At 37.7% G+C, this 72,089-nt stretch overlaps 2 protein-coding genes across 2 annotated transcripts; one reads left to right on the top strand and one right to left on the bottom strand.

The window, feature by feature from the left end:
- Positions 1 to 22,289: 22,289 nt before the first annotated feature.
- LOC149224646 (protein neprosin-like) lies at positions 22,290 to 56,402 on the bottom strand. The gene is made up of 3 exons (XM_089388238.1): positions 56,343 to 56,402; positions 22,817 to 22,969; positions 22,290 to 22,706 (listed from the first exon to the last, which is right to left on the bottom strand). The coding sequence occupies exons 1-3, from the start codon at positions 56,400 to 56,402 to the stop codon at positions 22,290 to 22,292; spliced, it is 630 nt and encodes a 209-aa protein (XP_089244364.1).
- Positions 56,403 to 57,532: 1,130 nt separating this feature from the next.
- On the top strand, positions 57,533 to 63,499 carry LOC149224645 (uncharacterized). The gene is made up of 4 exons (XM_089388237.1): positions 57,533 to 59,047; positions 59,216 to 60,122; positions 60,282 to 62,260; positions 62,645 to 63,499. Exons 1-4 carry the CDS (start codon positions 57,533 to 57,535, stop codon positions 63,497 to 63,499), a joined length of 5,256 nt encoding a protein of 1,751 aa, XP_089244363.1.
- The last annotated feature ends 8,590 nt before the right edge of the window (positions 63,500 to 72,089 follow it).

Below are 72,089 nucleotides of genomic sequence, written 5' to 3'. Positions count from 1 at the left end.
AACAACATGCTTAGGGACTTTGGATCCCTGAGATTATGGACATTTCATGCTCAATGCTGTAAGGCACAAAAATGTCTATAACACTACATTCTAAATTGTTGATAAAATGGTGTGCATAAGTTATTCTTCACATTTTATGCCCACTTCAACAAAGAAAATGCAAATCTAGGTTTTCATAGCAATATTTGACACACTATTTATTTTTCTCATTCAGAACCAATAGTGGCAATTCCATAGTATGTTTGGAAATACTTGAAAGACCTTCAATACGTTTCATTTAATTCATATGAAGTGTTACTGTTATCATTAATGGTCTTCGTCAACCTTTAGTCATTCACTGATTGTAAAATATTTAAAGAATAGTCACTTAGAATTAATTCTTTGTTTCATGCTTCAACCCACTAGGATCATGGTCTTTTCATAACAGTTGCGATCTGTGGATAGTTTCAATGATTACTCTTTTAGATTCAAGAAAATAAATCCATGAATGCATTTAAGTGTTGGTTCTGAAATTTTGTTATTTCAAGCTGAAACTTAGATTGGTTATTTTTAAATTTATTACATTCATTTCACATCTGAATAGATTGTACCTTATCACTTGGATTTACAACATAAGAAAGTCTTGGTTTTGTCATTTAGGTTTCCAAGTAGTTTTCCTATGAGATATATTTTTGAATGTATGAAGAGAAGATGTAAGAAAAGAACCTGGTAGATGTCTTGTTGAGCAATTTGCAGCAATTGACAGAGCCAAGTGTTTCCTTTATAGGTAGTATAAGATACACATAGAAACTTTACTTCCTTTTATGGTTATCATCGTCAAGATATATAGCAAGAGTCTTGTTCAGGGAAGCCTCCCTTGTGGTGATAACATAAACCTTGAAGACTGTTATATGCTAGGTTGCACTAGGCAGAACTTGAAGACCCCATGGCACAATGTATAGGGCACTCATATTTTTTTTTCAGAAAACTACGAGTCAACAGGTACCTATTGACCATTTCTTTCTCCTCTCTATTCTTCTCCCTCAAATTTTGCAACCCTGTGGGGAATTGTATTAAATTTCAGTAGTATGATGACCTTTTATAAAATGCCTAGAGAACTTGGGACTTGATCATCAAGTGAGTACACTCTAGAATGTTTTTTCACCTAGCTAATTATTCTTGCTTTTCAGCAATGAATAATTAACTGAGTGTTTTCAATCACCTACCTCCAAAGCTGGAGTGACGGCTTCGATGATTGAGCCTTGGGTCCGTCCTAATGCCTAGAGTCAATGTATATTACCATACTAGGACACATCTAAAGTGTCATGAAATTTTATTGGGTTTTGATGGGATTTTTTAATTTATTAGAAATTCCCGCAGAATGGTATTGTTAATTAAATTGTTCAATTTTTTTAAATAAATGAGCCTAATAGATGTTGGGGCCCAGGGGCTTACAAGTACTTAAAAAATATGCTCTCCACCCCAACATTCTTCTAGAGTCCACTTTGAGGGTCAAAAGATGACTTCTAGCCCGTCAAAATCCATTTTTCCTATTTTAGTGATATAAAGTAGTAACAAAAACTGAAACAATTAATAAATGGTGGACAAAATAAATATGTCACCACGTGGAAATGATGTGCGAAAACAAAGTGAATTCAAATACTAAGTTAATGATGAATTGGACAACCACATAAGAGAGCCAAATCTTAGTGCCAAGTGGAGGGGTGAATTTGTGCTTGCTACAACAGTTTGAGGTGACCAAATCCCACCAAATGTGGTCCATCTTTAATTAGAAAGAGGGTCGAGTCCATCAAGTTAAATGATGGTAGTAAAATGGCAGTAAAAATGGGAGTTAACCCCCCCCACCCATCCATGTGTTCACACATAGTTAGCGGCCATATATTATAGACCACGCAGGCCAGCCAAGATGCTCCACGTACAGGCCTATACATATGTCATTTATTAGAGGATTATTCACAACAGTTAAGCACTGGTTTTGAGGGAGTTTGTCTCCCATTCTCTACTCTCATCTCATATGTGGCTAGCATCTACACCAATGTACATATCTAATGAAGAATGTGCTGCCAGCAGAGGAGATGCTACAACAGTTTGACTTCACACTTGGGAAACCCTTGTGCCACATGGAGAATTCAACCCTCATTAGGATTTCCATCGCTATGCCACTTGTTGGATCACTTCTTCGTTGATATTTTCTCCCAAATATGCATAAATAAACCCATAGAGGTCTCATTCTCTTACAGTTGGGAAGCTAATACTCGGGTATATGCTATGATTTTATTATTTCACACGATTATAAAGAAAAGTATTTGAAGGTTTTATCTTGGCACGATGTTGGTGATATTTTCATGATGCAAGGTATATTTGTGTTTTTTTGAATTGGTTTTGTTGTATTTCTTTTGGTCGAGCAAGGTCCAAAGAGGGGTAGTATTGCCTAGGAAGAGGTAGACAAGTATTTGACTATCCTGTAATAGTTGTGCAAAATTGAATAGATTTCATTGTGTGTTTGTGAATAACACAAGTTATTTTTTTCTCTTTTGCAAATCTATTACTTGAGTTTATTAATTGTTGGATGCAAGTATCTTAAGTGAAGCACAAATTACTTTTGAAAGATTGAAGGTTTTGGGAAATTTTTGATCATATCAGTGAACCTTCAAGAGCTAATGAATTCATGATCTTTCCATCATTATGGGTACCAAAGACATCGAAAAGGAGGGCATTGAATCTAAAAAATATTCCCTAAAAATTCTAATTTTTTTCTCTTGGTTACCTTGTTTAGGAATTCATTAAAAATTTAAGCTATTTGAATGCTATGTAGTGGCTGACCTAAAGGCCACAAATTACCCAAGAAGATTTGGTTTAACCCAGCATTTCTTGGCTACCATAGGGTAGAGTTTTATTCAAGTTTTACTATAGTTAATTTGTTAATTTTTTCTAATTGCGTTTGATCACTAATCTACTAGATGCCCAAGTTAGCTTGGCCTTTTTCACATTGGCTTTTGCTAACCCTTTTTGAAGGTATCAAGTGTCTCCTATTGCTGATTTGTCTCTCCTATTTTCAACTGATATTGGGTAGCAACGAACTTGCTTCTTGGAAGATTTCCTCTACCTAAGAAAGTTGATTCCGTTGCATTTGAGTGGCCAGATTTTCCTTTTTTTGGATTGATATCTAGTAGTTGTACTATAATACCTAAAACTTCATTTTGAGATGATTTTGGGCAAATTTTGAAAGTGAAATAACATTTGTGGATTTGGACAACAAGGACAAGAAAACTCTTTAACTATTAGACCCTTTCATTGTACCTTATGTTATCACCAAAATAAGATCCTGATAGGTTACTCATCAAGTCAATCTCAGTGTAACTATTTCGAACCAATCTTTTGGGTGAGGCTTAGCCTCCTCAGCTTGAGAGGGCTCTCTCAAGGGTTAATGATATGGATTATAGATATAGATAGATGGCTAACTCTATGGTTTGTAATTTTATACGTTTATAGGTTGAAAGATGGGGACCTGCTACCATTGGGCTATGGAGTCATTCGTAGAGATAAAGATAACAAATAGACCTTCTTATAAAATTGAGGCTTGTGTATACTTCAACGAAAGAGTAACACATTCAGCAAAGTCTCAGTAACTTGAATTTCATGGAAGTCAGAGCATGTGGGCATGAATTCTGAGTAATGATACATCAAGGTATTCAAAAGGAAGGTATTAAAAGTGATTCATCAAAGTTTAATAGTTAAAGGAAGTTAGAGCATGAATAACCATGAATTCTGAGTAATAAGTATTAGAACATTTAAGTAAAACATATCAATTCACCATAGTTTAACACTTAAAGGAATTCAAAGCATGTTCCTCCATGAATTCTGAGTAATAAGAATTAAGACTATCGAAGTAAAACATATCAAAGATCAAAGATAAAGCTCACTAAAGTACACTAAGAATCTCAGATTCAGAAAAGTTAAATTGCCTCTATATATATCAGTCCCTTCACAACATTTACAAAATTAGTCCTTTTCTATAACCTTTTCCAACCCTGTGTACATTGAAGTTTACATTATTTATATGCATCTAGCCTTTACAACAAGTCTGCCAAGTGGATAGACCATTAGAATTTACAACTGACACCAAATCTAACTAATAACTAGATTCGTAAAACTAGGACTCACACCTTTTCAAGTTAAGAGTTAGATTCCTACTATCACTCAAACACCTAATTATTACATCTAAACCAAACTGATCCAAATCTTCCTCGAAAGGAATCCTATCTTTAACCTTGATGACCATCAACCAAACATTGATATTCTGAATGTCTTTGTGAAGTTACTCTACCTATCATTTAAGGAGATATCAGTTTGATGACCTGGCACATGTAGACTAGTGTCTTCAAACTCTTCCTTTAACCAAATATCTCCAGTTGTCAAATGAATGACCTAATACTCTTTGTCATGCTATGATAATCTTTTTCATGCTGATGTGGAACTTCTTTAAGTATGTTTTACCTTTCTTCCTCCTTAAGAAACAACCTTTTCACCTTCAACCACTTCATTAACCAATAAAAATAACTCTATTTTTCCTGAAAAAGAAGGTTGTACTCCTGAGTTCCTATATCTTGATCCTTGATAGTTGTTACAAAATTGGAGGAGTTTTTTGAAGACAATAACATTTATAAGAAAAACCTCTCCCAATTTTTTGAAAACCACCTCTGTTGTCTGAAATTTGCATTATAAAGTAATGTATAAAACAAGAAAAATTTAGAATTCTGAAAATAGGTCTCAAAGGAAACTTCGAATCTCCGAATTGGTAGCACCTGGGAGAAATTTGAAAGAGATTTTTGTTCCATGTTATGTTATTAGGAAAAACCTCCATATTTTTGAAACTCATCTTCATTTGCCTGAAAATTCCTTTTGAAACCAGTAGCTCAAAACAGTCCAAGAAACACACAAATTTCCTTACAACTCCTAGTAGAAATATGTGTAACCTATCTAGATGAAATATTGTGTGAAGTTGAGATCGTGCATGATTAGTTAAAGCTCTATGGGGTCCTATCGAAACACAGCCTTCTTTTTATGCTTTCATCTTCATGGAAATTTCCCTTTATAACCCAAACTACCCTCTTAAAAATATAACAGCTGTAAAAAAACTATTTGGACAGCAAGCTATTTGTGACAAAGTTAACTTTTCAAAGGTTTCCGCTGACTGATACATGCAAAGTTTGAAAAGTAAATGATGGAGAAGATCTTGGGTGAATTGTTTAAGGAATGATATTCGAATGTGGAGAGAAAGGTGACAAAATGAGGGAGTGGAAAGCAAAAAATGAGATGGGATTTATTTAGAAGCATGACCTTGAAACTCTAAAATATCATCCATTCATCATTATGTTGAAAAACATTATAGACTGACACAACTTTCGTAACAAATTTAGTTTGAGTCTTAAATTTCTCCCATGTCATAATGAATTTAAAGAAACTAAGAAACCTCTTTTAGTTTTCAAAAATGAGATTAATGAAGCTAATCTTCTCCATGTTGGATCTCCTTGCAACCATCCTTATCTTTTCTTGGATAATGTTTTGTATCCTCCACCCTTAGTTAAGTGAAGAACACTAAAGAGCCAACCGACAACTATGTCTAATACGAGGCAAAAGGTTCCAAGGTATTTCCCAATGTTAAAGGATACAATAATTGTCTCAAATAATAAAAAAATCCTTTTGCTAGAAGTGGCTAGCTAACAGAATGTCTACAATTCCTTTGCCCTCAGATAAAATAATGCTAACCTAACAATAGAAAGTTAGGGCTTATAATAATCCATTCATTAACAATACTGAAAAATATCTCTACGCATAGAAAGTTTAAGTGATTCCATCAGTTGTTCACATAATGTGTATAAAGATCACGGACAATGTCAAAGCTGGTGAGGGTAAGTTCAGATGGATCAACTAACCTCTGTGCTACATATTTCTAAGCCACGCAAACTTGTCCCACTGCCTCTCCAATCCGTCCACCTTCCTTCTCTCCTACCATTGATAGATTTAATCTAGGGATGATCTCGTATTGTTGGCCCTTTTTCTTTCCCACTGCATATTTTTCTATTTCTCGTTCTCCTCCCAAGTGCCCTCCTTCCACTTTTTTTCTTATTCCAAATGAAGGCTTTCCTAGAGTGAATGGTCCATGGTTAGCATATTGAAGATGGTATTGACATCCATAGGTTCCAGCTTTGGCCCTTTTTCATTCCCACCGTGTCTTTTTCTCGTTATCCTCCCAATTCTCCTCCTTCTGCCTTTTTTCCTATTCGAAATTGGGGTTTTCTGGCGCGAATGATCTATGATAAGATCATTGAACGTGGGAGTGAGATCCATAGGTTTCAACGCTGGCCGTTTTTCATTGCCACCATGTATTTTTCAGGTTATCCTCCCAAATCCCCTCCTTTTGCCTTTTTTCCTATTAAAAATTGGGGGTTTCTAGAGAGAATCAGGGTTTTCTGGAGTGAATGATGTATGGTCAGCGCATTAAACATGGGAATGAGGACCATAGGTTCCATCATAGTTAGGGCAAGCCAAAAAAAAAATAACCTACTTATTGGCCATGCATATTTATTTCTTGAAATTACAAGAATTTCTAGTAAATACATAAATAAATAGATATACATATTCATAATCTCCAATTAACAACTACACATTAAGAAAGTTCATGCACTCCAATATGGATAAACATGTTTATTATCTTTCATGAGTTTCATCAAATATTTAACATATGATTCATCAACTTTAGATATTCATCATCCCTAATTAACAAATATACATTAAGCAAGTTCATGCACTCTTATATCTATAACATGCTTACTATTTTTCATGAGTTTCATTAAATATTTAACATATTGTTCATCATCTTTGGATTGGGTGAGGATGAATTCTAGTATACTACTAAGTGTATGTTTTTTTTTCAATTGTAGTCTTTACTTTCATGATTAATTTTGTTGTAGTTTTTACTTCCACAATTAATTTAGTCTAAGTTCTCTAGGTTGTCATTAATGATCTATTCAACGCTATGTGGGGGTTTTACTTTTCAACAAATTTTAAGTATCTATGTTGCATTGGGATCTAGTGACCTTGTTGAAAAAGCCAAAAAAACATCTTTGAAACCATCTACTACCACTGGTTGAACTTGGTATTTCCCAAAAACTGAAAGGAACAAATAAGGGTTGCTTTTCCAATCCACTCAGAACCTAATCCACTTTGGTGATGAAGGGAAACCAACTATAAGATATCAAATACCTTCCCTCATGCACAGTGTGCATAGAGGCTCTACCCCTGTAAAGGTTTGAACATGCATTGTTTACATTGTAATGCCCATAGTTGTACCATTTATACTTTACTCATGTCTCTTTGGGAGGAACAGATCACTTACACATCATTTCAGGATTTATTGATTTATGCAATAATTATTTTAGTCATTATTGACTTAGGTTGGAAATGCCATATTGCTTTTTTCCAATAAGAAAAAAAATATCATTTGTGTATTAATATTAATGCAAAGGTGTAATTTAGATCATCTAACATATATTAAATATGCTTCACATATATGACATGGTAGTATAATATTTTCAACATATAATGTTCAGTAAATATTAAAATCTCCATAACATTCAAACAATTTCATGAGAATCTAGTACCGTTATGTTCCTAATGTACAGTCAAACTAGATAAGGAACTTGATATCGACGTTAAAATCTAGTACCCAAAATTAAATAGATATGACCCTAATAATCAAAAGTGTAGATGTGCTTGAAAAGTTATGACTTCTACTATGGTTCAATCATTATGATAAGAGTGTCACAAAAATGGTGGGGAATTTCATAACTAAAAGTGCAAATAGCTAACATGAAAATTAGAATGATTAAAATAATGGAATAATAGATAAGGCTATAACAATTCCATAGATGACTTTAATAAAAATTGTTACCATTGTTGTGTATTGTAGGTGCTAGGAGAGGCCATGGAAACAAATGAATTTATTTCCAATGAAGACACACAACATGATTTAGGGCATCAGGTACTTAAATATTACATTAATTTATGAAATATAATAAAATGAAATTTAGTTTTCGATCTTTGTTTTCCTAAACCTAGTAATTTATATAGTTTATTTTTCAAACTTGATAAAAAATAATGCATGTCGTTGAATATTTTGGGTGGAAAACATGTTTGCAACAAATACAAAGTTGAACCCTTTTATACAGAACAACCAAAATATGTACACAATGGTGGACCACATGCTGTTAAAGCACATCGCATGAGAAGGTGGGTGGAGGAAGATATGACAATTGAGTCTACAAATACAATAGAAATTGGTGGCAATGAACAAGAGGTTAGTCATGATGATAATACATGGAATGAATACTTTGATACAATTTTTATACTTTGTGGGTGTTATAAATAAGTTCAGCTATAAATTAATGGAAAATATAAGTACATTATATAGTCTAATCTCTAACCTTGGAAAAATTAATCCATGCATCAATTATTTTAGGTTGGCAATGGAATCAGAACAAATGAGGAGTTTAATCATTTTGATAGACCAATACAAATACCTGCATATGGACGTGGCCTATGCCATACAATTAAATCATCGAAAAAGAAATGGGTGGAAGAGCATATGACAATGGAGTTTGTAAATGCAATAGAAAATCAACACAATGAACAAGAGGTTGGTCATGATGATACTACATGCATGGATGATTACTTTGTGACAATTGTTGTTTTTTGGATGTTCCTAAGGTAGAAAATCTAAGAATATGAAATTCATGTGGCTTCTTTTTAAAATAATGTGTTCAAAAATAATATTTTAAATTTATTGTATATATGTATAATATTATTTTGTTGAGTAATTTATTGCATATATCTTTGAAATGGATCCACGTTTTATATAGTAATTGCTATCTTACATTAATAATGGTTGCATTTAATTATATGTAAATGATGATGATGATACACCTACTAATGGTAAAGATCTAACTATATCATTAAGAATTCAATGACATGATCTAGATCATCCTTTAAACAATACTAGGAGAAGAAGAGAAGCATTGAAGAGAGCACTACAATGTGAAAATTTTGAGGAATTGATGAAATTAACGTACATTGATGACATGCCATCCATTGCTCAGTGTAGAGATGTTGATGAAAATGTAATTCATGAAGAAGGATTGAACGAAATGATCAAAAGTTTCATTGGGGATGGAAACAATGATGAGGGTGATGATCCTATGCATAATAATGATGATGTTGATATAGAAGGAAATTACCCCTAACATAATTATGATGATATCAACATTAATGAATCAATTAAGCAAGCAGCAAAGACAGTGGTGTTCAAATCGGTTGCAAGTAGAACATCCAATCTTTCATGCACATTAATATTATTGGAAATCAAGTCATTATTTGGTTAGTTAGACAAGATCTTCACTACCTCACTGAAGTAATTTCAATTATTTTTCTAGATTTGCACTGTCAATTTGTGTCCTCAATTAGAATATATGTACTAACTTCATTTAATTTAATTTGAGGTGGATTTTACATTATGGTATATAAACAACATTATAAATAGCATTTCTAACATGTGGGTTTGAAAAAAAAAAAATTACAGGGCTCTAAAGGATAAAATATTCCCTAAAGATAATGCGTTGCCATCAACTTGTAGAGAAGAACATCAATTGTTAGTCAAGTTGGGGATTGAATATAAGAAAATTCATGCATGTAAAAATGATTGCATCTTATATAGAGATGAATATAAAGACAATGAAGAATACCCTGTTTGCAAAGAGACAAGATATCATATGGATGTACAAGGTTCTACAGTTCCAAATAAGGTTTTACTACACATACCAATTATTCCTAGACTACAACGGATTTTTCGTTGTAAATCTCTTGCACAATTGATGGATTGGCATGCAAATAATAGTTGTAAAGATGGATTTATGTGAATTCTTGTGGAATCCAAAGCAATGAAACATATAGAGGAAAAATGGCGAAGAAAATTCAAAGATGAACCTCGCAGTATTAGGTTAGGACTTGCAATGGATGGAGTGCACCCTTTCTCTTTCCTAAGCTCAAATTATGGTGTTTTTCCAGTTGGACTGATAGTATACGATATTCATCCATGGATGAGTGTTAGAAAGGAAAACCTTATGCTAACTCTCATCATTCTAGGAAAACATCAAGTTAAAAAAATGGATGCTTACATTGAACCTTTTATTGATGAGATGCAATTGTTATGGAAAGGCATAGGAATGTATGACATATCATGTCCTGCATCAAATAGGTCCTTCATGTTTTATGGCATACTATGTTGGACAATTCATGATTTCCCAGGACTTGGTGTTTTTTCTAGTAAGAGATCAAATAATTTGCATATTTGCAGTACATCATAATTTATTTTCAATTCAAGTTGTATATAAGTATTACATTATTATTGTTTTATTATGTAAGCTAGTTATTGATTATAGGGCTATAAACAAAAGGGACTTTTGCATGTCCAAGATGTGCAGAACAATTTTTAGGGGTGATATTATAAAGATCTACACAAATTTATTTTTGCAAACAATATGGTTTTTCTACCATGTGACCATAAGTTTAGAAACTGCCTAAAGAATCAATTTCATGGAAAAATTGAAAATAAATCTCCTCCCAAGGTTATGGGTCGAACTGATTGGCTTAAAATGTATGGAGTTGCTGAATCAAAAGCTTGCAACCATTTTTTTCATCATGATCATTCAATTGAGGAACCAAAACAAGTTATGGTTTGAAATGCCAAAAGGAATGAAAAGGGAATCCATATTTAATGATCGCCCTTACTTGAAGGATCTATTAATATCTCATTTATTAGATCCTATGCATGTTTTCAAAAATGTCCCCGATTCTATTTTTCAACATATATCTAGCAAAGATAAAGACACTTTATCATCAAGGAGGGATATTGCTCTTTCACGTACCAAATTTGATAGAAGACATTTGTGGCCAAGTAAGGAAAATGAATCATATGCAGAAGCTCCATGGATACTAAAAAGGAAAGAGTTAGATCAACTAAAAAATGTGATTCGTTCAAGAAGAACACCCACTGGATCTGGATCATCATTGAATAAAGCTTTTACAGTAGAGGTACATATTCCAAGATTCAAAACACATGATTATCACAATTTTATGAAGGTATTAACATCAATTAATTATTATTCTTATCATTTACTTGCTAAAAATTATTTTGATATATTATGATATATTAATACTAATGAACTATAATAATTTTGTTTGATAGCATATCATGCCACTAGCAATAAGCGGGGATTCATGCCTTACGACTGACATGAGGAATGCCATATGTCAATTGTCATCCTTTACGAGGTATGTGGTTGCTTGATATTTACAAGGTTTTACATGGTATGAAATGTTCCTCCATATGATACAATGATATATTATCTCTCATTCTAAAGGTCACTAAAAATTCATACTAACTTAATGACAATATCTAATTAGGTGGGTGACATCTAAAGAGATCCATGATTCTAAAGTGCCAAGATGGAAGAAAGAAATCATAGAAATTGTATGTGTATTTGAAAAGGATCTGCCTACAAGTTTCATGGACCTACAGGTCAATTTACTTATACATCTAGTTAATGAGATTGAAATGGCAGGTATCGTTTCAATGAGATGGATGCTTTTCTTTGAGAGATACACGAAAACCCTAAAAGGATATGTCTGATAGAAGGCACATCCAGAGGATTGCATGGCTGAAGGGTATGTACTAAATGAAGCATTTTTCTTCCTATGTGAATTCCTTGGTAAAGATTTTGAAGATGGTGCACAATCTTGGGATCAAGAACGTGCATATGATATTATAGATGGAGAAAAACCTCAAACTAATGGTGTTCAAGAAGTAATTGGTATGTAAAATATTCATTATTTTAGCTATTTTAGAATCATTTACTAAAGCATTTTGGGCTTCCCAAATTGAAAGAATAATATTTTAAGTTTGAATTATACATGTTCATTTTTAATAGGTGTTAATGAAAGTGTTGTGCTCAACAAGTTTGTCCTCTACCAAATGGAATTCTTAAATAAATGGATTGATATTTATGGTATAAAAATGAAACAAGTATTAGAAGCAAGGAAACAGTTTAAGATATCAAACCCAAGGAATACCCCACTTCCCACTGATATTTCTGGTCAATGGGGAAAAAAGTGCACAATAAAATGGGTTTCTAAACAAATTCAAAACCAAATAGATGAGGAAGGAATAGATGCAAACATAATAGAATATGAGATCAACATGTGCAGAGGATGTGAAAAAAAGGTAAATTTTGAATTATTACAAAATGTTGCTTGAATACATTAGTCACACTGTTAACTATTTAACTATGCACAATCATATTTATTTTCACTCAAGTAAATGGCTTGTCACAGGTGAGGAAGTATCATGCAATGTTGGCATATGGTCATCATTATCGTGTAGAAAGAGTAGATGCAAAAAGATGATCCTTCGATTGTGGGGTCATGGTTGATTTCAAGCAATCAAGTCGAGCAAGTTCAAAAGATAAAAATGTTATTGAAGGGAATCTTCAATACGTTGGAAAAATACAAGAAATTATTGACTTAGATTAGTGCTCTTTCGAACGTAGTATTTTTAAATGTAAATAGTATGAAGCATTTAGTATGACGCGGAGACATGATATCCATAGTGGATTCTTTTCTATAGATTCATCAAAATACCTACCACAGGATAAGGAGCCTTATGTTCTACCAATTCACTATGAGCAGGTATTTTTTCACAAAAACAATATAAGAAATATATGAAATAATGGTCTTATGTAATTTTTTAATTCATTTTTTATTGTGGATATATACATTCTCATTGATAATAGAATTTGATACCACTCAAGATCTAATATATTTATCTTCTTTCACATTTATGATTTTTTCTATGAAGATATTTTGGATCCAAAATGGATATTTGTCATTTATTATGATCAAAAATTAAGGCATATATTTGAAGATGCCTCAATCAATACAAAGAAATGTAATGATGACCAACAAAATATTGTTCAAGAATGAAGGAACATAGAACAAATTGGCATCAATGATGATGTTCAGCCAGAAGACTGTGAACTAGATGATGGTGACAACATTTCTTTAGCAGTATGGAGAAGTGGGGGGCTAGAGGTGTATTTTCACAAAATGATAAATTAGATGAGGAAATTCACCATGAAAACCAACAATTTCCAAAGGCAAATGATCTTATAGAATAATGAAATATTGATGATATACAAAATGAAGATCAAATTAATAGATCTGGTAACATTGATATTTTTTTATCTAGAAACAACTTTTATTCATACAAAATATGACGAAGGTGAAGATGAGGATGATCACAATATGAATTTAGCAGAACGGTTTAGGAAGAGTAATATTAATTGCTTGCAAGAACATATGAACATTGACAAGGAAGCATTGGAAGACATAGATGCAGATGATAACATAAATCAAGGCTTCTAGATAATTTACAAGGTATGTAATTCATATTTAAATAAGGACAATTATTATGTCCGATTTTGAAATGATTCTTGTTATTTGGTTGTAATAGTCATTTAATTACCATGGTTAGAACTCATAATCTAAATTGGTGTTTTGAATATTATTATAGGTATACTCATTACTTGATGCAATTAATGTCATTAAAATATATGTTAGTTAATATGGATTGTTGGTTGGAAATAATCATCTATTAGTTGAAAATTGTTAGAAATAATATGAAGTTATGACTGAGACAAAATGAAAATAATTTTTGTGTCTAAATTGTAACATATTGTGCATATAGATAAATATAACTTAACACACAAATATAACTTGTTAAGTTGAATTTATGGAATTAATTGACAGAAATATATAAACTACACTACAATAAAAATTTGAATTATTAAGGATATTTGGATGGGTAATGAAGGTGAATTCAAATTGTCTAATGAGTTTATTCACTTTTGTGATCAATAATAACTTTCCCACATGTAGGTAATATTTTCCCCATATGGGGAATCCCTAACGGCATAGGGTCCCTATCATTGTATTGTCGTTGTTGTTATCATCATTTAATCATCATCCTCATTTCCATCGTCATCGTCATCATATTCACCATTGCCACCACTATCATAGGTCATTTTTTGATGAGTATTATCATCATATATTCCTTGGTTTCTAATATATATATATATATATATATATATATATATATATGTATGTATGTATGTATGTATGTATATGTATATGATGATGATGATGATGAGAAAAAAAAATAGCTGGTCATAAAAGGTTACCATACATAGACTATCTTTAAAGGTAGATCAAATTTTTTTTTGCACGCTTCCAAAACATGTGGTTTCTATTCCAAGGTAGATCATGAACACATTGATGAAGCCAACTTTGTCTTAGATGTATCATCCAAGAATTTTGTATATTTACAAGTTCACCTCTCATTTTCATTATTTTTTAAAATGTTAAAGATTCTCACATATGATATACTCAATAGTTAATGGACAATACAAATAGCTACCATGGTCCATATTTTTCTACTTATGTGCTCTTTGTAACTGAACAAAGTTATTAATTTTGTCTTGAGAATTAGACTCGAAGAATAAAGAACATGGTTGGAGATCATTTAACTTCTATATCAATTCTCAACTACTAACAATTGTTTTTGCTTTCTCCTTATGTTTTGCAACCCAGTTTGACTTAAACATGCTTAACATTGAAAAACACATTTGTCAATACTTTAGGTTTTACAAAATACCTATAAACAACTATCTCTACTTGGTAATCTAAAAAATATCAACAAATTCAAAATCTCATATATTGGTCAGAAGAGGCCAGCGTCAAAGTGAATCAAATAACAAGAATGATCTATGTCTACTAAAACGTATAGTCACATTGTTTCCCTAATAGAAACTAAAAAATTCTATACCCAGTTGTTGAACTTTTGCAACCAATTATAAAACTTCAACAAGAAGTTGTTTTCTAATGCGGATTATTTCCATATCTTCCTTGGTTTTATGAGGAAAAAGAAATAAAATCTCATTGGTTATCAAAGGTAAACCAAATTAATTATTTGCATACTTCCAAAACCTAGGGTTTCGTATCCAAAGTAGATCGTAAGCACATCAATAAAACCAACTTTGTTTTTATGTATCACCGAAACATTATGTACAATTACAGACTCATCTCTAATCCATTGTTTCTAAAAATGTTGAATATTTTTATACATGATATCCCGAACAGTTGGACAATACAAATAGTTGTCATCGATATTCTTCCATTTATATGCTTTTTGCAACTTATTTGAGAGATCAATTTTTTCCCAACAATTAGACTTGTAGTACAAAGAACATGGTTAATACATATGATTCGACCAAAAAATAGTTACTACAAGAATTCAACCAAAAAGATATTACTGCATAAAAATAGAATTAAAAACGAAAAAAAACAAAAACAAAAATTTCCCGAATTAAAAATAAATAAATAAATAAATTATCAACTTTTTTTTACCAAAATTTAATGATTATTTAGTGCTAATCCTAACATCACCATTACAACAAGATATTTTTCTAGTGCCAATACTACCATTACAACAAGATATAAGAGGGATATAATGCAAAAAGTTTAATAATAATATGTATGTAGAAGATGGTCCTCAAACTGGTGAATTCATGAAAATCAATGGGACTACAGTCAAAATAATTGTATGTTATTTACTTTTTTACATAGATTGTCAAAATAATTGCATAAATCAATTTTTTAAAACCAAAATTTAAGAAAAACATTGCTGGTGCTAAAATTAGAACCACCACTACAACAATATATCTTTCTAGTGTTGACGACACCATTATAGTACGTGAGATACCTCAAGAGAGATAGAAAATGTAAAAAGTATGATAGTAATATGTATCGAGAAGAGCCCCAAGAGTTAGCTCAATCGGTCAAATCAAGTGCCTCGCCAATTGGAGGTCACAGGGTTGAATCTCGAAATCTCTTGGGGTTAGGTCAGTAAATAGGTCGAGGAGTGTTGATGCCCTTCGGATGGCATCCACTCAGTGTTTAAAACCCTGGACGTAGCAGCTACCCACTGACCCAGGTATCCGTGAACCAGTAAGTGAAAAAAAAAATATGTATCGAGAAGATGGTATTGAAACTAGTAATTATTCATGCATCCATAATATTGTAAGGTCATTCTCATGATCATAATCCTTGTCATCATCTTCATTGTCATCATCATCACCATCATCCTTGTCATCGTTATTTCCATCATTACATTAGCTCCATTATCATCATCGTCATCATCATCATTATGGACATTGTTTGCAATTGTTCATAATTATAGATGTTGTAAGAAATGTTATGAACCAAAAAAATGTGATCAGTGCTAGAAAAGGGTTGTTTAGGACACATTGATATACATAAGAGAAATAACAACTCTATTTTTGAGAGATGATCAATGATCATCATCATCACCACCGTTATCATCGTCATTGACATTTTTATCATCCCCATCATCATCATTAATGTAATTTCTATCATCATTGTTTTCATCGTCATCATGGACATCATCATCATTCATGCCATTACTGTTTTTGATGGTGACCTGGATGAAAATGATGAAAATGATGATGATGATGATGACAAGGATGATGACACCAAAGATAATGCTTATGATTATGAAAATGACAACATATAAAAATTGTGAATATTTTCCAAGGTCATTAGCATCGTCATCATCATAATCATTTCCATCATCATCATTGTCATTATAACCACTATCATCTTTATCATCATAATCACAATTCATGTCATCGCCATCCTCTTCATTTTCATCATTGTCAAGATTATTGACATTGTCATCAATTGTTCATTATTTTCAATTCCATAAGGAATATCATCAATGCATAAAATATGATGAGTGTTGGAAAAGGGATGCAAAAGAAAACACAGAAATGGGGGCAACAATAGAAGTAAAATTGGATGAAAAGTGAATGAAACATAAGTAGATGCACAACAACATGAAAAACCTAACACAAAAGTGGATGCAAAAGTAGATGCAGTTGTCAATGCAAACTTGGATGCAAACATGAACGTAAAAGTCGAAGCAAACATGGTTCCAATGGTAGGCGTAAAACTTGGTACAAATTGTGTGGAAACAGATGTGTATGCAACAAAAAACGTAGAAAAGGACACAAAATTAGATGCAAAAAAGAGACAAACATGGATACAAAATAAGATAAAAAAAGGGATGTAAACATGGACACAAACATGGGTGCAACAGTGCACACAAAATTAGATGCAAAAATGGATGCAACAAAAGTGGTTGCAAGAGGGGATGCAAAAACATACCCAATATTCGACACAAACTTGAACACAAAAGAGGGTGCAAATGTGGATGCAAAAGTGGAAGAAAATGTGGTTGCAATGGTATGTGCAAGATATGGCACAGCAAAAGTCAATGTAACAATAGACAAAAAAAAAAGATGAAAAATAAGATGCAAAAAGGGATGTAAAAGTGGAAGAAAACATTGATGCTATAGGTGAAACAAAATTAGATGCAAAAAAAGGATACAATGGAAGTAGATGCAAAAGTAGATACAAAACGAGATGCAAAACCCAATGCATAAACCTGACACAAAAGTGGATGCAAAAAGAGATGCAATATTTGATGCCAAAGAAGATTTGAACATGGATGCAAACTTCGAAGCAAATGTGGGTACAACAGTAAGTGCAAAACATGGTGCAAATTGTGGCACAACAAAAGTGGATGTAAAAGTGGATGTAATGATAGATGCAAAAAAAGAATCAAACTATGATGCAAACAAAGATGTAAAAAGGGATGCAAAAAGTAGAATTTAAAATGGGTGCAACAGTGGATGCAAAATTGTATGCAAAAGTGGATGCAATAGAAGTCGATGCAAAAGTAGATGCAAAACGAAACACAAAACCTAATGAAAATTTTGATCCAAAAGTGGATACAAAAAGGGATGCAAAAATAGATGTAAAATTTGATGAAAACCTAGATGCAAATGAAGATGCAAACATGGATGCAAAATTATAATCAAAGTGGATGCAAAAGGAGGTGCCAAACTAGGCGCTAATTGTGGCACAAAAATATTAGATGCAATAGTGGGCACAATAATAGATGCAAAAAAAGATGGAAATGTGGATGCAATAAAAGTAGATGCAAAATTATAATCAAAACTAGACACAAAGCTCGATGAAAAACTTAGCACAAAAGGGATGCAAAAATGGATGCAAAAAATGATTTAAAAAAGGATGCAAAAAAGGATGCAACAGTCATTGCAAAAGTTGATGAAAGTGTAGGTGCAAAAATTGGATGCAAATGAGGATGAAAAAGTATGTAAAAAAAATTAGGTGCCAAACATGATGCAAAACTTGGCGCAAAGGATGACATAGAAATTGGCATAAAATTTGTGCAAAACCCGGTGCAAAACCTATTGCAATACGTCGTGCTAAACTTGGTGTAAGATTTGGTGCAAAACTCGATGCAAATTTTGTGTCAAGTTTTGCACCATATTTGATAAATGGATGAAAATAGCACCACAAATGGGCTCTAGATGCAAAAAAAGAATTAAGAAGGGATGCTAATCACAGGCATTTGTTGTAGTGTTACAAGCTAGAATCTAGCCCTTCTATCTATAGCGACGGCTCTCTCAATATAAATTTTCAGTCAATTAATGGCCTTAGTATTTCGGATATTAGGCTAGTTCTTAAGAGAAGAAAGAATAGGATTTGTATAATATTTTGATGGAAGGTGTGAGGAAATTCAATTGTAAATGGAGTCTATCTTAGTAAATGTTTTTAGTGAATTGGTAAAATAATGAAAGATTATTATAACAGGAGCAAGATAGGTAGTCCTTCTGATTTTTTTTTATCAGGTCCGTTTGTAGGAGGGTTTGTAGCAGAATAGTGGACAAATGATAGATACGAATTTGACTAAAATGATTAATTTTTCATGTCATTTAACAGGGAAAACATTTATTATTTAGGAAACTAAAATAGAGGGTTGTAATAGTGAATTATGAGAAAATGCTTTGCTTATCTAAAGGAGAGGATATATAATCAGGGCATAATAATTTTAGCAAGAAACCTTACATCATGTAGAAATGCATCATCATATTGAATAACATAAGAATTCTTGCAACAAGTCACTTTGACCTTCTTCTATTCCCTAAAAATTCATAAAAAGTAGAGAATATAAGTTTTCAAGCTTCATAAAGAGATGAACCCCTTCTACATTGTCTTTCATGATCTTAAATGGCATACATTGTAAAATATTCCATGAACAAATTGAATGCCTAAGCTATCACTTTAGAATAGATTGAAACCCACAAAAACAAAAACCCATTATTTTTCATCAAAAATTATACACAACAATTCTAAATAGTGCCTCTGGAGAATCAAAAACTACCTTCCATCATGCAAAAATTCTTGTGAAAATCTTCCATATGCCTTGGCACATTCCATTTCTACCTTTTCGACCTCTTCCAATCTTATCAAGTTCCTTCTCGGGCTTATCAGGTTCCTCTTCTTTAGGAATTAAAAAGGAAGAAACATCAACCCTTCTATGTTGCACTACAACAGTGTAACAATTTTTCTTAGCATACCTTCCTAGATTTCTGAGTTATATGATGAGGGGTGAGGCCAAGGGATTATTATATCAAAAATTTTCTTTTGTATTCCATTTTGTACCACACGAGGTGTAAACTTTATGATATGCCTAGACTCGGGGGCTTTGGTAGAATCGCATGACCAAGGCTTGGGACGTAAGGCCAAAGATTTTAGGCGCTAAAATGTTTAGCTATGGACGAGGTTGATTATTTGAAATATCACTATATTACAAACAACCCTAATGTGTAACACATGGGACCACAACATATGTGCGTGGGCCCTTTAAAATATCAAGAATTTCAAATCGGAAGATTTACTTTAGAGCTGCAAAAATGTTAATTCTCTAATGGGCGATGTGTGACGTGATTTGATCCACGTGGAGAGGGGATAATGGGGGAACCTTGTCAAGGTTTTAACATGTATAATTACTTTGTTAAACGTTCTCCCCTAGTATTTGATTGAAATACATACAACATATATTCATCATACCATCACCCGTTTTGTTTCACCTTACTACACTGCTTTGAGGTCCTGATATCGAGTGTTTCCCTGACATGTATATTAGGAGAAACCCTTATATGCAACTCTTAAAAATCACTGATATCATATGTCTACTCTGATGTGCCAATAACCGTTAGTTTCAACCCCTCACCTTCAGTTCTTTGAGCTCTTTCTGACCACGGTGCTAGCCTAATATTGGATGATTTCAATCAAAGGATTTACTTTGGAGTTTTGATATGCCTCAAACTCCAATTTCTAATATGATATCATTATTTTCTACATCACACCTCAGGAGTGGTGACACGTGTCACCTTCATTTCCCCCCTTAGGACCTATCAAAACGCCAAATTTTCCTCCGACATATTTGTCATCCTCCTGTGTCATGCCGATGTGAGATGCCACGTGGCTTATCAGAACTCATCACTGCCCACTACATTTCCCTCATGGGAACCAATATTATGCTACCAGACATATTCTAAAGGAGAGAGAAAAGGCGCGTCCATCTCTGATTTTTTTGAGAGATCCTTTGTTAACCTGTATTCAACCCTCCCTCACACTTTAGCACTATTACTACATTCTCGATGGTTTAAAACTATCAACATTCACATATCACAATATTCTTAAGGATTTCACTTTCAAAACGCCAACATGTGATCTCTAATTTACGATCTCCTTGGACCTCTGACATGCGATCTGCAATTGTTGATTTTTGAGGACCATGCCAATACACCATTATATAGAATTGTCGATATGTCCATATACTTTATCATTGATCATAGATCACTAATATGTCTTTGTTGTTGCAATGTGCGTTGGACCTTAGATTGTCGATCGACAATCACTCCAAAGCTCTGATCACCGATCGCTGATGTGTCCCGAACCTTCACTACTCCTCTCTTTAAATCTCCAAGATTAGGGATTTGAGATTCACAGTTAGTCATTTTCCTTTTCCCAAGATTTTGAAGGGGGACTTTCACTTAGCCAGAACATTTTGACGCTTGAATTCATTTGCAGAGATATATAGCTCATTGGAAAGCTAATTTAGAGGTCTTCTTTTTTATTTCACTTCCAAGGTTATTTTACAAAGAACTAGACAAGAAAAAAGCCTTCCCAACCTTACACTAGTTTGATTAACAACTCTTTTAACATGAAAACCTTTTAGACTATGACACCCAGTGATTCATGGGCTAAACTAACCAAGATGAATAGTAAGAGGCCAACACCACTGATTCCTATTACAAGACCCTAAAACATTCTATGCTTCAAGTTTTCTTTTAATTAAATTATTGTTTTAATTAACGTTTGGCTCAAACCTACAGAAACAAAGTTTATCATCAATGTTCTTATTTTTAAATTAAATTTCATTTGAAATCATTCTAATGACCGTATCTTTTTATGAAGAATAACATGCATAATCTTGAATATATTTGTCATTCTACCAAAATTTTATTTCAGGTCCTACAAAACGCATGACATATGTTCTATTCTATATTATTACCTTTAAACTTAATTTGTTACATAAATTGTGACCCACTTGTAGTAGACCACGTGTTTTTTTTTTTTTTGTATTTTTGTAATAAAGACATTTATTTATTTAGATTACTTTTCACATCTAACCACAAGTAATTAGTCCTTTCCATTGATCCAATTATTTTATTTACAATATTTTGATAAATATTACCTTTAGCATAACATAACATTATAATAAAATATAACAAAATCCATTAACTTTCACATAACATTATAATAAAGTATAACAAAATCCATTTTTTTAAATGGATTACATTGATTTGTAGTGCGTAGTGAAAAATGATTTATATACTCCCTACTCACACGTTCTCATAATCAATATTATTATTTTATTCAAAAATAAAATATTATATAATACTTATTTAATTTATAAAAAATATATATATATATATATATATATATAAAATTTATTTTATTAAAATTGAAATAATCAAACACTACAATATTAAAATGTGCATAGAATTTACTAATAAAGAGTACGTGTATGATATTAAACTAGGCATGTTCTCAAAATCCATAAAGAATTATTAATAAGTAGAAATGTAATGTCGAAATATCTATTGGAAAACACACTCAGGTTTATTTCCTCCGGGTCCTCCGAAGTAGAAATTTTTACCAATTGTAGCATCATCAGTCACATCTGACACATCATAACAATTTTTTGCATATACATATTCGCTTACATTAGCAACAATTGTCTTTCCATGACGATCGGCCATTTTTATGTCGCCTACATATGCACTACGACCAAAACCTTGGTATGGGAAATATCCACTCCCCATTTCTGTTTTACTAAACAGTGAACCTTTTGTTTCATATTTAACACCAATTTTACCTCCAAATTGTACTCTAGTGGCAAACCACTTAAGAGTGTCAAACAATGAACGAGGCCAGTAGCCCAAAAGCTGATCGTTTACATATAAAGACCATGTTGGACCGACTAATTTGATATTTCCCCCTGCTGGAAGATCCTCCTATATACATATAATAAAATTACCAAATCAAATCTCCATAAAAACTAAGATATAAAAGATAAATATATGAAAATAGAAATGTATCTCTTACAACCAGAGAGGTTACTCACTTTGATAATTTTTACAGTGATGTGAACTTGTTTTCCATTATATGCGGAAGCATCGGAGATGGGGCCACCTAAATACATGGGAGCACCAGGTGCTAACACGAACCCTGGACAATCTATGTTTTTGCAACCCCTTTCTAAATACCGTTCTTCAATCTACATCATAGATAATCAAACATTACAAAATAAAGAACATGGATATGCGTGTAGATGTTGGACATGTGAGGGGAGGGCGAAAACCATGCTTTTTTTGTATATATATATAGAGTAAAGGTGAAGGGAAGGAAGAGAAATGGTACTTCACATGTTTATTTATAGGAGGGGTTATATGAGGGGAAGAAGTTGTGTATGTAAAATTGATGACAAGGATAAGGGAGAAGTGTGCAATTTATGGATTATTTAGAAATATGTATGGTTTTTATATTTGTGTAAATTTTATATATTATGTTTATTTGATTTAAGCAATAAAAATGGAATATTTGAATAATTATTTTTTAGTAAAATATATTCGAATAATTTTTTTATAAAATGCTAATATAATTGTGGAGACATATAAATTAAAGAGTTAGTAAATTCCAATAGACATCAATCAATTATAAATTTAAAATACCTATTTTGTAATATATTTCACTTTGGTTGTATATATAAAACTAAATTATAATTTTATCTTAGATTTTTGCATTAAAAGGCACTATCTAGGGAACTATCCAGTGAGTATTTTGTAGATGTTGTAATATCTAGTTAAATATTTTGTCTCCGTTCAAAAAAAAAAAAAAAAACAAAAACAAAATTGTAATATCCCATCATAAAACTTGTAAATATTTATTTTGGAAAAATTTTACTCAGTTGTGGGCCAGGTGAAGGCCTCATGAATATTAGACATATATTGATTTAATATCTAAATATAGATAGAGTTTATGAAGCTAGCCTTGAATGACATGGAAAAGCTATGCATAGAGAGCCCATAGCCCAAGTACTTGGAACAATTATGGGCAAGGCGGTTACCTGCCCAAAATTCTCTTGTGAATGAAAGATTTCTCATAAAAGGTGGAGCCCTAAGGAGGCTACCTAATGGAAGGAGAAGACTATGAATGAATGACATGGACACAAAGGGTATTTTTGAGCTGGTGCAATCACTGAAATTCTAAGGAGAACCCGATGTTAGAATTCATAAAATTGGGCTAAGGATGGATGGGACCAAATAGTCTTATGCAATGTCTAGAAATTGGTTCCAGAACTACTGGGTGTGGATCTGGCTAGAGGGGAGATGTAGTTGTGTTGGTCTCATAGATTGGGCGGAGCATTTCCTTCTTGTGCTTTGTGGCTCAACTGATAAACATTATAAATGAAGCAACAAATAAGTAACCATGAAACTTTTCTTACTAAATAGGAGATCATCTATCCTTTGTTTATGAATGAGTTTTCTAAATAGATATGTGAATGGTTTCATTATGAACAATGAAAGGAAAATATGTGCAAAAGAAAAAAGTGTGATTTTGTTTAAAAGATTATACTCTCCTTGTTTCACTTTCATTACGATTTTTGGGTTAGAGTTTAGGCCAAGCCAAAGGTCTCGACAACCTAGACTTAGTCCCTTTAGTTTTACAAACGTATCTAATTAAATAATACTAGATGTGATTAAAGTTCATATAGAGTGAAAAGAAAAGGAGATTGTGTATGAGATGTTATCTTTAATAATTATCCACCACAGAGAATGAGACTTGACGAGGGTGTAAAATGCTAAGGCTTAGAGTTAACCCAGGGCCAAGTGAGGAGTTCTAATAGCCTGAAATAGTCACATGGCCTATAAAATAAGCATACAACTGGAAATACAAGAAAACGAAAACAAATTGACCGAATCGCAAATTATATTTTCAATAAACAATTTTGGGTGCAAAAATTTATCAACAACAGACCGTTATGAAAGTACAAGAAAAAGTAAATTTAACAATTTGTTAATGCTATACCAGTATGTAACCAAGTCAATTGAAAATCATTTAGAAGTATCGTAGAAATATGAAAAGAAAATAAATCGTCCATACATCGAAGAATATACATATAACTCTTCATTCAATGGGGGTCTATAAATGTTGAGACTATATTTTCACCAGATTTGCTAAAGAAAATACCATGAGAGTAACAAACAAAAGAAATTCTTAAAATTACCATAATGCAGAGTATCTAACTATATGTATACCACCGAGTAAACATATATTGAGGAAAAAACTTAGTTTACACATTGTTGTTAGAAAAGTTATAATATATTTCATGGGTACCAAAGGCATATTAACCCTTTACATTTTCATGGCTGCCAAAGGCCCTTGATATATTGAAAAGAATTTGATAGGAGGTGTTATAGGACAACCCTATTTGACCATAGAAAATTGATAATGGGTAAGGTTAGAATTCCCAGCAAGACAACATGTCGAGGATAACATGCACTTGGAGAGGTGAGTCAACCATAAATCCAGCATATACGAACCAAAACCTTGAATAAGGGCATCTTGTCCGCCAATGCAATTCACCTATGGAGAAGCTTTGGAAGAGGGGTTATTAACTTAAAAAAATAATGAAATGCATAGGATAAGGTAAATGAATAAAAAAGGGGGGTTACCCATTATGTAACCCATGTTCTTTCTCAAAAGGGTACACTCCTAAAACCCTCACTCCTTACTGAACAAACCTAGAAACTCGTTCTAGTTACCAATTTCAAACAAATTATTTTCACAAGATTATGTGAGCAGCAAGGTCGACGTCGAGAATCTTTTGTCCTATAGGAAATGTTGTCTATTTTAGTGGGTTCAACATAAGTCTACTGGAGATAGAAACAAGTTTGTTTTTATGCAAAAGGCAATGAAGCAACCATAGGAAAAAAAACCCAAAGTTGTTTTTATGAGTAACTCTAGCAAGCTTTCAGAAAAAATTCAATACCCAAATAGAAATCTTACAACCTGTTTTCAGACAAATAAATGAGAGAAAATTTACTTGTCCATGAGAGAAACAACCCAACGGTCATTCCGAGAGAAATATGCTCATCACAGGAGTTGTAGAGGCTCCATGAATTTAAAAATGATGAGAATGGGACTCAACCACATCTAGAGAGAAGGGAGTAGTTACTGAAACAACCCATTACAAGCTTAGCCATAGATGTTAAACCTAGATTCTTAGGGTCGTCAATCGTGCAGTCATGAATATCGAGGTCTACATATTCCATCTATCATTTGACAGTAAATTGGTGTGTATTAAGGAACATCAAGTACATAGATTAATGAAACATGAACTTGCGACCCAGAAATATCATCAAGGAATTATTAATGAAAAAGAACAATATGTTGTATGTGAGGTAATTTTTAGTTTTTAAGATAATTTTTTTATGTAAGTTCAACCATAACGGGAACCCCATATATAAGTAAACCGAACCATTACCTCGAAGCTAGTAATTAATTTACATATAAATGAATTCTTACTATTCATTAAAAAAATATGGGTAGAGGGTACAATACAAGTGGTATCAAAGCAGGGTTACTACACTAATGGGTAGCATAAAGGAATCATGTTGATTTTTTGATTTTTTTTCACAGACGAATAAATTAGGAGAGGTGGTGGTAGAATGACTGCAACTACTACCATAACCCCTATTAATTCTTTTTCAATTCCACTATAAAGATGAAACACAAAAATGTGTGTCCAGTTGGGAGAGGAATCCTAGAACCCCATGAATCTGTTAATGGATATGGTACAACACCTAAAAGAAGAGGTGGAAATATTAAGGATTGGTAATGAGCATTTAAAGCAAGATCAAGAAAGTATTATAAAAAATTTAACCAGTAAATAGAATCAGAGAAATTCAACTCCAACTGTTGATAATGGAAATTGGGAAGGGTCCCATTGACAATGGGAAAATAATACCCCATTGAAAAGTAACACTCAGGAATTAGAAAGAGGACGAAGATCATAATCTTAGAAGAATGATTTAGGAAACAAATCCCATGATAGAGTTCATAAAGGAATAAAGAGTGAGGAATTAGATTTGCAAGGGGAGTTTAAGAAAATCAAATCCCCAACTTTTGATGGCGAAACTGAAGAAGTTGTTGAAGCCTGGCGTGTCAACATTAATAAGTATTTCAAAAACTATGAACAAAATTACAATTGAAAGTCCGATTGGAAATTTATCATCTACAAGGAACATAAATGTTGTGGTGTGAAGAAGTTAAAAAAGTCCAAGCAGTGGATGAGCAAGGAATTACTTGGGGCAAATTCCAACAACATTTCAGAAATAAAAACTTGACTGAACATTTCTATGACGACAAGGCTAAGGAGTTACATGACCTTAAGCTAGGCAAATTGAATATGGATGAATATGTGACTAGGTTTAACTCTTTAGGAGGTACATCCACTACATACATGAAGAAAAGGTGAAAGTGTGTAGATTTATAAGGAGTTTACCAACATTCATGAAAGAATGACTATAATTCGACAATCCTAAGAGAGCAGAGAAAGTAATATGTACAGTGTGAATTTGTTACCAAAATATGCAGAAAAAGGGATAAAATACAAGAAAATGGATGGATATGAAATGACAAAAACACCCTTAGAGTGTTAAAAGCAGAAAATGAATCGGCACCAAAAACCCATATATGAACCAACAGAAAAATATCGATAGAAATCAACAAAGACTTAAAATACAAAATGAAGATAAAACAAAAAAAAAAAAATCAACTAAATTTGGACAACCTACAAAATGAAGGTTTTAACCATGTACCGTAACTACCTACAAATGAATTCTAAAAAATAAAAAATAAACAATGACGAGAATATAAAAAAATTATACATAGAGATTTCCCCTCGATCCCAAAACCAGGACTACCAAATTGATTTTTCATTATGTTCCTTTCAATATATATCTGTATATATATACATGTCAAAGCATTCATAAAACCTTATCCATTAACACTAGATTAGAACATAACAATAGTTTCCTCGATTGGATCTACAAAATACCATTGGTAGAAAGCCCTCATGCCCAAAACCATGTGAAAGCCCATGCAAAAAAACATAGTTAGGTCCACCCACCCAATATAGGGTGCTAAAATATTCTCCCAGGGCACTAACCTTGATCCCCTGCAGGGGGGCTACTGCCCCATTGAAACCCCCTGACAGGGGGAGCAGTACCCCTCCTCTAAGCGCCCCTCCCCCCCTCGCCCACACATGCAACTAGTCGTGGAAAGAATATAACACACAATCAACCTTCTCCCACTTGTTTCCTTATTTTCGACATGGGGGTCATAGGACAATTGATTCGTTGGTCGAGCTTTGGAATGCCCATTTTTTCTCTACATCAAGAAAACTTCTCAGTGCTCACAGACTTCATCAATGCATTTGCAACATTATTTAAAGTCTCCACCTTTATCATCAACACCTTTTTTTCCTCAAACATATCCCTCACAAAGTGATGTTGAACATCAATGTGCTTTGTCTTTGAATGATAAGAAGGGTTCTTTTCCATATATTATACCTGTTTATTTAAAATCATCACTAAATATTGTCTCTTCCTCATCCAACTAATTGCACCTCCAAATAGGTTAAACACATACCCACTTATAGGTCTTCTATGATCCAGGTCTCCAGCCTAGTCTGCATCAACAAAGCCAAAAATGTCCAAAACTTTGTCCAATCCTCACCTTCATTGGTAGCACTAACCATAATCACTAGTGCCACGCAAATACCTGAAAACCTATTTCACTGTTTTCCAATGCTCTTTCCCTAGTTTTGATATAAGGCTTCTCACTAATCCCATTGCATGTGAAATGTGTGGTCTAATACCAAAAATTGCATACATTAGGCTACTGACTACACTTGCATATCTAACATGAGACATGTCCTCTTTCTCTTCCTCTGTCTTGGGACACTTTTCAACAAATAATCTTATAGCTACAGGAAAAGGGACCTTCACTGTTTATTATACTTCATATTAAACCTCTACAGTATTGTCTCAACATACTTCCTTTGGTTTAACTAGAGATTCCCCTTTGCCAGATCTCATTTAATTTCGATGCCCAAAATACAGTTTGGAGCACCAAGATCCTTCATGTCAAATTTGGAGACCAATTGGGTCTTCAAATCATAGCTAATTTCTTTTTCATTTCTATTCAGCAACATATCATCCATATACAATACTAGATAAATATCACGGTCACCAATTAATTTAGAATGCACATAGTCATCCTCTTTTCTTCTGGTGAAGGCAAGTCCCTACATATATGTATCAAATTTCTAATATCACATCCTTAGTTATTGTTTTAACCCATAAAAATAATTTATTAACTTGCATACCAGTTCTTTGATTCCCTTCACCACAAAGCCTTCAAGTTTCTTCATGTAGATCTCTTCTTCCATATCGCCATGAAGAAATGGTGTCTTCATATCCATCTATTCTCCCTCCTATTCAAAATAAGAAGTAATAGATAAAAATAATTTAATAGAAGATACCTTGGAAACATGAGAAAAAATATCACCAAAATCAATTCCAAACATGTGGGAATAACCTGTTTCTACCAACCAAGCTTTGTATTTCTCCAACTTGCCTTATGCATTCATATTCTTCTTAAACACTCATTTGCTTCCATGGATTTCCTTCCAACCAACAACTCCACCATATATCAAGCCTAATTTTTGTTTAAAAATGCAATTTCATCAACCATGGCCTCTTTCTAGAGTTTTCCATCCTCTCAATCTACTGCCCGCTGAAAGTTCTGGGATCGTCATGAGTAATAGATAAAGAAAAATTTGAATAGAATATAGATGGACTATACCTACACACCATGCTTGTATTGAGGACTTCTAGGTCATTGGTAGGGTTGATCACTTTCACCATAGGAAGATATGGAAGGCCATTGAAATTCAAAATCATGTGAGAAATCTCAATAGGGATGATGGCTGTAAACTAAGTTGGAGATGGATTCCTACCCTTTCATCTTCACTTCTCGGATTTTAATATAATTTTATTATTCCTTTTTGTTTTTGTTTTCATGTTTTTTCATACTTTTGGTTATTTTTATTGATGCTTTCCATTATTTTACTCTTTTCTTTTTTGTAGCTCTTCTATGTTCCTTATTTTAATTTAATTTATTTTATTTATTAAGGCATGTCCCTTAATCATATATTGATTAGGTTTTTCTTTTTTCTTTTTTTTTTAACTTTCCTTTCACCTTGACTTATCGCTTTATAAAATCTATTTTTATTATTATTTTCTAGTCGTGTTTTTGGTTTTGGTTATTCATAATTTTTCATTTTTTATTTTTATTTTTATTTAATTTTTATTATTTATTTTTAAAGTCTATTATTCATTTTTATTTACCCTTATGTAATATATAAATTACTAATTTATTATTAAATTTATACCTTTTTTCTTTAATTGGTTTTCCTTGTCCTTTAAAAGTAGCATTATTATTTATTTAATTAATATAATTTCCTAACTGATTTGAATAGTATTTTGACCTAAATATACATTAACATTTTTTTTTCTATATTAATACTAACCTACGTACCCACGGGAGATTTGAACTGGTGACCTATCGCAAGGAGTGCCTTAACAGCGCACCCATTCACCGTCAATCCAAACCCCCGTGGGCTAAATATACATTAACATTCATCTTAAAACTAAAATTATTTAATTTATTAACTAGATTTCCAATGGCTACTTCTGGTACCTGAGGCACTTCTGCTCTTTATACCTAACAACTCATCTTATATTTCATCCTTGTCCTGAGGATGAACCAAAATAGATGGTTTGAAATGTTGACTCAAAAATCAAGATATCATTATTCCGAAATACATTTCTAATAATAGATTATACCTTTCCGACTTCCTTCTTTCTTGAATTGATCTTCTCATAGCTGAAGTTTGTCGCTCTTCATCTTCTGATTCTTGTTCTACTGTAGAGTCTGATTCTTCCTCCCTTAGCTCAAACTCTATCTTCTCACGTTCCTTTGCTAGGAATTCATGTTTAATAACTTCTTTCACCTCTCTAAACACCAAATCTCGATTGTACACAATCTTCTTTGTTTCTGGGTTCCAAAGATTTTAACCTTTTAAACCATCGTTATACACAATAAAGATGCACCTTTTAGATTTACTATCCAACTTGGTTCTTTAAACCTTAAATTCTTTAAACCTGTCAAAGACTTTAGATTTCTTCATCAGGAAAAAATATCGATGTATTCCTTGAGAAGTCATCTACAAATGATACATAGTACAAATAATTACCTAGTGATGGAACCGATATAGGTCCAAACACATTATTTTTCACAAGCTCTAATATCCCTTTCCACCTCTTAGCACCATAGGGGAAACTCACCGGATTCTGCTTCCCATATACACAATGTTCACATAAATAAAAAGTGAGAGAGAATTTTGGCATACCTTCCATGATACCATTACAATGAAGTATTCGAAGGCCCTTCTCTCCAATACGTCTAATCCTTTGATGCCATAGCATGGTATTTTCTCCAGAGACCATAAGATTTTTTGTTCCACTTTTAGGAACAACATAATTGTTGCACCCATAAATAACAATACCACCCAAAATATTTTACATACTTCCAATATGAACTCCCTGCATCAATACCAGTGAACCATATTGCAAGTATCTTTCTCAAACACTGTTTTTACACTTGCGTCATCCATCTTGCTCACATAAGTCATATTTTTGGCCAATGAAGGAATATGCAGAACACACATAATTATTCTAATCCTTCCACCTTATGACTTTAGCTTGAATTTTCTGTGTCTGACAATTCTATCATTCTTTTCATCTCTTAAGAAGACATGAACACCATCATATTTATCATATGTTTGGAACCACTCCCTATTGGGAGTGAAGTAAAAGGATGCACCCAAATCAATCAACCATGCATCGTGATATACATGTGTGCTTGAAGAAGAAGCCAAGTAGACATCCTCACCTTCATCTGAGATGGTTTTTGCCTATATAGAAGGAGCATCATTAGATTCCTTTCCTTTCTCAAGAGCCTTAGATTTACAATCATTTTTGAAGTACCCTTCCTTTCTACTTTTTCGACACACCTTTACAGGATTTCCTAGAGATTTACATCTCCCTCTAGATTTAGATCTCCCACTCAAGGACTTACTTTTATCTCTATTTTGGGATCGTCCTCATACAAACAAGGAATTTCCATTCTGTCCCTCCAAATTTTTTTGTCTCATCTTATTCGATAGCAACGATGAGACTATTTCATCAAACTTCAAGGTATTTGTATTGCTACCTATTGCAACAAACAAACTATCCCACGAATCTAATAGAAAAAACAAGAAACTAATGCACTTATCTTCATATGAAATTTTAATATCAAAAGATAACTAGTGTACCACAATATTAAAGGTTTTCCCATCCTTCATCCTCAAGTCATACATCTTTTTCTATAGGAATATTTCGTTCACCAAAGACATATATTGGTACGAAGTCCCTCACTTGTCACACAAATCATTTATCGTAGCTTCACTTGATACATTCAACAATAGTGGATCTGAGATACATAATCATATTATGCTCTTTGCTTTCTAATCCAATGTTGTCTTGTCTTCATTTGACATTTTTGCTCATTTAGTACCTAGATCTACCACAATCCACTGATCTTTATCCACCACCAGATAATCCACCTTGAGTTTCCACAACTCAAAAATTTGATGATTATATTTATCAATCTATAGCTTTCCACTTCTTGCCATCTTATTTCACCTTGAGAATTGATTCCCTAGATCTCCAACTAAACAATGTCTACCACAGGCCCCAGCAAAACCCCTCAACAACAAAGGTATCCCTTTGAAGTGAAACAACTTTGATACCAAATTTAGGTTTTAACCATGTACAAAAATTACATGTAGACTAATTCTAAAAAATAGAAAATAAACGATGACCAAAATATAAAAAATATACAAAGATATTTCCCCTAGATCGCAAAACTAGGAAAAATAGATTGATTTTTCATTATGTTCCATTCAATGTTACAATAAATATATATACATGTCGAAGCATTCATAAACCCCAATCCATTAATCCTCAAGTAGAACATAAACATAGTTCACTGATCGGATATACAAAATACCATGGGTAGAAAACCATCATGCCCGAAACCATGTGCAAAACCCATGCACAAAGCCATAGTTAGGTTTGCCCACCTAATATAGGGTCCAAATGAAATTTATCAGGGCAGAAAGCCATTTAGGGGGCACCCCGATAGGGTGGGTTGTCCCCCTCCTATGACCCGCTTTTTGCGTGAGGCGTAATGGATAGGAGGCACTACTGTCACCCCTATATTAAAGATTTTCTTTATTGAAAGAGAATGGAACATGTCACTCATATCAAAAAGGTGTCTGTAGTAGGATAGATAACAAAGAATGTACCTAAGATTAATGCTGCATTAGAATACAAATAGGTCAAATACCAACTAGCTATGGTGGAATTCGAAGGTAAAATATTTAACCATGTTGTGTCCATTTTTATTTCCATGGAGGTAATGTAAGTTATTTAACACCTAATATAGTGGAACTTGGTCATCTGCAAGCTGGAGATTTTTTAAATCCCATGGTTAATGCAACTAGCCACAGGAGAAAAGACGAGAGTAGCAACCTTGATAGATAATTTTCTTTCCTTGGTTGTTGATCAACCTATAAGATAAAGATTAAACAATTGACCCTTAGGCTCTTATGATGTCCTACTCGGTATGGAGTGGCTTGAGAAGCATTGGTTGCCTATAAATTTTAAGACTAAAACTATTAGTTTCCTTGACAATGAAGCGGCTAGAAAGGAACCTGAGGGAATAAAAAGACCCTGAAAATGAGACCAATAAGTACCTTCGAGTTAGGGAAATCCATTAGAAAAGGGTGTCATATTTATGTTGTGTGGGTGGGGTACATGAATTCCGAGGAAAATACTACAACTTTGGATGGTTTTCCTATCGTACAAAACTTTGTTGATGTGTTTCTGGAATAGATTCTGGGAGTGCCTTCAAAGCGAGACACATATTTCACCATTGATTTAATTCCATGGGCTAGTTTGGTGTCCAAAGCACCCTATCAGATGAGCATACCAAAAATGACTAAGCTTAAAATGTAATTGAAAGAACTGCAAGATAAGAAATATATGTTTTCAAGTTTACCTCTTAGGGGAGATATTGTGCTCTTTGTGAGGAAAAATCATGGTATCTTACGACTTTGTATAGGTTACAGGAAGTTAAACAAACTAACTATCAAGAATAGGTATCCACTACAAAGGATAGACAATTTGTTTGACTAGGAAAAGAGGGCTACAATGTTATCTAATATTGATTTATGTTTTGGGTGTCATATGGTACAAATTAATGAAGAGGACATATATAAAATTGCCTTCTAAACACATTATGGAAAGTATGATTTTTTTGTGTTTCCTTTTGGGCTTACTATTTCCCCACCCACATTCATGCCTCTGATGAAAAAAAAATTTCATCAATACCTTCATAAGTTTGTGTTATATATATTGATGATATCCTTATTTACTCTATAAGTATGGAGGATCGCTAGAAACATTGACAGATTGTGTTACTAACTCTATGAGATCATTAGCTATACGCTAAATATAAAAAAATGTTATTTTTTCAAATATCAAATTTAGCACTTAGGACATGTCATCACCCAAGAAGGGATGATAGTGGATCCCAGAAATATAAAATCTATAATGGAATGGCATGTTCCTAAAAAAGTAGATGACATTAGATATTTTATGGGGTTAGGAGTGTACTACCCTCGATTCATCAAAGGACTCTTGAAAGTAATGTACCCCATTACTCCTATCCAAATGGAAGGGAATAATTTTCAATGGAAAACATAGTGTCAAATAATCTTTGAGAAACTGAAACACTTTCTTTCTAGCACTCTTCTCTTGTGGATTGTAAACCCTGTAAAATAATTCATGGTTTGCATGGATGCAATAAATGAAAGTATTGAAGGAGTATTGATTCATGGAGGAAGGGTAGTGGTGTACGAATCCAAAAAATTAAAGGAACATGAAAAAAGTACTCAACTTATGACTTAGAGCTAAAGCTAATGATCCATGCCCTGAATATTTGACAGAATTATTTAGTTGGGAAAATATTTTTGTTGATGACAGATCATCATAGCTTAACCAATTATTTTTGAAAACCAACATTAAATGCATGAAAATCACTTTTTTTTTCATTCCTAACTGAGTTTTATTTTGACATTAAGCATTTAAAGGGTAGGGAAAACTGGGTCACAGATGCTTGAAGTATAAAATCACATTTTCTATATGAAATCTCATTCATTCAAGCCAAAACTAGATTTATTGAGCAAATTAATAATGTTGTTTCAGGGGATCCAAAGTACCAAGTTTTATGCCAACAAGTAAAATGGCAGAACAATAATGAAAGAAAGCTAGGGTATGACATTAATAATGATAACATGTTAATTTTCAAGAACCAACTTTATGTACCTAATCAGCAAGGTCTAAAATAGTAATTCTACGTGAGTATCATAAAAGCTTTTATGCCACCTACCCAGGTTATCAAAAATTAATTACTTCCCTGAGAAAGGACTACTTTTGGTCAAGTATGAAGAAAGAAGTGGCTCAGTATTTGACAAAGTGTTTGGAATGGTAGCTGCTAAAGGATCAACACCATCATCTAGCCATGTTTTTGGACCCATTTCCTATACTTGAGTGGAAGTGGGAAGTCAGAAGACATGATTTTATTACCAGTTTACCAAAAACTAAATGGAAAAAAGATTCCATAATGGTGGTAGCTAATAAGTTAAGCAAGGATGCACATTTCATACTGATACAATTTACTTACAAAGTAGTTTAGGTTTCTAGGACTTTCTTGAGAGAAATTTTCCAAATCTATCAGATGAATAAAGTAGTAATTTCATATAGAGATGTGAAATTTACATTCTCCTTTTAACATGGATTATTCATAGGGTTGGGTACCTATATATCATTTAGTATCACATTCCACCCTCAAATAGATCGATAGAATGAATGTGTGAACCATGTTCTTGAATATATGCTTAGAATATATGTGATGCAAAAACCAATAAAATGGGAGAATTTATCTTTGTTTGGTAGATTTCTCTTACAATAATAGCTACCATGCTTCCCTAAAAATGAGTCCCTTTGCGGTATTATATGGATGCAATTGTAGAACACCTAGGAATGTGAGTAGGCCTGAGGATAAATTAACATTACGAACATATATGCTAAGAGAAATGAAATACATTGTGAATAAAACAATAACAAAATTGAAATATGCACATGACAGACAAAAATCTTATGTGGATAAAAGAGTAAGCTATCTATTACACTAAATTTTGTCACCATATATGTTATTTGGATCTCTCACCATCCGATGAATGTCCCGAGTGAATCCCATATGAGGCTTGAAGTAAAACAATACCACGGACAAAAGGAAGTTTTGGTTGCACTGCTCAAAAACCATTTTTGAGTATCTACCTAGTTTTCTTATCCATTACCTGTGCATGTGCAGTTTACACCAATGCTTCCTGCATAATTCTGCACACTATCTGCCACTATAAACTGCACAATCCTATTCACGCAATTAAAAATGAAAAATCAAGTTCTAGAAGCTTTAATGGAGGAATCTTATCCATATTAGGAACATAAAAATACTAAATACATGCACCTCCTCCCTTGGTTCATGGAACTAATATCCTCCTCTTATGTGTCATATCCCTTGAGAAGAAGAAGTGGAAACCTCCACTATTGCCTATATATTGAGCATAAGACTAGAGGAAGAAGGGAGACTTCGATTTGTAAAATTATGTTGCTGATTTTGGGTCTGAAGAGCTTGTCATCAAGGGAAGGAATGAAGATCATTGGAACAAGCTTCTGACATTAAGGAAACTAGTATGTAATCTTTTTATCCTTCGAATTTAATATAAAGTAGTTGTTCTTTCCTAATTTTGTCAATTTTGATGTTATTAACGAGATTCCTTGATCAGTCACATGGTTCATAATAGATTATTTATTCCACTATATGTTATATGTTAAGTTAGGGATTCCATTTACCTTTGATTTTATATGTGAGATGCTTTGATCCCTTTGAATTTCTTTATCGATGTAGATCTCTATTGGAGCATCATGGAGAAGTTGTGGAAAGAACTAGGAAATCCTCTAAGGCATTGAGGAAAAGATGGTTGCGGAAAGAACTGAAGGGATTTCTACAAACACATTGCTTCTAGGTAAGTGAATCTTCATGTACTAAATGTTTCATGTTTTAGTTATAACCTAAGGAAATGTAGCAATTCTTTTAATGTTTATTACTATGTTTTGTTGTAAATTTTAGGGATTACTTTTGTATGCATCAGAAATTTGTCTGTCTAACAAATGGTTACCATAATGGGGAATGAGAGTTCTTTAGGGTGCCTTTTTGTGACCCTTGATACCTTCAGACCCTTAAAGAACTAAAAGTTCTAGCTTGAAACCTTTATTTTATTTTTTTTCTAAAATTTTCATCGACTGTGCATTTTATCCTTAGAAACAAAGTGCATATTTTTGCAATCAGTCCTTACCAGTAGTGTGTATGCACCTTGAATTGAGCTAGTGATTTATGCAACCCTATAAATGTTTTGAAAAAGGTAGGGTTTCTATGATTGAAATCCAGTTTTTTGTTTTTACAATTTCTTAACCTTCATTATAGTCTTACAAATTCTTTTTCAATTTGATTGGATGTTTTGAATTTTAATTTTAATAAATTCTTAATTTTATTTCCTTTGGTCATTACACAAAGATTTGTCTTAGTGTCTTAAGAATTTTTTCCTACTTTTTCTTTCATTTTGCAAAACATTTTCCCTTGAATCGATAGGATGGGTTCAATTATGTGCTATTTTTAATTTCCTTTTAGTGTCATTAATTTTTATGTTTGGAATTCTCACTAAATTTCCATTACTTACACTCGATTGGTTCTTTAGTTACATTAATGAAGGAAAATAGTCTTATTATTCTTTCACCGATTTGGAATCATCTTGTGTTTGTTTTGAAGAATTGTATCGCATAGATTACATTTGCATAGTTAGAATTATAATTTTCATAACATGAACCAAAATTGTGCATAGATTACTTTCCATGGTTTTCAAGCAATTTCTGCATAGATTACTTTCCATGGTTTTCAAGCAATTTCTGCATAGATTACTTGCATGGTTTCGCACTTAGGGATTTGAATTGCATTGGAAAATTAGAAGTGGTGCATTCTGGAGTTAATATTTTAAAGAATAACCTCTCCCCTTACTTTAGCTAGAATTCATCAAAATTAAAATATCAAAATATCATGTTCAACTGAATTAATATTTTCAGTCATGTTATAACACCATTAGTTTCACACCGATTTACCCATTGAATAAATAATAGTTTTAAAGAAAACAATGCTAATAAAACTAATTAGAATTTTTATTCTTTTGGGGCTCTTTCCACCTACATTAGAACAAGTTGTAGGGCTTTGGAATAGGCATGTGATTTAACTTTCCAAAGATGTAAACAAGCACTAGAATCTTGTGATAGGGAGTAAATCCATTTATTATAGTTTGTCTCTCGGAAGCTCCTCTAAAAATAGAGTTAAGCACGAGATCATATCGGACCTAGTGAAGTGATCAACCCCACTTCATTAGTTATGGTAGAGCGATTTACACATAGTAAAAATGACTCTAAAAAGTTCTTGGGAGTCACTTAAGGGTAAAGCTCAGATAAACCATTCCAAGGAACTTTGAAGTGGATTGAGCTTTGTTACTCTTTACTTGCATGTACATATAATTTGCGACTATCCCCCCAGGTTAAATTGTTATAAGTGGTAACCTTAAAGACCATAATATTGGGGATTTTACCCAAGGTGATAGTAGAGGGGAAGTCTCTATTGTACATGGAATAGACACTGGCTAGACTCACATGGATCCTTTTGTAGGGTATTCTTCACTCAAGATGGCATATGTGAAGTTACTTGAACAAGATCATGTTGATTAAGCAGGTTGGCAATGTAACATGTTCCAAATGCTCTATCTTTATTCAATTTCCACATTGATCTATGGGACGTTGGATTTAATCACCAACTAATGTTTTTGTTGCGAAATGTTTTTTTGAATGGTTTGAATCCTTAAATTTACTAGTGTGTGTTATTTTCTTAGTTGTACATTTTATCGACCTTAGTTGTGGATTGTGAATATTATTTAAATTCTTTATAGAAATTATTTGAGTTGAATCTAATGGCAACAATTCTAGAAGTTACCTATTGTTGGGTAGAAAATCCCACCACAGCATGGTTTTGGTGCTTAAAGCCTGAGTTTTGGTCAATGTAATGTACACACTCCATGAAATGCAGGTGCGAAGTGCGAAAGACTAGGATGAGTCATAGGGTTTTCCGCCCTAAAAAAATGTAATTTAATGTAGAGTTGTGTCGGCCTACCCATGGTCTGTGGACCATGGGATTGTATAAATAGAGCGAGTCTGTAAGTGTAAAGATAGTTTTTGGCAAGCAAGGAATAGATATATGTGAAGGCATGGTTAGAGGATAGAAGTGGATCTGAAGTGTATTCAGTCGTAGTAGTAGGAAGAGGCTCTGCAGCTAAGTGTCTAGAGGCCTAGTAGAGTCTACAACTGCGTGCGCGGACCCCTGCAACTGAGTGCATAGGGCAGAGTTGGGTCTGTATTGAACTAAAATTGAAAAGGATTATTAATAAAGATAATTTCGATTTGGTATATTGTGCATCTATTTCGTGGATCTATATTTTGATGTCAAGTGTTAATTGCATCTATCTATTTATGTCAGTGCACTCAATAAACACTGGTATGAATTCTTATGTATGAAAACCTTCCAAGTAATTATTGAATAGAACCTAATTGAGGAAGACTTGGGTAACTAAGACTGGTGACACTGCAGCTAGAGCTATGCGAAAGCAGTACCACAAGACGCAAGAGGCTCGTTGGTGCATGTAGCTTAGTAAGCATGAAGGTCAAATCACATCCCTATCGCCCCCTACCAGACATCCCCAACATGGAGAAACTTGGTCCCAGCACCCTCCCTTACTAATTCAGGTGAGACCTCAGCCCACACTCCACGGACTATTGCTGAAAGGGCTAGTAGTACTCGGATTTTCTTGGCTAAATCACTTCTACACCTGGGTCAGGCCCCATGTAGCCAGCAATGGTTATGTTGTCGGGAACCCAACAAAGAAGGAAATTGAAGAGTGGTTGGACAAGAATATTCATGAGTTTGTGACACAGGAATAGAACTCTGCAAGTATCTAAGAAAAAGTGGTTGGATCGCTACGTCTATACAGAAATCCATGAGATTTTCTTTGCATCCTTTCTTTCTAAAATGTATGAGTGGATCGCAAGATAAGCCGATAGCCAAGGAGGCTGTAGGCTCAACCAACCAATAATTTGGACTCCAGAATTAGTGTGCAAAGTAGAGGCATCAGAAGATAAGATCGTGTGAGCTGTGGACCATTGGCTCGACCGGATAATAGGGGGATTTATCAATGAGTTTGTGGTAGACACGGTCGTGGAATAATGCAAAGCAGAACGACATTATCTCAAGGGACCGTGAGGTAAGTATATTAAATCTTTGAATACCTAGATTAAGATGTTGTTATGTGAAAAGAGGGTTATGTGAATACATTAATGTTTGGGAAGAGATGGAGCAGAAGGATCTACAAAGGTAGTGAAGAATTAAAAAATAGTCACTTAATTTCAACTTCACAACAGAGTGAGAAGGAGCTCACTTGGGTCTCTCTGAGAAGTGCAATCAGTTTGCTAAGGCAACACATTCCACGGTTACCACCTCCACCCACGCCACCTCCAACTTCACCTCTCGCACCTCCATCTCCACCCACTCCACCTCCACCACCCCCATAGCTCAGCATGGCGAGTGCGATCAAACTACCCGTATTCAAAAGAGTAGGGAATGAACATCTAAACCAATTATGGTTTTTCGTAAGAGTAGTATGGGAAAAGCAAGGTGTCACAGATGACAATATTAAGAAGGCTACATTGGTGAGCGCACAACAGAATTGCACATTGACATGCTATATCAAGCACTCTAATGACCACCCAAACGCAGGGATAACAGAGATCCAAAATCCATTGAACAGAGTATTTAGCTGACCAAAATCAGAGACACTGTCAATCATCAGGTTTAAAGAGATCGCGATGCTACCAAGTGAGAGCCCCTCTGATCTAGATCAGTGGCTGGAGAGTACAACCCATGAGGCCGATATGATGCTAACAGATGCACAGCATCATGCATGGTTTGTGGCATCCCTGTCACCGCACTTGGGGATGACACTGTCACAACAGAAACTTTCCACCCATGCCAAAGCGTTGGAAATGACAATGAGGTTGCATGAGACCCCGATACAAGACCCTGGGTTGGGTGTTCAACAAATCCATGTGCAACTACAAAATATATGCCTAGAAATGCAAAGTTCGAAGCAAGATAGGGCACTGTGGCTAGAGGCACACGAGGAAGTATGGTACATAAAATGCAAAGGCCAAGGCCATGACAAGGATCACTGTCCAATTATCGCGAACTACTTGGCAGGAGAGGGGCCAATGTGATTGAGACTAGAGGTACAAGCAGGGCCAAGTGTGACACCCGTGTTATGGTACGCGATCTTTCAGATAAGAGGAAAACACACGACAGAGAATTGTCATTTGTTGCAGAAGTACACACAAACTCCCCAACAGTTGTTTTGTAATTTTTTTAGGTTGGTAGGCCATGATGAGTGCACTTGTTGTAGCTACGAGCTAATGATGGATCATACCCTAGCCTATAGGATGCAAACAGAAACGAGAGCCCTCGACTCAGCTATGGGGATGGCATGCAGTGGATTTCAGGACCCAGGTCTAGGACGAGGAACTAGACTAGGAAGGGGCCACAAATAGTTAATTTGATACAATTGTGGAGGACCAGGGCACTATGCCCATGATTGTACCAATCCAACGAGGATGTCTTGTTTGTATTGTTCTCAATTTGTTCATGAAATGATTGATTGTCCTACGTTGATCACACAGATGAGCGAAAAAGGGGTATTCCAGCCTCCTCTGACTTAGAATATACAAATGATGAGGTCTAAACCACATGAAGACGACCTGAATGTGAACATGATGCTCAAAAGTGGTGTGACCATAGGGGAAGATACATGGGTTCGCAAGGCTCCTACAAAGGAACCTAAGTTTTACTTAGAACGCACAAAAGGGAAATTCATGGAAGCTAAGAAGAGCTTCACGAAGACATCCACTTCATGTATTAAGGATCAACCAGAGCCAGGAATGGATCCTTCCATGCTCAATACCTTTCTGGATACATGCATGAAACTACTGCGCGACAACAAGGCAGTTGAAGGGCTACAGGAGTTGATCGCCAAGTGTCTGGGGTCAGGAGAACCGTGCATAGTCCGGAAACTGGGAAGGCATGCATTCCACACTAGTAGGGAAATGAGATTGATGACGCAGAGTGGTGAATACGAAATGGATTAGGTAATTATAGATCTCGGGTCGGACATGAATGTGTTACCGAAGAAAACATGGGAACGCATTGGCAGGCCCGCATTATAGTGGTCCACTATTCAATTACGAATAACAAACCAACAGAAAATTTTTCACATGGGGAGGTTGCAAGGAGTAATAGTTGATATTGAAGGCGTGAGCACACAGACAGATTTTGAAGTGATGGAGATTGTTGATGACAACAATCCCTATCCTGTGTTGCTAGCAATATACTAGACCACTGATATGAATGGAGTCATCAACTTGAAGAAGCGGAAGATGATATTCAAAAAAAAATCCCTATGCGTAGTAGTCCCGCAAGACCCAAACAAAGGAGCCTGCTACACTAAACCAATGCATGACAATGAAAGAGACGATGGGCTGGATTGTGTTTACAAGATAACTACGTGAGACCAAGATCAGGTGAGCCCGACTACAGATGGGAGAATCTCATGGGAGCATGAAATCTCCCACACTTCAGATTCAGACGAAGAAGTAGAGCACTACAAGGATCGGTTGCATGAAGTGACAATGTTGAATCACAACATGATGGTTAGATCAATGGGTTGTGTGACAACAGAGGCAAGGGAACTACTAGCATATGATGGATAACAACAGTGGATGAATTCCTGGACAAATTTGAAATCATAGTACCGCAACAACAATAGCTCGATGAACTGATGGTGGAGTACACATCAAGGCAAGCTTGACGACTAGTGCAAATGTAGAAGGATGATGTGCTTGTAGTTTAGAAGACCCCAACTTCCAATGAGAGTCAGGTAGCTAGGATGAATCAACTTGCACGCCCACCTCTGTCGATGGGTACAAACATGTCTTGTACAGTCCACACGAACACACCCAAAACGAACGAATGAAAATTGGAATAGGACGCGGCACCAGGAAAGGTGACGTGCACCACAAACCACGTAGAAGCATTCAAAAAGGTATGCGAAATCCTGAACAGAGTTCAACAGGCGAACCAAAGTGATTAGCACTTGTGCGTGCCAGCGGTTCAATGGCCCTATAGGGCCATGTCCAAAAACCTGAGAACGGAGACAATCCCGAAGCTGACGGGTAGAGTCGAGGCCATAGTTTTGGAAGGAATTGTCACATAGTAGCTCCCACAATCCAAAAAATATGCGGGGACCAGGACGAAGGAATTATGGAGTCGCGCAAGGATGAACATATGCAGATTCAGAAAGCCATTCGACAGGGGAACCTTAATCTTCGTGATCTCAAAGATCAGGTATGACTAAGGAAGAAAAGCATGTTAATGGATGCAGAAGTCAAAGGACTAGAAACTGAACCTGCACAAGCATGTCGCGTCAATAAACTAAGAATGACATGATAAGATCTGGGCAACCATACTACAACATTAGAAGATTTCTATCGAAAATTTGTGGCTCTACAACCATGGCTGCGACTGCACATTATCACACAAAGTAACTGGGGAGCACACCACATGAGGAAGAATGCGTGATGGTAACTGTCATGAGGGAAATTGAGGAGTGCGTGCAGACTAAGCTAGAAGGTGCATTGAAGAATCACACAGGTGGTCCAACAACCTAACTATCCGTAGAGAGCATTGTCTCATCCCTCCAAGCAGTTGAAAGAGAGCGCAGGACTATAAAAGTGTCCATATGGGAGATGTGCAATAAGGAGTTTGCGCTAGGATCAGTAGGTCATATGGGTCACTCCCACGCATAGGGGGCTATTTTTCCACGTGGGTAGGTTGGGAAGCGACCGTTGGTGTCACTATTCATGACAATATATCCAAGTTAGGACAACGATGACCAGCCAGAAGAGATGAGGTTAGAACTAGATTTGGGATCATCTAACATGATCTCTCATTAATGAGCTGAATTAGGGGGCAATGGTCCAATTTGAATTCAAAAAGGCCTATAAATCACAGATGGTTATCAACAGAACAACCCTTGGCATCTTGAGAATTAAATTGTTGCACTATCAATTGGGTATGGACCTTACGAATTTAGAGGCATTGAGAGAAATTTCCATGTTTGAGACATTCTCGAAAGAGATGCAAGACTTCCTGAACAGAGTGATGTTGACAGATGAGGGAGCCATGAAGAGCCCTATGCCACTGATGTGGGATGCACTGGAAATTCCTAAGTCACCCCAAATGCTAATGCCCAAAAAGCATTCGTAGGTAGCAGGACTAGTCCACATGTCTCCACGGAATCTGTAGTTTAGTAAACTATCTATGGAAGACAAGGGCAAGATTGTTAATCTTGAGATAGATGACAACAAGGGGGATCTCTAGGCCATCGTAGACGAGATTGAACCAGATGAACAAATCGGGGAAGACATTCATCCAGTGCGAACTGCAGAAAAATTACCCAAATATGTCCCCCCACGGAGAAGGAAAGCAAAAGTACAGAAGAATTTGGATGTCGTTAAGAGTGCACTCGAAACCCCACTCCTCCCAAATGGAATTTTGTTCGAAGGTTCAGTCCTGGGCCATGTGCCCACAATGAAGTTTGAAGATTTGGACCTCATGGACAGTGAAAAGTTCCCACATTTGGAGACTAGCCAACTCATGAAACAAAGAAAGGAGGGGTTAGTTACAGCGCTACAACCACGGAAATGGCTGCATGGGATGGAGGAGGCTGGGCTACTCCACATACTATGGCTTCCATAATTTCACCTGTTATAGACATTTTTGTGCCTTGCATCACTGAGCATGAAATGTCAATAATCAAGGGATCCAAAGTCCCTAAACATGTTGTTCCTACCCCTAGAGGAACAAGGCCAGCCAACCACAGCAATTCACTGAAGTTCTCCACCTGAAAACACTCAAAAACAAGGCAATTCTGGATCATGTCAACTGCTCCACTGAGCATCTACGCTGAATGTCAACTGTTCCACTGTCTACCTGCGTTGAATGTCAACTACAACAAAGGCTACCTGCGCTGAGCGAGTTTGGACAAGTGGCAGAGTCATTTCTCAAGGTGGCAATGCCCATGAAGCTTCCAAAATGACAGTTGGATCAGGGAATTCGACTGGTGATGAGTAAGAGGTTGCAAATCTCCAAGTGGAAGCAAGAACCTCCAAGTGGACTCAAGAACTATGAGAGGGAGAGGAAACTAGTCAATTTCATACCAGTCTCAAGCTGACTCATCCTCTCTCCAATATCCCTATATATAGATCTCTCCTACAAGAGGTCAGGGAGGTTGGAATTTAGTATTTGCAAAGAATTGTTGTTGGTTTGTGGCTAGAAACATTGGGTGTGTTATGCTTTGAAGGGAATTGAAGAAGGAATTCCATTTTGCTGGGAAGGAGATGCTGGGTTGGAGCCCTATGGGTTGTATCTCTTTCTGAATCATGTTACTTTCAATAAAGCTATCTTGATTCTTCCCTATATGCTGGTGTATTTTGTATGATTGCATTAGTATATTTGATTTACTTCTAATCCTGAATCATTTATGAATATGTATATTTGCCTTTGTATTGTGTTCTTCTCTTGTTGCAAGTAGCTGTTCTCTTGTCACAGGTATCTGTTCTCTTGTGATCTCATGGGATTCAAGTAGTTGTTCTCTTGATCAAGCGAGGAGGCAAGTAGCTGTGGACACACAAAGAGAAGAGGATCTAGATCGAGGGACAACCGAAAGACAACGGTAAGTCTGCCAATCTCCCCTCTTTCACATTTCATAAAGGAAGGAATCATAATAGCTGTATTCGTTTGTTGCTAAGGCGCTGTCACACCTTAGGTGGATAGGATCGTCCTAAATAGGCATTTTTCCCGACAACAAATTGGCGACTCCACTGGGGAAGAACTTGTTTATTCATTTCATTTGTGTTTCCGTCATTTGTTTACCTCATAGACTTAACAACAATTCTTGAACTGTATATTTCCCGGATGCAAAGTAAAAGTTGTTGCTTTGATCCAGTATGTTGGACTTGTCTATGATCTAAACTAGATCAACAAACGATTTCATTGATCCTTGTGATAGTCTTTAGTACCCTATCAAAGCATCCCTCTGTTTATACCTTGCTTGTGTTTCTGATTTGGCCTGAAACAATTGATTTTTGAGCATTTTGTGACCCAGAAACCAAGAGAAACGAGAGTTTCTCTCTTCAGCGCAGGCACTGTGAAGGCAGTCTGCATTTCAACGCAGGTCCCGAAGGGGCTACCTGTGCTGAATGTCAAACTGACAGTGTTGTAGCTGCGCTGAACCAGTGTGGCCTTGAGCAGCTGGGGTTCTTTGTCCTTTGTTGCCCTGTTTTGATCTCTGTTTTTGCAACCTTTAACCAGCATAGGTACTAGCCTGATAACCCTTTTTCTTTGCCTGAATTCCGCCCCATTTTTGTACAAAAATATTGTGAATGTTTTTATGTATTTGTGGCATCATTTACAGTCTTCCTTTGCATGAGTAAATTAGTCTTTCTGTAGCCTTTGATTTAGATCTGATTGAGATTGATCTTAGAAGAGAGTTCATTGGCTGTTTGTTCAGATTGGTCATAGTTTTACTTTTGCTTATTGGTTTGAGTTTGTTCTTTTCAAAGTATCAAAAACGAGTCTTTATTTCGAAAATCGCAAAGTTATTGTAATCTCTTCTACCCTTGTTGATTTTGAAGAAAGAGAACTTGTTTTTTTTTATCATTGTAAAAGCAAATTCAAAGTTGTGCAAAAAGCTTTCTTTGTAGGCATTTATACTAAGAAAGTGAAAAAGAACACCTGCATTGTGCATTTTGCATTTGATAAGTTTGCATGTTGGATTTAGGGAAAGTGCATTAGAATGTGCTGATTGCTCTTTGAGAAAAGATAGTCGCTCTCTTTTCCCTTAGTACCTAGGATTTCAAAGTTGAAAGATTGTAAATCTTTCTTATCATCTTAGACTGCATTTAGGAATTTGTATCATACATCTCGTGGTGAACCTTGAAAGGCAAATTTTAAAAAGATTAACCTAAAATAAACTGAATGAACCTAACAACGCTTTGTAACATAACTCACAACTAGAGGTCTAGGCTAGAGACGTGTTACGGCGTCGTTAAACATAGTGACTGTCGATCTCGAAGAAGGTGGGTGATTCCTCCTGAGAGTCGGTGGCACTAATACGGATTTGTGCTCCCACGTACCGTCGCATATATATTGGGAGACCCCTATAGGCATATATATTTTATCCATAGGAAGCCGTGTTGGCCACCCTACTGATCGTAATGTAGTGAACACAGCATTCACGAAGATCGACCACCCGTACCGTAAAATGTATTCTGTGGTTTTGTGAAAAGTTTGGCACACCCTCTGCCTAGATCTCCAGAGCAGTTTCTTTTGGCCTTTTTCAGACTCTATAACATAAAAAGTCCATCCGAGCATTTATCACTTCGGGCTCGTTAAAACATCGAAGGAGACTAGAGTCATCTTTAGCTTTTTCTCGACTCTTTAAAACTGAAAAAGCAAGTTGTGTCTAAAAGCGTCGTTAATAATTTATTTTAAACGGAACAATCACCCTTTAATCCTGCGTTGATCTTTAGGTTGAAAAGATGGAGCACACCAACCAAGGAATTCCCTTGGGTGGAAATCCTAGTCCCTTCTCCTCTTGGGGAGATCTTGGTGCGCCCCACATGGCCACATTGTCGCTTCCAGGACTGACAATTGGCCTACCAGTTTGGCTCTTTTCAACCAATGTCGTTCAGAATTCCACCGTTCCTGAAAAGTCTAGTCAACAGTTAGATCAGACAAGAGTTGCCTCCCAGCCTTCAACTTCATCTTCCTCCCCTCCTTCCTCTTCGCTTGACGGAACTGGTTGATCAAAAAATCGGGTTCCTAAGGAGAAGAAGGAGAAGAAGAAGAAAGAAAAGAAGAAGAAGGAGCCTAAGGCGACTGGGGGAAAACAAGTGTCATCTAACAAAAATCCACACACTGCACTCGTAAGGCCTAAATCGCCATGCGTCATATGCAGGGGTGACCACTTCCATAGAGATTGTCCCTGTATTCCGTGGATACTAAGAGACTGGTCCCCCCGTCTGCACAATTCGGGAGCATCGACCTCTGATAACCATGTCGACTGCTCACCGTCAACTAGTGGGAGTGAAGCTCCAGGATAGAATGGGAGAGTTAAATTTCCCCGCAGACTGTGTGAAGGCGATCACGCCATCCACTGTTGTCCCTTCTTAGACGAGGCAAAAAGAGTTCTGTAAGATCGCCCGATTTTACGAGCGAATCTCCCTCCTGGATATCAAAGACTCCTGCCAAGTCCCTCACTAGTTGAGAATCTGGCTGAGCCACCGAGATGGTTAGCCGAAGCATCTGTCATTGAAGATGAACCGTCTGGATCCATGCCTGACGAAAGTCAAAAGGTTGATACGGCAGTTGACCCGGTTTTGCCTTCATAGGCTCCATCTTCAAATGACACTATCACAGAGGAGAATCAAGACGACACCATCCAGATTCTCTTCGTCAACACTGACTCTGATGATCAAGGGGGCAATGCCACCATTCGTTTGTCACAGGAAGGAAGTTCATCAGAGCGCTATCCGGCCGTATATTCGGTCCCACCAACAAGCAACCTGGTTGTGTCCTTTGATTGGAACCAACTAGGAAGACCCCGGTTGCCAGCCAGTGTGCCATTCAGAATTATTTTTCAAATATATAGAATAGTAATGGCTGGCACTATCATTGATGAGGGGGCATCTGTGAGTATCCTTTCCTCTATTGCTTGGAAAGCACTTGGTTCGCCGGCGCTTTTACCTGAGATGAGAAATCTATCAGGTTTTGATAAAGGAACCAGTCGACCTTTAGGGATCCTCCCCAATGTGCCTATAACATTGAAAGAGAAGACCATTCAAATGAACGTGATGGTCATTCAAGGACCCTTGGATTATAACCTACTCCTTGGACGAGACTATATATATTGCATGGGAGCTGTAGTCTCCTCACTCTTTAGAGTAATGTGTTTTCCGCATGAAGGAAGAATGGTCAAGCTCGTGGACCAACTTTCGTTTCCCCGATCACACATCGCAAATAGTCATGTGCCATCCCTAAATGGTCTATTCATGCAAGAAGTGTCTCAACCCACGGTCCGTCCTCCTGATGAGCACGAGTAATCCTACAGGATATGACTGGAACCCAGGGGGCATGCATCCTGGTCTGCTTCGGCAGGGAAACTTTGGGTATAGGGTAGGTTTCTGCAGGAGAATATGACTAGTCCATACCCCGTCCGTGGATGGAAGAGGGGTTTTTCTTGAATAAGATTCTTTTGTCAAAGTTATGTGTTTGACAAAGGTCATTCACCCTTGTCTATTTCGGTAGACATTGCCGAGGAAATGTTTTGTTGAAAAAATAACAGGACAATCTTTGGGTAACCTGAAAGAGGTAAGCCTCTCTCGATTAAAACAAATGTTTTGGCGGAGGGTAAGTAGAGGTAACCTTGAAACTCTTTTTTATACCTGGGGGCATGCAACCTTTTGGAGTGAAAGCAAGGGGCGACTATTTATTTTTTAAATTTTTAGGTCCTCCCTTTAAACCTGTAGGTCTAACCCTTTAAACTCGTAGGATTAGTCGTTTCGAAACTTTCATAAAGAAAGGATGAGTGAGCATAGCTTTGGTAAGGCGCAAGCTCTATAAAAAATGGGATCTTTCATGAGACACTCTTATCTTATGACTGGGTAATCGAGCATTTTTAGCATAAAGTTCATGCTCGTTAAAAAATAAACGCAAGATCCGAGTAGTTTTAACGCGGTCTTCATGCTCGTTAAAAAATAAATGCAAGATCCGAGCAGTTTTAACGCGGTCTTCATGCTCGTTAAAAAATAAATATAAGTAGTGAGCAGAGTTTCCTCGAGTGTTTAAGCTCATTTTCAACTAAAAAATGAACCTATCCCAGTAAATAACCACTGTGATCGTAAATTTATCAGCCATAAAAACCTTGGTAGTGTTTGCACCTGCCACCTCCACTTTTCATTTGGCCGATCGTTCACCTCCATATGATTGTTTACCCATTTTGAGGAACAGCTGCGAAGAGTGATTTCACCTAGCCGTCCTTGTGACACTGCCGTGATTGGAAAATTCCAACCTGTACCTAGAATCAGTTGCTATCCCTGTTTATCACTCGTTCCTCAAAAGATGAGTCTTCTTTAAGCTCTTTTCAATTGACTCGTAAAATATGAAAAGATTGCCGAGTTTTGGCCTTCTAGCTCGCTAAAGGATAGGAAGAGCTATCCCTCCTCTAGATTTTAATCTTTTTGGACCTAAGGGATTATTGCACAAAAAGGTCGAGCGCTTGTTTTATTCGGCTCGTTAAAATTATCGAAAACTCATCCCTTCTGTATTATTTTATACTTTTTCGGACTTAAGGGATTAGATGACGAAAAAGGAATTTTGGAGTTGACTTTATGTACCTTTTCAGACTCTCTAAAAATGAAAAGGACCGAGTTATCCTTGTCGTTAGACTCGTTAAAATGATTAAATAGCGACAAACTTGTCTTTGGACGAGAACGAGTTTCCCTATCGCTAGGATCGTTAAAACATAGCGATGGGCTTGCCCGAAGGGCAGGTTATAGAACAAGCATATGTTATCCTCCTCAAGCTTGACAAAAATAAAGAGGTACTGGTCAGTAATGACTAGGGAAAAATTGGGAAAAAAAAATCAAGAAAACTTTGATGGTAGCAGGTCGCTCTTGAACATGACACTTTTCCTCCGTATCACATTCGGGTTGGGTTGTTTCATTCACCGGTCACATCACCATGGTCTTGCCATACCATCAATATTTGGGGTAATGCTACTAATCCATCGCATCAGTGTCGCCATATGTTCAGAGAAGTCATTCAGAAAGAGTCAACCAGGTTCCATCCACTGCCATACATTATCCTTCATCCATTCATGACCGCCACCCTGAATCATATGTCACAGATTGTTTTCACCTCCATTAAAATCATTAGCTCCGTTCCGTGTCACTGATGTGGGATTCATTAAGGCCCTCCTTTGACGGATCGCTCCTTGTCGACATCAGCTCATTATCCAAGGAGTTGATCTAGGAACAACCCCTTTCAGTACTTTGAAGCTTGCATGCCTCAATGGCAAGTTTCTCACTTCCGGGACAGGCATACATCAATGACCTTCGACCAGAAGATTTTGCGTGGTGTTCGACGCCAAGTCCTTTATCCACACCACGTGAATTGTACTGCAGTACCTTGAGGGTCATTATCATTATCGGTGATTCCTCTCGCGCTTGTTAACGGTTTACATCATTGACCGATAATCAAGCGATGTATTTCCATGTTCGACTTCAGTGCAATTCTCACATGGATCGACTTGTACTTAGATTGAAGATCGAACGAGTTTGAAGACCCCGGATCTAGTTTCATCCATCTGGGCTGCGATATATATTCAGGAAAAATAAAGACATTTGACATGTACATCATTACAGCAGATGATCATCCTATTCAAAGGATGATAATTTCACCAAAATTATCAGTCTACCATCAGACGATCGTCTGTTCTATGTACAAAAATGAATTTATAAAGCTGAGCATGGGAATGCCTGCCTCAGCTAGATCATGAAAGCAGTATGAATCATAATGTATTCTATTGTATTTTATTACACGTCTCCTCCCAGCAGATGGATGAACTTCAGACCCTCCTGGATAAAGCATTTCACCCGATAAACGACCTCATACTTTAGGGGGCAACTATTATAGACATTTTTGTGCCTTGCATCACTGAGCATGAAATGTCAATAATCAACGGATCCAAAGTCCCTAAACATGTTGTTCCTACCCCTAGAGGAACAAGGCCAGCAAACCACAGCAATTCACTGAAGTTCTCCACCTAAAAACACTCAAAAACAAGGCAATTCTGGATCATGTCAACTGCTCCACTGAGCATCTGCGCTGAATGTCAACTGCTCCACTGTCTACCTGCATTGAATGTCAACTGCAACAAAGGCTACCTACGCTGAGCGAGTTTGGACAAGTGGCAGAGTCGTTTCTCAAGGTGTCAATGCCCAGGAAGCTTCCAAAATGACACTTGGATCAGGGAATTTAACTGGTGATGAGTAAGAGGTTCCAAATCTCCAAGTGGAAGAAAGAACCTCCAAGTGGACTCAAGAACTATGAGAGGGAGAGGACACTGGTCAGTTTCATACCAGTCTCAAGCTGACTCATCCTCTCTCCAATATCACTATATATAGATCTCTCCTACAAGAGGTCAGGGAGGCTGGAATTTAGTATTTGCAAATAATTGTTGTTGGTTTGTGGCTAGAAACATTGGGTGTGTTATGATTTGAAGGGAATTGAAGAAGGAACTCCATTCTGCTGGGAAGGAGATGCTGGGTTGGAGCCCTATGGGTTGTATCTCTTCCTGAATCCTGTTACTTTCAATAAAGCTATCTTGATTCTTCCCTATATGCTGGTGTATTTTGTATGATTGCATTAGTATATTTGATTTACTTCTAATCCTGAATCATTTATGAATATGTATATTTTCCTTTGTATTGTGTTCTTCTCTTGTTGCAAGTAGCTGTTCTCTTGTCACAGGTAGTTGTTCTCTTGTGATCTCTTGGGATTCAAGTAGCTGTTCTCTTGATCAAGCGAGGAGGCAAGTAGCTGTGGACACACAAAGAGAAGAGGATCTAGATCGAGGGACAACCGAAAGACAACGGTAAGTCTGCCAATCTCCCCTCTTTCACATTTCATAAAGGAAGGAATCATAATAGCTGTATTCGTTTGTTGCTAAGGCGCTGCCACACCTTAGGTGGATAGGATCGTCCTAAATAGGCATTTTTCCCCACAACATCACCGGGCACTAGTCATGATCTTTGTCATTAGGAAACTTCTTTTCCTGGTGCACAATGGATACTTATTGCTGGAGGAGCCTATTCCAATCATGGTAGAGCTTATTCATACGATTTCTCTGCTTCCCTACACGCTAAGGGACCCTACAGAAATAGCTAGCAAAAGCAGAGACTTGGCACTCATAGAGGCCATGAAGAAGAAATACAATTTGGAGAAAAAGTAGAGCGGCTACGTCATTAGTATTATTCAAGACAAATGGGTGTGAGTAGCCACCCAGCTGCTGGCAGGAAAAGTGATTATAGAATGTTGTGACAATGATCGTCATGTTGGCTGAACAATGCATAAAGGGGTTACAACTCAACTGGGCCCAGTTCCTTTGCGAGGAGTTTCTGATGAAATCCAAGGAGGCCAAGGAGCAGGGTAAGACCTTCCACTACTCGTGGTTGCTCTTATGCATCTTGTTGGTTGCAGGAGAATTACCTAAGGACAGCCAGTTTCCCCCTCTTGAATAGGACTTGCCAGAGGTAGCGAAATACACATATGTCTCGGCAACAAAGGACGTGAGGTGAATATGTGAGACCAAGATCTTCTGCATGCTCATGGTGGCAAGCATTCATATGTGGATCAACAAAATGTTGCGCCTACCCCCCATGGTGTACGATAGTCTACGGAGCTTTGCAGACTTTAAGGTGGATATGCACAATGTTTATATCAAGGTGTGGAAGGATCTGGAGCAGAACTGGACCAAACTCCTTTTTATTGCAATTAATGACACTATTTTCATGGTGCTTGACTCATGGCCACCCGAATGGCATACCCTGGATCTGGAAGCACACAATGAGATAGCGATACAATGATAGAAGGATGCTGTAAAGCTACCGCACAACAAAAGTAGAACGAGTAGTTCACCGAGGAGGTAAGGGCTTCCTATGAGGCAGTGAAGGCTGCCGCAGAGTAGACGTAGGCCACCAAAAATGTAGTAGCAACTGGGGCCACCATGATGTAGGAAGAAAGAGGCCTGGACCTGACCGCAGGCTAGGGGATAGTCGACATGGCAGAAGGCATGGACCCAAGAACGACATCTACACAACTGAAATGGTCGTACGATACAAAACAAACAGGGCCATGGTAGAAGACCAACACTTCCAAACTTGATGGGGAACCTATTACACTGATAGAGGATGACCTATACGACATCAGTGACATAGTTCACGAGGTCACGAGGGAGATGCTCTAGGAATCAATGACAGAGCAGAAAAATGTGTAGGGGGCCCTCAAGGTGTAACTGTAGTGACTTCAGGTGTGGCCCCCATAGGAAGGAATGGTAGTCACCTACGGTGCCGAGGGTACATCGGCAACAGAGCAGCTGTTCCAGGCCAAAATGGATAACATTTTCATGTTGTCTGAAGGAGCACTGACAGCAAACAACAAGGAGCACAGAGCCATGGTCAGTCAGATCAAGGGACTTGGCCTAAAATTGGCTGCCCTTCCCCGAGATATATTATACTAGCAGTAGGATGGAGCGATAGTAGAACTCCACACTAGGGAAGGATGCGCAGTGCAAATTCTTATTGAACAACGAATCATCATCAAGCAACTTAGCCTACAAAACAATGAAGAGTTGGCACAAAATCAACTATTGGAGCAGATCATAGAGGAAGCATGTCACCACGCCCTAGAACTAGAAATTGGAACAGACCTACCAATAGGATGTGGATCCACAAATTGTCTAGTGGATTCCATGAGGCAAAGTAGGAAGAAATGAGGATCCAATTGGACCTCAACCTTTAGATTGCTGAACTATGATTAAAGGTGCAGTCATCGATGCCCCTAGAAGTTCAAGAACAATGCACTGACGTTATCAAAAATAGGTTGGAGGAAATAGGACATGTAGTGCAGACCTATACAACTTTGTTCAAAGAATCCTTCGAGGTCCTCACTGCCCTACAGGATTACCCCACCATACAACACCTAGAAATAGAGGAGCGAGAGCTTCAAACGCAATATGACAGTGTGCGTGGTATGGCACAGAAAGTGGTCCTGACCCAACAGCTAGCGAAGCTACAACAACTGAAGGTATTGAAGGAATAAGTGGATGTCGTGCACCAAAAAGAGGCAGTACTTAAAGCACATGCCTAGCCTTGGATTGATGAGGCCTTCCTTGTCACTATCAACATTGAAGGAAATCTCGCACAGATGAAAATGATGCAAGCTTCAAGATAGGGAATTTCTCTTGATAGTGAGCATTCAATCGAGCGAGTAGAGCAGATCTAGAAAATGGCAGAGCAGTGCACTGCAGACCTTCACACAGCCCAAAAATAGTTAGGAGGGCTTCGTGCCAAGATCACCACACAGTGGTTTGGGACGAGTCATGATGATTGTGTTTAGGACATGTTGGGCAGTGGATCCTCTCACAACATGGTTTTGAGGCTTAAAGCCTGAGTTTTGGTCAATGCAATGTAAAGACTCCGCGAAATGTAAGCGCGGAGCATGAATGTCTACGATGAGCCATAGAGTTGTCCACCCTAAAATAATGTAGTTTAATGTAAAGTTGTGTCAGCCTACCCATGGTCTATGGACCATGGGATTGTATAAATAGAGTGAGGCTCTAAGTGTAAAGATAGTTTTTGGCAAGCAAGGAATAGATAGATGTGAAGGCATGGTTAGAGAATAGAAGTAGATGTGAAGTGTATTGGGTCGTAGTAGTAGGAAGAGGCTCTGCAACTGATTGCACAGGGTAGAGTCAGAATTTTATTGAACTAAACTTGAAAAGGATTATTAATAAAGATAAGTTTGATCCAACATATTGTGCATCTATTTCGTGGATTTATATTTTGATGTCATGTGTTAATTGTATATGTTAATTTATATGCGCGCACTTGATAAAAATTAGTATGAATGTTTATGTATGAAAACCTTCTAAGTAATTAGTGAACAGAACCTAATAAAGGAAGACTTGGGTAATTAACACTTGTTGTGTTGTGGCTAGAGCTGCACAAAGGTAGTACCACAGGATGCAAGGGGCTCGTTGGTCCATGTAGCCTAGTAAGCACGAAGCTCATATCACCTCCCTATAGCCCCCTATTAGACATCCCCAAGGTGCAGAAACCTAATTGCAGCACCCTCCCATACTACTTCAAGTGAGACCTTAGCTCGAGCTTTGCGGACTATTTCCAAAAGGGTTAGTAGTACCACGATTTGCTTGGCTAAATCACTTCTAAACTTGGGTCAAGCCCCATGTAGCCAACACCTATCAATAAACCACTTTTAACCATAATCGTAGTCTTTTTCCTGACTTTGGAGATGTTGGCCCTCCTTATATGGCTACGTTGTCACTTCTTGGATTCACAATAGTTTTACCAGTGTGGTTGTTTTCAACTTCTTTTGTCCCAAATACTAAAATTGCACAACCTCAATCATTATTTTCACCTCAACTAGGTTCTATTTTTCAACAACACCAACCATTGGTTAACCCTTTACCTTCTTCAGCTGAAATTTCTTCCTCACATTCTAATTCTTTTCTTGGTAAAATCCTTGATGCTAGTAACTAGGTGGATAAGAAGAAGAAGAATAAGGATAATAAAGAAGACAACCAACCAATTTTGACTATGGAAAATGTTGAGGAACTATCCAAAATAGAACACAAGCTCAAATGCCCTTGCAAAATTTGTAAGTACGACCACCTTCTTATTGATTATATTGGTATTCCAAAGGTGTTAGAAGTTTGGTGTAAAAATTCTTATCAACATATTATTGGTCCATCAACCTGTGATTGTGAGGTTCCTTGGAAAAGGGTTAAAGATAGGTTTCTTTGAACATTATGCAAAGGGACCCATCATATTTAGACTTTTCCTCATATGGATGAAGCCCCTAAATTGTTTAAAAACTTACTCTTTCACAACAACAACTTCCAACTAGTTACCCTAAGCTTTCTCCCAACCTACCATTAGTTGACGAGGGGATTGATCTAATTCCAAGTGCAGTTAATCCCACTCTTCCATTGGAGATTGAAACACATATCACTCATGTTTATGATTCATTGGTTAATCAAGTGATTTAATCAGTTCCATATTCTGATGATCCCAATCTCCATTTAGAGAGTGAAATTAATACCGCTCATGATCTTCTTATTACATAAAAATATTCTAGACAATGGGGGCATTCTATTTGTTTCTTAAAAAACCCCTCCAAGAACTGAGATCATTTCCTTTGATTGCACTAGACTAACAAAGCCTCATCTTCCTTCTTCCACCTCTTTCCAAATCATTGTGAAGGCTTCTAGTAATAATGTGTATTGCACCTGAGCATTCCCTCTACGGCGCCGACGGCACTGCGCGGTATACGCTCAAGGACTGCAAAGGAATCACTGCAGTGTGACAGTGCTGCAGAGCATTAGCAAGGGGCAATGGAACATCCCCAGGGGAGGGCGTCAGAGCCCTCCCCTTCACAGCACGAGCCTGAACAAACAGTAATCTTTGGATCAGTGGATCAGGAAATCCTAAACAAAGGGAAACAACAGCAAGATGATGAAAAGGAAACCGGACATCGGAAAAACAAGGACAGCTTCACGCAAGAAGGAAAAGAAACTCCAAATGAAAGCCCGAAAATCTCCTCATCAACATGCCGACCAGTGGCTAAAGAACGGCCACGAATAGAGCTGCCCGGCGACAAAATAGACAGGAGAATAGAGTTCATGACAGATCATGCCATCATTGGGAAGTTTATAGGGTTTTGGCCGACTGAGAAAGCCTTATACGGATGGATTGCGGCGAAATGGAAACCCAAAGGAGATGTCACCCTTCAGCTGGGGCCGAAAGGCTTCTTTACCGCAATCTTTTTTTGTCTAGAGGACAAATATAGGATTCTGGGGAACGGGCCTTACTTTTTTAACTCAGCAGGACTATACCTGAGGGAATGGATTCCAAGATTCAACCCAGATAAAGAAGACCTCACGTGGGCGCCGGTTTGGATCAGATTATACTCTCTTCCAGATGAATATTGGGATGAAGACATTCTCAAGGGTATAGGAAATGGAGTGGGAGAATACATCAGAGCGGCAGAAGAAACCAAAACGCGTAAGTATATCTCCTATGCTCGAATATGTGTCTTTATCCGCCTGAATGAAGCTCTACCAGAGTCGGTAACTCTTGCCCACCGAGATGAAGAATGGATCCAGCCTCTCGACTATGAACACGTGCCCTTTAGGTGCAGAAAATGCCATGCACTGGGGCATCTCTTCAGGGACTGCCCTCAAAATGCCAAAGCCAACTCCCCTGACTCTTCTGAAACCCCAACCCAGGACGGCTTCACCAAGGTCTCAAGCCGGAAGTGCTCGCATAAAAAGCCCCAGAATGGGACCAATCCCCAGCCTAACAAACCCCAAAATCCAGCTTCTAAGAACAGCTTTGAGGTTCTTGCTCAGACCCCTGAAGATCAACCCCTGACCTCTGAGTCCAACCCCACTCGCCCATCTTCTTCATCCCACCCACCTTCCTCAGATCCCCCTTCCAAACCTCATTCCCCCATCATCATCCCTTCTATCCTCAGCAGAAGTCAGAAAGAAACAGTGGAGATTCACAAGAACATGGAAGTTGACGGAAAGGCAGACTTACCCCAGGACTCAGAGATCAATAAAGAAGAAAGCAGTCAAGTGCAGCAAATGGAAGAAGAGCCAGAAAGCATAGATCTAAATGGTCTGGATATTCTGGAATTAGAACTAGCCTGCAAAAAGAGAGCATATGATACAATATCTGAGAATCAACTCAATAAGCTCGAAGTGGTTATCTCAAGAGCTTATCATCAACACCAACTAGGGATACAACCGGGAAGTCATTGGGATGGCAGCCTGCGCCCAAAAGATTCTAAAAAGAGAGGAAGGAAAACAGATCTCCAGCGAACAATCGAGATCGGGAAAATCCTGGTAGATTCAGGCAGATATGCCAAGTTAACGAAGTACTACAGGCCCTCCAACAATAGTTGATCCATGAAGCTTGTATCCTGGAACTTAAGAGGGCTTAACAGCCCCGGAAAACTTAGGATGTTAAAAAACATGATTAAAATGGAAAAGCCGCAGATGTGCTTTCTCCAGGAAACCAAATGTAATAGTTCCACCCTAGGCAACATACTCTCAAAAGCTTGGCCAGGTTGTCGGTCGGTTGCTGTAGACGCCTTGGGAGCCTCTGGAGGGCTAGCTATAGCATGGAACACTCAGGCGGTAACTCTCACAGATTTTCATGCCTCTCATCATCTCATACAGGCTGCCTTTCATATATTGGGCACCAACATTCATGGCAACTTATCAAATGTTTATTTTCCGCAAGATACAGGTAGCAAAATCGCGCTCCTTGATACTATAGAAGCTCTGAGCAATAACAGAAGACACCCACTATGGATCGTGGCAGGGGACTTTAATATGATTACCAAAAGTGAGGAAAAGATAGGAGGGAGAATCAGAATGGAACCAGAAGTTGCTCGCTTCAAGGACTTTATCCAAACTGCGTCTCTAATCGATATGCCGTTCTGTAATGGCACCTTCACCTGGAGCAACCGCAGAGCTGGAAAGTTCCAAATCGCCTCCAAATTGGATCGCTTTCTCATCTCAGACAATGCGGTGCACCTAGGAGGAGATATCTCAGCAGAAATACTTGCACACACTGGGTCGGATCATTGGCCGATCGCTCTACAATGGCAGAGACCAGGTGATTTGACGAAAAGACCCTTCCTCTTTGAGGGGTTTTGGCTTACGCACCCTGCATTCAAGGACTTCTTCAAGACCACTTGGACATCCTTCGAACCCCCAGAAGGTGCAAAAATGTATCAGTTTCAACAGAAGCTAAGATTTCTAAAAAATCAACTAAAAAGATGGAATAGGGAGACCTTTGGAAACATATTTAAGGCGCAACAAGAGTTGAATCAGGAACTGGTGAATCTCCAACAAAAGATAATCACAGAAGGGCATACGGAGGCTACACTGGATCAGGAACGGCTCATTCACAGTCAGCTCGAAGACAGAAGAAAGCAGGAGGAAATCTACTGGAGGCAAAAGTCAAGGGTCAGGTGGCTGAAGGAGGGGGAGCGCAACACCAAATTCTTCCACAGAACCACGGTGCAGAGAAGGATGCATAATAATATCCCCTTCATCCAGAATCAAATAGGGGAAAAAGTAGAGAAGCATGAGGAAATCGAAGAGGTTCTCCTCAATCATTTCCAACATGTCCACCGGGAACCAATAGAAGATCGGCAACAGGCTATTGGGAAAATAATCAGCAATGTGCCAAAACTCATCACGGAGGAACACAATGAGCTTCTCATGCGCCCTATTCTTCCACAGGAGGTAGACGAGGCAATGTCCCAGCTCAAAGAAGGAAAGGCCCCTGGCCCAGATGGATTCACCACCACGTTCTTCCACGCTTTTTGGGACATGATAAAGTTGGAGGTTTGGCAGATTGTAGAGGAATCAAGGGCCATGCGCTGGCTTCTCCCCTCCCTCAACTCCACTTTTATCACTCTCATCCCTAAAGAGGAGGATTCCATTACCCCTGACAAGTTCAGGCCCATAGCTCTTTGTAACGTCATATACAAAGTCATATCAAAAGTTATTGCAAACAGGCTTAAACCCCTATTACCTCTGCTTATCTCTCCGGAACAGTCGGGGTACGTGGAAGGACGACAGATAATGGATGGCATCCTCCTCACGCACGAGATAATCCACTCCCTCAAGCATTCCAAACAAGCAGGTATGATACTCAAACTGGATCTCTCTAAAGCTTTCGATAAGCTCAGTTGGACTTATATTCATCACATGTTAAAAGCTTTTGGATTTGGCTCCATGTGGATTCGCTGGATCATGAGCCTAATCACTTCCACTCACTTTTCCATCCTGGTGAATGGTATCCCTTCCCGCCCTTTCAAGCCCTCTCGAGGTATCAGGCAAGGTGATCCCCTATCCCCCTTCCTCTTTGTTCTTATGGCTGAGGGTCTTGGTAGACACATCAAACACGCCCTCCATTCTCAACAGCTTAAAGGCATTTCTGTTCACAATACCCCTGCCACCTCTCATCAGCAATTCGTTGATGATACCATGCTTTTTGGCTATCCTTCTGTCCAGGAAGCCTCTCGCTTAAAATCCCTCCTCAACGACTTCTCTGAGGCTTCTGGCACCCATGTCAATAACTCCAAGTCGCAGATCTTCTTCTTTCACACTCCTCCTTCTGTTAAATCTGCTGTCACTCGCATTCTTGGCTTCCCCTCTGCTACCCTCCCCTCCAAATATCTTGGAGCTCCCCTCACTGCCTCTGCCATAAAGCATCCCGCTTGGCGCTCTCTCCTAGACAAGCTTGAGTCCCGTCTCAACCTTTGGACCTACAGATCTCTAAACCTTGCCAGTAGGGTGGTGCTCATCAAATCTGTCCTTCAAGCCATGCCGCTCTACCTCTTCTCCACCCTAGCAACACCTAAGTGGGTCCTTAAAAGAATAAGGAGCCTACAGCGTGATTTTCTTTGGGGCAGCTCGGCTACCAACCGTAAATGGGCTTTGGTTAAATGGTCTACTGTATGCATGCCCAAAGACAAGGGTGGCATTGGGCTAAGGGACCCAGAGTATAGCAACTCCATCATGAATGCTAAGATTTGGTGGCAATGGATCACTAACCCAGAAAAGCCGTGGGTAAAAATCTGGACAGCCAAATATGCTAACAACAGACCCCAAGAAGAGCTCATCAGATTTATTCCCACTGAAAAAGGGTCGTTAATCTGGAATGCGGCCAAACAGCACTATCGGCTAATTCAACAGCACAGCTTCTGGGAAATTAGGAATGGCCGCACGGCTAGATTCTGGACAGATGCCTGGAACCAAATGCCCAAGCTTACTAGTGTTCTTCATCCATCTATGATACCAGACAGGCCGGAGCAGCAGCAGGATAAAGTTCATCATTTTTGGATGCAGGAGTTGGAGCACGGATTCAGAAAATGGAGACAGAGTAACCAAATTCTCAATAACATAAATACACAGGAGGCAGAAGAATTTGAGAAAGAGCTAAGAAAACGAAGCATAAGGCAGGATGAAGGCCACGACATTCTCAGATGGGGTTATCAACCCAAAGGGACCTACACCACCTCCGAAGCCTACAAGTTGGTCTGCAACTTCCCCTCTCCTACTGATCCATTATGGAGCAAAATATGGGGACTCGGATCATGGCCCAAAATCTCCTACTTCCTCTGGTTGGTAGGACATAAAAGAATTCTCACATGGGATAAACTAAGGAGACGAAGCTTTCAAGGCCCCTCTATTTGCCATAACTGCTTTCAAAGCGAAGAGACCCTTCAGCACCTCTTAGATACCTGCTCCTTAGCCAATCAGTTATGGGAAAAGGTGAGCTTCAGATGCCAAAAAAGTTGTAGAGGGGATAACGACATCATCAATTCCATAAGGCAATGGCCAAAGAACCCCTACAATTGTGAGATCCTCAACCACCTGTGGAAAATCATCCCGGGAATTGTCCTTTGGAATATCTGGAAGGAAAGAAATAAACGTATCTTCAAAAACAAGCGCTCTCCTATTGAAGAAATATGGAACAGGCTACACGGGAATCTCAAAGAAACTATGTTGCTCCGATCTTGGACGAAGGAGGATCTCCCCTCTACAGATAATGAGAAAAACATCCTCGATAATTGGCAACTGCAACTGCCACAAGAAGTCTCCAAGCATAGCCCTTCCAATAGTAATATCAAGGACAACAGCTGCTGGAACGCCCCCCCTATTAACTCATTCAAACTCAACTTTGATGGGGCTTCCAAAGGCAATCCTGGAGCAGCTGGATATGGAGGAATTCTGAGGAACCATGAAGGTACTCCTCTGCAGATCTACTTTGGAAATATGGGGTGGGATACCAACAACTCCGCAGAGCTAGAGGGCCTCTGGCAAGGTCTCTTACTAGCGGGGAACCTCAACCTTCAACCATTGATTGTGGAAGGGGACTCCCAGATCCTCATCAACATGGCCACTCGCATACAGAATGGCTCCCAAGCCAGGAAAATTGCTTCCAGTTGGAGATTAGAAGCGAGGCTAAACATCATGGCTCAGTATCTGCGCAATAATAGAGCCATCTCCTTTAATCACATAAAAAGAGAGGGCAACAAGATAGCTGACCTCCTGGCCAACATTGGGGTAGAAAATGAACAGATCATCCTATCAGGAAACACGGATATCATTCCGAACAATCTCCAGGCACAGGATTGTGAAAGCCTTATCCAAAGAGATGCAGTCTCCCCGGATGCGGGTGTCAGTACGTCTGCAAGTGAAGGGCCACATGGCCAACATGTGCCGCCTCGTGACCTTCAGTGGAATTCATTACCGATTGCCGCCGAGGAATAAAGTTCTGAAATGATTGCACAGGTCCTTCAATGCAACACAAGGTGAATTGGTTTGGTTGCAGAGAGCATTTATGGCGTCCAGGAATCGAGAGAATGTTGAGAAGCTTAAATTGGGAGAAAGAATGGGGCAGGTCCATACTCAGAGTAAGGAGCACGCTGCGAAGGTTTGTGTTGGCTATCTCTTACTCCACGAAGCAGCCTCGGCTATTACAGCCAATTTACAAGAGGTCAAGGGACATTTCAAGCTCGTATGCCTTGTTGATAGTGGTGTGGGTGATACTGTGCTTCGTTCAAGATCTGGTGGGAGAGAACTATTCTCCGTCAAGCGGCGGAAACCTTCAATTGACGCTCAGTTTCACTCTGCCAGCATCACTGCAAATATGGTCAGACCAAGGGAAAGGATGCCTTGTAGACGCGACAGAAGTTGAGGAGGCTCATCACGCCATCCCGCTGCGGATTCCCACCACCATTGTTGTTGTTGTTACTGCCAGAGAAGGGCAGGGGCTACTCCCATACAGGTTGCTCAATTCTTGGACACGGGTGGCCCCAATGCAGGACCACCCTCTCTTCTAGCGTTTGGAACTGCCGTTTTCACCCTCGGAAGCTCGAGGAATAACTCATGCATCAATGCACACATCTCACTCTTATTCATTGAGGACACTCAGGAAGGTGAGGGCGGTTCGGGTAGCAAGGAGGCGCTATCAGATGAGAAACCGGAAATCGTCGAGGAAAAGACAGAGGGAATCCCTGAGCAGACTCCCATCCAACCTCAGAAGCAGGAGGCGTCGACCTCCAAGAAAGCTGCATTGGAAGAAAAGGAAGGCATCCCTGAACTTTACGGATGGTGTCCGATCATCGAGGAGAAGCCCGAGGAGTAGAACTCTGCGACAAGCTCCGACGTCCTTCAATTTTGTTCAGGTCTGGTTTAAGTCCTCTGTCTCGGTCTCTGTCTGTGTCTGGGTCTGGTATAGGGTATATGTTTATGTCGGTGTCTCTCAAGTTCATATACAGGTCTATATTTGCTATGGCTCTGATAGTAGGATTCGTAAAGGTGCTGTCATAGGTCCTTTGTCGCCCCTGCGAGGGAAGTTTTTGAGTTTCACAGCCCCTGCGTGGGTTATTTTTGCTTGGATTGAAAACAATGTTGTGGTTTGTGGCGTTCTGGATGACATTCTGGTTGGAAATGCTGCCCCTGCGTGGGCTAATATGGAGTTGCGAGCTGATAACCCACAGAGCCACAGTCGGCCTTGGGCAACCTGACTTTCTGTTTGTAATGTTTTCCTGTACATAATATAATAGAATAACATAGATTTACTGAGAAAAAAAATATTGTGTATTGCACAAATGTAGATGAAGTTGCTTTTGTTAGTATTTTATCCTCTATCACTTGTAAAGCTTTAGGTTCCCATTATCTTGCGCTTGTTACACAAAATTTGATAGATTTTAACAAAACCATTAGTAAAGGTTTCTAAGTTACTTATTACTCTGGAAGTTAGAATTGTCTGTATTGATCTTATGGTAGTCCAAGTCCCCTTGGATTTCAAATTTGTCCTTGGGTGAGACTATGTCTATGCCATCAAATTTATCATATCGATACTCTCTCACTAATGCCCTTCCCTAAAAATGAAATCACTGTGACTATTGACCAGCTTTCCTTTGCTAGTCTTCATTTGACTATCAACCATACGACACCCCTTAATACTACTTACATGGAAGTGGTATCTACCCCACCACAGGTTAATTATGTGGCAATTGGTTCCATGTTTTTAGTTACCGATGTAATAAATCCTCTCACTCTTTGTTTGATTTCTCTTGAATTAGAATTGATAATTGACATGGTGGACCCTTCAATGGGAACATCAAAAATTGATTTTCTTATCGCCAATGGTTCCCTTAACATGTGTTCCTATAAAGAACTATTCTTCCTTCTGATGAAGAGCTATTGGAAGCCTTGATCAGGGAGTGTCCCTTGGTATGTGTTTCTTCCAAATGGAAATCGTGATCAAGGTTCCATGAGAATAGTTCATTTTATTGTGTTAAGATCGTTAAAAATTGAAACAAAGTTCCATTAGAATAGTTATTTTACTTGTGTCAATCTCATTAAAAAATAAAAAATAAAAATCAATCAGGATGGTTCTTTTATTGTGTCAAACTCATTACAAAATGAAACAGACCCTATGGGGACATTTATTTTACTGTGTCAAACTCATTAAAAAATGAAACGGGTCCTATGAGGATGGTTCTTTTACTATGTCAACCTCATTAAAAGATGAAATAGATCCCTGTGAGGATGGTTCGTTTTGTTAATTTTTTAAACTCTAGTAAAATTCGAATTTGGATAGCTCATATGATGAATATAATAATTTCAATATATTCCTATTTCTGAGAAGACCAAACTTAACCAAAAGATCACCTCATTTGGACAAGTCAAATTTTATCTTTAAATTTATTTATTTACTCATGTATATTTGACCACACCAGCCCTAAGCACGTGTAAAATTGGTTAGGTCAGCCTTAAACCCAAGTGGACCCTCATGAAATCCTATAAATAGAAGAAACCTTAAGCTCATTTCCATAGATTGATCAAGCCATCTTCTAACATTCTCTTTCTTCTTAGATTTCACAAGTCTGGTGGATGAAGTTCACGCAAGGATCTAAAATCATAGGGGTGAAGCTTGCATTTATCTAGGGGTTTCTAATTCTCAGATGATGGCATGTTACTGGGTATTTTTGTCCCCAAAAGCTGGCAAAGTATGGTCAAGAGAACGTTTGGGAAGTCCGAGAAACTGACACTGAGTGTCTAAGGGAGCATCTGGTAGGCTAGGGTTTTTGCACTTCATTTTGGTCCCTGTACCCTAGCACAAAATGGTCTAGGGAGCATGAAAGTTGCATAGAGGCTGGAATAGTAGCCTCATGGGAGAATATAGGCTGCCATAGATGCTCACACATAATATTGAAGAGAGAATCCAAGGTTTAAGGCATATCTAAGTGTGTTTGCTCCTTGGATGCACTGATACAGTTCATTAGTGAGCATCCAAGACTGATATAGATGCTCACATGAATCCTCCTTCATGCATCCGGGACTAAAAGATGACTTATCAGTATGAAACAATGTTCATCAGTATGCAACAGTGTTGAGTAGTATTTAGCATTGTTCAAGTCTAGTATTGAACAGTGTTCAACATAGTGACAACAATATCCAAAATTTGACTATAGTCATTGACATCTCATCACATACCTCTAAATCATTGTTTTGATTATAATCATGATTAGATTCACTTCATGTATGTCGTAGTTGTGTTGGATACCTATACCAATAGGTTTCATATTTCATGATTAGCCAAGGAAAGTCCAAATATGCTCTGCTTTGATATCACAAAGATCCCATATTTCCTAGAAAACAAGAGGTGTGTAAAGTGTTTCAAATATTGATGACCTTATTTCAAATTTTGATGGATGGTCCAAAAGTCTAATCTGGATCATGCCATGTTTAAATTTTCTGTTGTAGAATAGAGAAAGGAGTCTGTCCAAACTGCTTAATCTTGGCAGACAACTAGTTTAGGTAGAAAAGAAAAGGATCCCAACAGCCTAATCTGGGACCTTGGAAGAGATAAGGGTAGAAGTAGATAGAAAAGAATAAAGAAAAAGCCAAAGAAAAGAAAAGGCAAGTAAGGGTTTGCAAGTCCAAGTGCACCCTCCAATGGAGAAACAAAAAATGCTAGGAAAATAGCTGGGTAAGTAGTTGTGGTTGCAGAAAGGGCATTTTCACCATTGCACATATGTCAAAAGATGTATTGCCAAGGCAAAATCTATCAATGGACAAAGTGGTTAATTCCATCAAATTACAGCAAGGAGCATGACTAACCTCCCTTTCCCCCTTCACTCCATTATTAACATTCCCTTTTCAGCTGAGATTCATGGAGAAAGACCATGGTTTTATGGTGGTTCTTGTTCACACAAAGGCCACATTTCTTGTCTAAGATCTTTTCATTTTGATCTACTCTCAAAACTAAATCAATTTCAGATAAACTCAGTGAGATCCCCTTCATTTGCTCCCTCATTCATATTAACCTCTAATTCTACTATATAGCTCCCCTATCTTACCCTTCCCCTAATAATATTAACACTATGGTGTATAAAGCCCCAAATTCTATAAATACTCCTCCCCTTGGCATTATAGCCATATGTTCTTCAAAAGGAACCAAAGTGACCTCTGGTCACCTTGGTGAACCTATCACGTCCCATTCCCCCTTGCTACAAGCCAACTTGCTCCTCAAACCACCATTTGCATTGAAAAAACCCTTATAAACCCTCTTTTACCCTTAAATCCTTTGCAAAAATTACCCAAAGTCTAAAAAGCCCGCCTCTGGCACATTTCCAAAAGGTTAGCGCGCAATTTATTTTAATGGAAAACATTGAAAAAACATCAAAAAACCCACAACCCAAAGTTTTCCGCCCGCGCATATACTCCGAGCACGTTGTTGCTCCGCCCACCGTCGGATTAGGTCCCGAGGATCCGACGATCCACAGCAATATTGGAGCGGCCCCCATGGTGGTTCTTTACCGCCCGAGAAAGTGACGTTGCGTCATGTCACGGGCAGGCCACGCGTCAAACAACAAGGGCTCTCGGAGCCAGGCCTGACACTTTCAGCGCCGTACCCAGACCGCCCCGAGAGACCGTAGCGGCTAGCCTTAACCGTAACCGCTACGGTCCTGACCACCATCTGCCCTCCTATGTCATATCGCCACGTCATTTCTGCTTATCCTTTTACCGTTGATTGGTCCACCTCGCTGATGACATGGCTGCCACCTCATCGCCCCCATGGACCAATTGCTTACCGCCACGTCACCCGATGACGTCAGCTGACGTCACTTGACCTTGACCCGCCAATGACGTCATGCTGACGTCATCACTAAAAAGCGCCAAAATGGTAAAAAGGTCCATATTAACCCAAAAAACCGTGTTTTTCTCACTTTTTACTCCTGTCGCTACTTCGGCTCTGCATGGCTGTTTACGTCCAAATTTTCGCCAACCCGCTCAGTTAACCAAGGCGACCTCCAGAGCTCCAACCGTGCACGCCTATGCGACCTCTGTTCGTCAATTAACAGGTATTTACCGTTTGCTGCCCTCCATACGCCTGTTATTGAAATTAAAGTTACTCAGAGGGCTAAGGAGACCTTAAAAATTATATTTTCACCGGCCATTTCCCTCTGCACATCCACATTTGCAACTGTGAAGTCCAAAAACATCAGCCGAGCCTTAATACCTGTAATTTCGCTCAAAAACAACATTCACTGCGTATTCCCGGCAAATTTCTTGTTAAACTCAATTCACCCGCTAAAAGAGGACATAGTGAGACCATAGAGAAGCCCTGCTCCTGAAACAAACAGTATTTCAACTGCTGTTGTGTAAATTCCTCCTCTGGTATCTGAGATACAAACTGTTTTTACAGAAAATCACTTCTATTCTGTGTTGCTTCCATTAAACCATCCACCTACAATTGTTGAACTTTGAAGAAGATCATGGAGACTCCCATTGCTCTCAACATCAAGCCCCTCAATGGCCCTCACCAGGAATTGGAGTGGAAAGCCCTGGGAGATATGGATTACCAAATGTTGGACTGGTTTCTTATGGGCTCCAAATACAATATCCAGATGCTGAATGAGTTGAAAGCCCAGCACCTGAGTGGAGCAGACATCTTGGGGATTTGGGACTCAAACCTGCCAATCTACAACCTCCCCCAGGTAAATCCTATGCCAGAGTTGATATACAGCTGCCAGGAATGCTATGACCCAAACCAAAGAGCTGTCATCAGCCCCACAGGCTCAGTCCTGTTCCAGATCACCCCAGAGAGTATTAATGAGATGCTGCACTTCCATACTTCCAAGCAATTGACCCCCCTCAATATGCAGAATTTGATAAAGAAAGGGAGCAAGCTGTCAATTGACCAAATCATTAAAATCAATCAGTTGTTTGTAAAACCAGGCTCTGAATCAGTCAGAACTCCTCCTATTGGATATCAGTACTTGAATGAATTGGGCAGGATGTTAGTGGATTTGATTAGCTATGCCCTAGGATTCAAGGGAATGGAAGATGTGGATGAAACCATAATAGCAATGCTGTCTCTATTCTCTCCTGGTAAGCCCCCAGCTGTGCATTATGATTATGCTACATACATTGCAGATAAAATCCATGACCAGTTTATGAACTTGAAGAGAGAAAGACTATTCAGGTATACCTCATACATATACCACCTCTTCTTGTTTTATCAACCAGCTACCTTCTCTTTTCCTTTGAAGCAACTCAATGCCCAAGGAAATCCAAGATCAGTGGTGTTCTGGACCTCTGTCTTTCACTATACATCTGTGTCACCTTACACATACAATGAGTTCATTGACTTATTCATTTATCCAGCCTTGACAGTATTGCATGGTGTTCCTCCTCCAAGGCTAACTGATGATATGAAGAGAGTTCTTCACCTAAACAAAAACTACAGCATTGGTAATTGGTACCTCTACCAAAACCACACAGTCATCAGAATATATGGCTGTGAGTTGACACCTTTTAGATTGCCAAGGTATGTCCCCATGAGGCTTTTTGCCTTGGAATATTTCAGACAGTTTGGCAACTCAGACTACCTGCATTTTCAGAGCAAGAACAAGAAGTCACAGCTAAAGGTGAGGAGCCAGCTGGGTCCTTTCCTATATAACAGAAAAGAGGAGGGATGGAAAGAGGCAAACACGATCCTGGAAGGCCTCAGACTGCAAACTAGTTTTGAATCGATACCCTATGACCCCAATCATTTTGTCTCCCTCAGGAGGATAAAATACAAATTGGGTGGTTATGCACACAAGAGACAACCTGAGATTGAACAATATGCCAATGCATTAAGCTGGGAAGAGGGTACCTTAGAAGAAGAAATAACTGATGAAGAGCTTCTAGAAAGAGAAGCTAGAAATATACAAAAGCAAGCTGACTTGGAAAATTGTGGACAGGTTCCTCATTCATACAGAAGACAGCTTGGAGCAGCTACTACATCATCAACAACACAGCAGCAAGCTGCCGGGAAAACACCACAAACAGCCAGTAAAGATAAAGGGAAACAGGTGGAACAGCCACCTCCATTGACAGAAGAGGAAGTGGAAACATTGCTACAACAGCAAGAAGAGATGGAACAACAGGAACAAGGGCAGCAGCAAGAAGAAGTGCCACTTAAGGAACAGCAACCCTTGCAGCAAGAAAGTGTGATTGACACTCCTAGTTCCACTGAGCAACAGGCTCAGAATATAGTGCCTCCTAGGGCAGAAACTACCTTTGATACATCGGTCCTCCAAACCCCACAAAAGGAGGACTTAACCAGGAAAAGAGATAGAGAGACTCCCCTGACTTCATCCATCAATCAGGGAGAGAAAAGGCAAAGGTTGAATGACTTCCCAGAAGATGATGAGGCAATAAGACAAGCATCGGGCATGGGCCCACCCAGCCGAGAAGTATCAGCCAGTTCATTCCAGCATGAACATGATAGAGCTATGGGAGGGGAGGTCAGCTCCTCCAGCCAGCACAAAGAAGGACAGGTAAGCATCAAACAGCAGTTTATCGACATTAAAAGGAGGAGTGATCCTATTAAAGTACAGCTGTACAATCATTTGCTGAACCTGGCTCCCACCAATCAGCAAAGACTCATGTCTGCCTTTGATGTAAGTGAAGGCAAAATGATCATGAGTCACTTCATGCCCACAACTCTGCACCCCCAATCTACCTCGGATTACCTAAGGACCAACATGGAGGTTCTGGCCAAGGATATACACCCTATGGATAAAATCGAACTGCATAAACAAACTGGTGAAATGGTGTATGCCTCCTTGGCAGATGAAACATTGGAAAACTACAAATTGAAGAGCAGCCTTGATAATACAGCCTCTCAGCTGGAATTGGAGAGAGCATCATCACAAGCCAAGGACAACAGAATCAAGTCCTTGGAGGATGTAATTATAGAAATAGGACATGATCCTAAAGATGTTAAAGGTATCCAGGAACTGTTGAAGATAAGGGATCAAGACATGGCTGCCTTAAGGAGGAAAATCAAGCTCCCAGCCACCATCCATCCTCAAACAGATGAAGTTGCTCAGCAAAGGCTAGAAAAGGATGCTACGGATTTAATGATATCCTTATACAAGGAGCTGGTTCGGTCTCAAGACCAGCTAGGACAATCAGAAGCTGCAAAGGCAGCATTACAGACAGCATTAAAACAGAGAGAAGAGGGCCAAACTTCCCAGCCCCCTCCGGAAGTAATCAATCTTGAAGAAGCCCCTCCAACAACTACTCTTCCTCCTCAGCAGACAGGAACTACAGCACCATCTACAGCAACAACTACGGCAACAACAGAGCAGACTCCTAGTCTGGATATGCAGAAGCTGCAAGCTGAGATCCGAGTTCTTGAATCCCAAATGAAAGAGCTTGATGAAGTCAAAAGGTCTTTGACTAAGGTGAATGAAAGATTTGACAAAAGCAAGCAGAATGAGGCAGCAAAGGAAAGAGAAATAAAAGTTCTAAAAAAGAGAATAGCTGAACTGGAAAAGGAGCTTGCACT

Source organism: Pinus tabuliformis, chromosome Q (genome assembly GCF_031772625.1).
Source record: "Pinus tabuliformis cultivar Carrire ecotype Pingquan chromosome Q, CPIR1, whole genome shotgun sequence".
NCBI classification, from domain to species: domain Eukaryota; kingdom Viridiplantae; phylum Streptophyta; class Pinopsida; order Pinales; family Pinaceae; genus Pinus; species Pinus tabuliformis.
Note: the sequence above shows the minus strand (reverse complement) of the source record. Positions and strands in the feature narration are given on the sequence as shown.

What these genes read in the sequence shown, in the direction of transcription:
- LOC149224646 (XM_089388238.1), bottom strand. Translation starts at nt 56,402, where the DNA reads ATGGTTAAAAGTGGTTTATTGATAGGTGTTGGCTACATGGGGCTTGAC. An exon ending in GGCTTGACCCAAGTTTAGAA is followed by an intron (nt 22,970 to 56,342) that starts GTGATTTAGCCA and finishes TCTATGATGTAG; the next exon opens with ATTGAAGAACGGTATTTAGA. An exon ending in TCACTGTAAAAATTATCAAA is followed by an intron (nt 22,707 to 22,816) that starts GTGAGTAACCTC and finishes ATATGTATATAG; the next exon opens with GAGGATCTTCCAGCAGGGGG.
- LOC149224645 (XM_089388237.1), top strand. Translation starts at nt 57,533, where the DNA reads ATGGAACATCCCCAGGGGAGGGCGTCAGAGCCCTCCCCTTCACAGCAC. An exon ending in TCGAGATCGGGAAAATCCTG is followed by an intron (nt 59,048 to 59,215) that starts GTAGATTCAGGC and finishes TGCTTTCTCCAG; the next exon opens with GAAACCAAATGTAATAGTTC. An exon ending in CCTCCGAAGCCTACAAGTTG is followed by an intron (nt 62,261 to 62,644) that starts GTCTGCAACTTC and finishes AATATCTGGAAG; the next exon opens with GAAAGAAATAAACGTATCTT.